The 70,760-nt window shown below is 48.3% G+C and overlaps 7 protein-coding genes and 1 long non-coding RNA gene across 9 annotated transcripts in view; 4 read left to right on the top strand and 4 right to left on the bottom strand.

The window, feature by feature from the left end:
- The window catches only part of LOC135810169 (WD repeat domain-containing protein 83-like), a 58,511-nt gene extending 50,325 nt beyond the window's left edge, over positions 1-8,186 (top strand). The window contains exon 10 of the mRNA XM_065323642.1: positions 7,472-8,186. Within this exon, the coding sequence (XP_065179714.1) occupies positions 7,472-7,735 (264 nt within the window). The 3' untranslated portion in view covers positions 7,736-8,186. The remainder of the gene's footprint in view (positions 1-7,471) is intronic.
- LOC135810981 (uncharacterized) lies at positions 2,008-2,999 on the bottom strand. Its single transcript, XM_065324350.1, has one exon. It carries the CDS (start codon positions 2,956-2,958, stop codon positions 2,008-2,010), a length of 951 nt encoding a protein of 316 aa, XP_065180422.1. The 5' UTR covers positions 2,959-2,999.
- Positions 8,187-10,134: 1,948 nt separating the features above from the next.
- On the bottom strand, positions 10,135-12,352 carry LOC135810171 (alpha-(1,3)-fucosyltransferase 11-like). The gene has a single exon (XM_065323644.1). The coding sequence runs from the start codon at positions 11,791-11,793 to the stop codon at positions 10,177-10,179; it is 1,617 nt and encodes a 538-aa protein (XP_065179716.1). The 5' UTR covers positions 11,794-12,352; the 3' UTR covers positions 10,135-10,176.
- Positions 12,353-27,954: 15,602 nt separating this feature from the next.
- LOC135810598 (craniofacial development protein 2-like) lies at positions 27,955-28,833 on the top strand. The gene has a single exon (XM_065324090.1). It carries the CDS (start codon positions 27,955-27,957, stop codon positions 28,831-28,833), a length of 879 nt encoding a protein of 292 aa, XP_065180162.1.
- A 14,080-nt stretch (positions 28,834-42,913) lies between these two features.
- Positions 42,914-56,863, top strand: LOC135810167 (centrosomal protein of 41 kDa B-like). The gene is made up of 12 exons (XM_065323639.1): positions 42,914-43,327; positions 43,771-43,834; positions 44,393-44,440; positions 49,578-49,639; positions 50,482-50,548; positions 50,942-51,017; positions 51,458-51,591; positions 52,589-52,656; positions 53,384-53,498; positions 53,722-54,082; positions 54,792-54,829; positions 55,660-56,863. Exons 1-12 carry the CDS (start codon positions 43,277-43,279, stop codon positions 55,809-55,811), a joined length of 1,236 nt encoding a protein of 411 aa, XP_065179711.1. The 5' UTR covers positions 42,914-43,276; the 3' UTR covers positions 55,812-56,863.
- Positions 46,013-47,704, bottom strand: LOC135810168 (uncharacterized). The gene is made up of 2 exons (XR_010552280.1): positions 47,663-47,704; positions 46,013-46,972 (listed from the first exon to the last, which is right to left on the bottom strand). It is a non-coding gene; the product is annotated as an uncharacterized LOC135810168 (long non-coding RNA).
- Positions 56,864-65,672: 8,809 nt separating the features above from the next.
- On the top strand, positions 65,673-68,824 carry LOC135810166 (uncharacterized). The gene is made up of 2 exons (XM_065323638.1): positions 65,673-67,341; positions 67,854-68,824. Exons 1-2 carry the CDS (start codon positions 66,109-66,111, stop codon positions 68,376-68,378), a joined length of 1,758 nt encoding a protein of 585 aa, XP_065179710.1. The 5' UTR covers positions 65,673-66,108; the 3' UTR covers positions 68,379-68,824.
- A 1,229-nt stretch (positions 68,825-70,053) lies between these two features.
- Positions 70,054-70,760, bottom strand: part of LOC135810165 (chitinase domain-containing protein 1-like) — a 12,671-nt gene continuing 11,964 nt past the window's right edge. For both annotated transcript variants that reach the window (XM_065323636.1, XM_065323637.1), the window contains one exon: positions 70,054-70,760. This exon is cut by the window's right edge. The gene's annotated coding sequence lies outside the window, so the exon portion shown is untranslated.

Here is a 70,760-nt window from a genome sequence, read left to right as displayed (position 1 = left end):
GCCTGCACATCACCATCTGCCGACTGCTGCCCTGAAACTGCAGATTTCTGTAGTAAATGCATGTACCATGTATGAACGAGTACTCTGATTTATTCCGAGTACGATTATTTTTGAAAAAACCGAGCGAGTACTCGAGTACTCGGTATAATCATGATAATTGTTTCACCCCTACTGTAAACCCTTAGACTTAGTACCCTGGCCGCCTTAGTAAGGGTTTACACCAGCATAGGCATAGCTAGCTCAGCTATTAGTATTACTTTTTTCATCTTGCCGTACGCATGCCTAGCTTGTGCTATAAAAGTCGTGACAGTTTTTCTGTTTCGACAGTTTCGCGTCTGTCGACATGTCGTGTGGATGGAGAAACGGTTAGCACTTCTTCTTCCTGGCTGCCATGCCATGTTCCTCTCTCGCTCGAGGTCGCTTAGCTGTTGATGGGTGTTGGTGACTTTGAATCGTTTGATCAACGCAGCGAACGGAAATCGGGTAAGGACGACTCGCAGATCAACTGGCAAAGGGGTAACGTTTTGTTCGACATGACTTGTGTCGCCTTCCGAGTTGACTATCTTCCTACTTCTAGTCGTGAGTACTGTCGTCACCATCACCAGTGGCATGATCGCTCGCTTTGTGCGTTTCTTTTTCGTTTGTTTGTTGTTTGTGCGTAAAGACCTATCCTGTATTCTAGCCGCTAGCGCTAGCCGGTATCATCGATCATGGGTTGTGGACCATCCTGGCCATGTGACATTGACTGGTGCCCAATGCAGATCGCTGCCAGGAGACTCGCTGAGGAAGAGAATGAAGAGGAGGAAGTGCTCCTGATGCAAGACCGTGCGGCGGCGGCGGGAAACGCTGCCGCTCAGTCCTGCTCCCGAGGAGTATTAGAAGCTCTGCGAAAGTGCGGCCTGGTCGAGAAGCAGCCTTTGAACACTCTTCCCAGCATTTACTTGGAACCACCGCCGGCGGTGAGTCACTCCATGTACGATAACTCTGACTCTGATAAGAGTCATAGTGGATACGCGCTAGGAGTAGGACGAAGCGCGTATCATAGGTACGATACGGAGGATGACGACGCTGACGAAGGAAGAAGATCGTGCATCGTATTCCAGAAGAGAGACACGTCGCAGCTACAGCCTCCGCGGGTCGTGGACTACCCGAAGCCCGTGTGTGCTGAGCCTCAGCCATCGCTGCGTGTCACTACCGCCAGTACTAGTATTGCTGATGCGCACCACACTGAACAGTCTGAAGATCTGCAACGACATGGTATTGACGATGCGGACAACACTAAACAGTCTGAAGATCTGCAACGACGTGCTACTGAAAGTGATGATGCGGACCACACTGAAGATCTGCCGCGTGGCACTGGTGCTGCTGCTGCTGGGTCTGGCCACTGCAATGTTATCAGTTCTATGGATAGGGAAATGAACGTCAGCTTCTAGAAAGTCATACCCTAGAACTAGAACTGCACCTCCTCAGGTACGTACATACATTCTAGATTACCATGGTACTGAGCTGGAGAACCGGCAACCACAGTTTCTGCTATAGAGGATTTCCAACCAACCGTGTACACAGTCATGAACCTTGCACAACTTAGTCTTTTCCTATTGGGTATTGTACATCATTGAATCCCATCCGGGTCACAAGTGACCTGGTGTTCTTTTCCCAAGCGGGTCCAAGTTACCCCCAAGCGGGTCCAAGTTGCCCCCAACCAGATCACCGACCTGGCTCTGGAGCAGACACCAAACCAGGGTTCTAGCCAATGGGGTGGGGGTGGGGGAGGGGCAGCACCACCCTTCTCCTTCTTGTGTTTTTTTTTAGTTCACACAGCGAAAATGCGGCCACAACTGCACCCGTACGTTGCATTTTTTTGTAGTAAGGCAATAGTGGAACAATAACATTTTTGTAAAAATGGGTGATCTGTTTGTTCCCCCTACAATTTTTCCTGGTTAGAACCTGTACCCTGTCAATTGACCACAAATGGATAGCAAGTTAGCAACCCCTGTGATATCACGATCACGTGGTCTTAGTTGCTCTCTGCCCGTACCATGTGGGCAAGAAAGAAAAAAAAAGAAGAAGAAGAAGAAGAAGAAGAAAAAGGGGGGACACTTGTAGTGCAGTGCCTGACACTGCCTGTGTGGCTGCACCAGATTCTCCTTCGTCTGTTCGTCTGTTCTCATTACCACTCCGGGCTGTACTGCTATATGATGTCAATGTGGGTTGAGTGAGCTGACCTGGCTGAGTGGGCTGACCTGGCTGAGTGGGCTGACCTGGCGGAGTGGGCTGACCTGGCTGAATGGGCTGACCTGGCTGAATGGGTTGACTTGGCTGAATGGGCTGAGTGGGCTGACCTGGCTGAATGGGTTGACCTGGCGGAGTGGGCTGACCTGGCTGAATGGGCTGACCTGGCTGAATGGGTTGACTTAGCTGAATGGGCTGAGTGGGCTGACCTGGCTGAGTGGTCTGACCTGGCTGAATGGTCTGACCTGGCTGAATGGTCTGACCTGGCTGAATGGTCTGACCTGGCGGAGTGGGCTGACCTGGCTGAATGGTCTGACCTGGCTGAGTGAGCTGACCTGGCTGAATGGGCTGACCTGGCTGAGTGAGCTGACCTGGCTGAATGGCCTGACCTGGCTGAATGGCCTGACCTGGCTGAGTGGGCTGACCTGGCTGAATGGGCTGACCTGGCTGACCTGGCTGAATGGGTTGACTTGGCTGAATGGGCTGAGTGGGCTGACCTGGCTGACCTAGCTGAATGGGTTGACCTGGCTGAATGGGCTGAGTGGGCTGACCTGGCTGAATGGGCTGAGTGGGCTGAATGGGAGCTACTTGAAGTACATAGCCCAGCTCTCTTAACTTGTCATCTTCAGAGCCTTTCTCTTGCTCCAGATCATTGGACTGACAATACGTACAACACCAGTCAAGAAGGCGTCGCCATGCGCTCCGAATACTTGTGAAGATGGCCATGGTCTTGATGTTTGTAATGGGTATCAGCAAATAAGAGAAGAGTTGAGGCTGTCGTGTTAGCCTTGACACAGAGTCTCAGCAGCTGAGCAATACATATAGGGACTTTGACAAGAGCAGAGTGCCACATACTACATAGTCCAGCTCTCTTAACTCGTCATCTTCAGAGCCGTTCTCTTGATCCAGATCATGGGATAGACAACACATACAACACCAGTCAAGAAATCGTCGCCATGCGCTCCGAATAATGCTGAAGATGAAGATGGTCTTGATGTTTGTAATGGGTATCAGCAAATACGAGCAGAGCTTGAGGCTGTCGGGTTAACTCTGACACAGAGTCCCAGCAGCAGAGTAAGACAAGCAGTGACTCGACAGTAGCACAGTACTAGGCGCAGTGACTTGACAGCAACAGCAGCAGCAGACAATCTCCGATAGGCGATAACTCCAGAGATGGTCATTGTCTTGAGAACATCAACCTAATGGTTTTTTTTCTTTTTTTTCTTCTTTTTTTTGCTTTGCATGGTAGTGTTAAAAATGCTGTGAAATTGTGTCAATCAACAAACAATCTACTTATTGTATTATGGCAATTCAACTCCTTGAAGCTTATGAATGATAAAATCAATCAATATTTAAACCTGGGGCCATGATTACGATAGGTAAGAAACGTACAGTGAGGTGGAGCAGGTATGCACTGCAATTTCTGGTGTGTTCAAACGCTACTAGTCTTGGAGACTCTTTTACCAGCAAAATACACACAATAATTTTTTCCCAAGTGTTCAACAAACTTTCAACTCAAAATTCTTTAAAAAGAAAATCTCAAAACTCAAAAGCATACTACGAACAGACCTACTGTGGTGAGAAGCAGCAATCTATCCAGTCAAATGAAATAGGTAAACGGAAGTAAAACACTAGTATAGTGCTTTCAAAAGTCCAGACCTCTGGTTTCAAAAAACGTTAGGCCAGCAGCTACACCACGTAAAATCTGTGATCACTTTGTGCATAACATTTCCGAAACTGGGCGTTTGTTATCCAGTCGCTTGAAATTTTTAGGAGAAAAATTGCGGGGGCTGCCTGAGCAATATTCAGAAGAAATTTCTGAAAACGTTCCCACCAAATTTGAATTATTTGAAAAAGTCTAGAGGTCTATACTTTTGAAACGCACTATAGTAGAGACGACGGTTCGATACCGGAACGGCTTGACAGCCAAATTTGTATAGACCCAAACCGATCATCAGCATTGATTGTTCACTCGAAATATGTTTGTGGAGGAAAACTGGCATGGTGAAGTTTACTCTGAGGCCAGAGTCAATCGAACTGAGCCACTCCTTTGTGTTGACCCATTGCCTCCAAGTTGCCCATTTTTTCGCTTCAAATCAGAGGTGGCTCCAAACCGGACAGGTTTTAGAGTGCACCTCCAATTCACTCTGGGTCTGAAATTAGGTAATTGCTATCGCTCCACGGCGGCCAGTACAGAGTAACAATAAGCCTTGTGTGTGCTTCCCTTAGTTTTGATCGGTATGCGGTGCTTTATTGGCGAGAGGCGAGCCGCTGTTTACCTGCGACAAGAAGATGATTTTTCGAAAGCCGTAAAACTCAAGTCGCAGTGCGAAGCAACATGTCAAAAACTCACCTGCTTGGTATGACGCTTCTGGTCATCGCAGAGCCATGAAATTTTCGGCTCGGAGTATAACACATCGATGCATCGTAGTCTGACTGTGACGTATGTTTTCTAATCAAAATACCAAGAGAGAAAGTGAATATTGAGTTCGTTCCGGTTTGCAACCAATGTCCGATTTGAAACCGTCGCCTCTACCTCCGGTGAGGAGACTCCACCTAGTGTTAGGGTTTGTGAAACAACGATGCACTTACACAATGCCTACTGACCCGTAGTCAATGTACCGGTGGCGGTGGTGTAGTTAATGCACTGGTTATACTGGTGTGTAAAGACTCTACATGGCCTGTTGCACAGCTATTTTGAGGGAAATCAGGATGCTCACTGTTAGTCCTGGTTCTGTGAATGGTCAGAAAGGTGAGAAATTGTCAATTGTTGACGACTTCTGCCCATTGTGATGTCAAGGACATCAGAAAGTAGAACTAGAAGACTTTACAATATAGTTCACACTGACAATAGTAAAGAAGAGGTTGATGCGACTTCGGCGACACTTATTTTATTTCACCGTCCAATGGCAGAAGCCAATGCAAAGGAGGGGGCGTTAGCCAGCCATGGCAAGAAAAGGGAAAAGAAAGGAAAAAGGAAAAAACCATATTAATAATAATAATAATACAAACTTAGAAGTTGCGACTTCGGCGGTAATAGTCATGAAGTTGATTGTTCCAACTAGGAACACACGCTTCTTGCCGAACTTGACACTTGACTGACTCACGACTGCCATCCGGAGCACACGAGGAGCACGTCGCACCTTCCACTCGGCAAACCTGCAAGAAAGCACCACTCCCTGCTCAATACACGGTGTTTCGGGGAATTCACCCCTCATCAGTTGAGCTTGAGTAGGCTGAGGAAGATTGTGCCTGAAAAGCACCACTTATATACTGCTCTCCAGGCCAAACCATCACCAGGGATACAAACTTACAGAGACGCTTTGTTTCCAGCGCGACAAACACCTCGTGAAGCTCCAGGTAGCAGCGTGAGTCAGAGTCGCTCATGGAGTTGTGATAAACAGACGTTGAGAGCCAGTATAGCTATTCACAACGCTGTCACCTCCAACAACTAGTCGCACGTCCGCGTGAGGGACAACAATACGAACTTAGAAGTTGCGACTTCGGCGGTAATAGTCATGAAGTTGATTGTTCCAACTAGGAACACACGCTTCTTGCCGAACTTACACTTGACTGACTCACGACTGCCATCCGGAGCACACGAGGAGCACGTCGCACCTTCCGTGTATTGAGCAGGGAGTGGTGCTTTCTTGCAGGTTTGCCGAGTGGAAGGTGCGACGTGCTCCTCGTGTGCTCCGGATGGCAGTCGTGAGTCAGTCAAGTGTCAAGTTCGGCAAGAAGCGTGTGTTCCTAGTTGGAACAATCAACTTAATAATAATACAATAATAATAATAATAATAATCGGAAGAACAGAACGCATCAGAGGGGTGAAATTTATCACTATGTTGACCATGGTGAATAGTGGTGAGATAAGCTAGCTAAAGAGGCGAGTGAGCCTAAAACTTGGCATGACATTTAACATGGTCTTTGAACTGTCTAACATGGGATATTGTCTTCATTTCCTTGGGCAGCTTGAGCCAATACGAATATGCAGAAAAGATAGTGGATTTGGTAAACATAGTTGAGAAAGTAAAAGTGGGGAGGCTTCCTGCAGTGTCATAAACAGTGAAATAGTTCAACTCATTTCACAATAATCATTCCAACATTTCGCCTCCACTGATAGTTAATGTTAGCGCTATTAGCTGAACTCTTTTTCGCGCTGCTTCTCACACCCTCTTACTGACAGGTGAGTTGGCCTTTATCAATGCTGGTTTGGGAGCTTGCACATCATTGCGAACCTGATGAAGGCAATTTTCTGGAACGTTGGAATGATTATTGTGAAATGAGTTGAAATATTGCAGTGTTAATGGAAGAGAGCGTGTGGGCTATACTCTTCATAGTTGACAAAGCTCTGGGAACTTGGGGAATTGTGTGTTGCTTCAAGTCGGCAGGAAAACCGCGAGCTCCCATGCAGGGAGCAACACACAATGAACAATAGTAGTAGCAGCTAACCGGTGAAAGAATATCAAATGAACTTGTGATCTCACGTGTGTGTGTGTGTGTGTGTGTGTGTGTGTGTGTGTGTGTGTGTGTGTGTATGTGTGTGTGTGTGTGTATATGTGTGTGTGTGTGTGTGTGTGTGTGTGTGTGTGTGTGTGTGTGTGTGTGTGTGTGTGTGTGTGTGTGTGTGTGTGTGTGTGTGTGTACACACGCGTGTGAATGATGTAAAGGCTACAGTGCAGATTTAAAAAACCGGCAAGGATTAATTTCAAGAAAAACTTCTCAAACGGAAAAGTTCGGAATTCCAGTCAGAGAATATCTATGCTGTTAGCAAGAGTAGATAAACAAGAGTGTGCAACTCCGGATCTCTCCTGCACAATCTGCAGATACCCCCGCCCACGGCGGAATTTTTTGTTGACGTCACCTTTTATCAGAAGAACGAGCATTTCGCCGCAGAGCAGTGTGAGAGCACGTGCTGGGTACCGACCTTGTAGTGTAAAGCCGGCCAAGAGCACGAGGGAAGACTTTCCGAAAGACTCGCAGCTCATGCGTTGTCGAAAAGATTATGTCAACAAAAAATTCCGCCGTGGGCCTACCCATCCGCGAGTTGCACACTCTTGTTTATCTACTCTTGCTGTTAGTAATGAGCCTTTAGAGCAATATGGAAATTGACAGAGGACTGAACGCAGCGAATGTTTTCTGGAAATTGTGTGATTGTGTGTGTGTGTGTGTGTGTGTGTGTGTGTGTGTGTGTGTGTGTTTTGTGTGTACGCCGCTGTTTTCTTCTTGTACCACACAGGGAAAAATTGTGCACACGCTAGCGCCGTCGACTGGAGATGACACAGTGGCAGTTGAATCTCTCAGCTACCATCCCAAGCAATGCTGTCTACTATCTACCTGTGGTAATGTTGTCAAGGTGTGGAAAGGTGAAGACTGGAAGCAGGCGCAGGAGACTGGACAGATACCTGGTGTTGAGGAGAAACGCGACTTCCCTGTTCTGGCTGGTTACGTGCCTGACGTGCCACGAGAACTCTTGCTACCCAAGCAGTTCAGGAAGATATGACATCATTTCTGTTTCCCATGATGTCATCAGCTTGACTGTCATGACATCATCATTGATGAGAATAGTGAATACTGGGCATGTAAGTGTGAATGTGTGTGCGTGTGAGAAAAAAGCAATACTCGAAATTGCCTGGTTGTGTTGTTCTAATGCCAGTCTTAGCTACCACATACATTCCGTCCTTGAGAGAGCTGTAGCACAACACACTACGCAGTACGCACTACCACAATACACTGTACATCACAGACTTCATCTGCAGAGAGCCAGTTTTTCCTGTATAACAATTATTCAACACACTTCCATTATAAATCCTTCCAACAAACTAAATCCTTCAAACATAACACTCATTCTTGGCTTGTCTTTTATTACATAATTCTTCTAACGATATTGTTTGTTACTGTTACATTCCATGTCAAGAGTACAGTGTACTTGAAGAAGAAGAAGTTGAAGTATATTTTGTGTACTCTTGTTCAATGTTGTGTCCACGCAATCTGCTCTGCTTTTTCGACCATTCACACGAGAACTGCGCTACGGGTTGCCTTGTGCCAGTTGTGGACGGTCTGAACCAGGGAGTCGTACCCAAACTGTTTGGGCACGACTCCCTGGTTTGATCTCAGCTCGCACAGGTACCAGTACACAGGCCTGACTAGATACAAGGTAAAGCCATAACTGGCAATTGCATGCGCATTTGGGGTATCACTGCATGGCTTCCAAGTGTGGATCAGGCCGGGCCGGGCTAGCGGTTTTGTTAGTGCACAGCTCACCCGAATGCAGTGCACAGCTCACCCGAATGCAGTGCACAGCTCACCCGAATGCAGTGCACAGCTCACCCGAATGCAGTGCACAGCTCACCCGAATGCAGTGCACTCTATTTTCTCTAAAGACTTAGCACTCTGCTATGCCAGTTATTTGACCTCAGATAATAATATGTGTGCACTATTTCGGCTTGAGTAGCGGTTCAGGTTTTGTCTTGCAGAAGTACGTAGAAGCTTCTTTGTCCATGTACATGAGTAACGTCTGCACATACTTGAAGTACCAGTACCAGCGCCGGGAGTACATGTATATCAGGGGGCTTGTAATATTATACTCTTGGTACCAGGCATATACAGCAGAAGTGCAGGCCTGGCGAATAACAACATCTCATAATCATACAGCTCACGACTACGAACACTACGGAGGATTAGCAAGGCGAAATTCACGTTCGTGTTCGGACTCCGAGGAAAGTCGAACTCAGTGATGGAACTCGCGCTATGAGAAGGATTAGCCAACAGAATTCGCACATGCATGCCGCTGACACGTCGTCCATTGTGTACAGACAGTACAGTGTAGTAAATATTATGACCCTCCTGACACGAATTCGCGATTCGTGTTTCGACTACTTTCCGAATGAAAAATACGAAAGTTCGCAATCCAGTTCGCGAACCGAAAAATGTTCACGAACACGAACGCGAATATCGTCTTGCTAATCATCCGTACTATCTTCAGATCAAGTGACCACTTGACTTCACACTTTAAAACTTCGCGACTAATGGCAACTCGTGAATACGTTTCTCATGTCCATTTATTTTCTTTTTCTTTTTTTAAATCTAGGAAATTCAATGTACGAGTCGTATTGTACTCAAATAATTGGCATGACGACTAGGGTACACGAATTCGCATGATGACTAGGGTTTTAACTCGGATACTGAGCCAGTAATAAATGTAAAAAAGAGAAGAAAACACATGAGAACGCGTTTTGCAGCAACTATCCACGACTGTAACATGATAAACGGTCAGAAAGTGTGATAATAGGGCACAAAACTCACAAGCTACTGAGACATTCAGCGACCTGAGACCTAGCTCTAACACATCTCCAGTGCGCAAACCAACTATGATTTCTCTTTCCTTTTCCCCTTTTCGATTACCTCAACTAGTGAATCAAACTATGCTACTGTACTCGATTCTTTTTTCAACTAATCATCGCCTCTTGTATGGGAAAACTCAAAACAATGCTGCACACACACACGTACACACAAATGTCAAAACTAAAAACGTTTTAAAAATGGCACTGAAATCGGAATGAAAGCTATGGCACTCGAATCGCCACACTTCATTCTAGTGATGCACATGCATGCACTGTTGCCATGGTTATGTTCAGTAGAACCGTGCAGAGGTTGGATTTTTGGATTTGGATTTATATTTACAGTGGTGACTATAACAGACAATTGCCTAATAACAATAGACCCACTCGAGGGTAATTCGAGTTGCTAAAGAGTACGACAAACGCACCTGCTAGTTCTGCCGCACAGACCGGCGGTACACGCTATGCTACCTAACCCCTATGATAGTATCACTCGCACCAGCTTTATGGTGTATTCGAGGAATTGGCCACGACAGACAATAATACAGAAAAAGTCGAACGCTCAGGTTTTCATCCACTTCTTCGCTTCTGACCGTACGGATGCTCATTTCGGCGTGTAAGTCCTAACCAAATACAGACCAATTTCACGAAGGTAGCCGCGGATCTTCCCTCGGATAGACGTTCTATACTGATGCAACATAATACCTAAACCTAGAAGAGCAACGACAGCACAGTGCAGGAGACCGATGCCCATGCTTGGGACATTGCGTGCCATGGAGTCACGAGAAGCACACTGGCGTGCTATCGTGTCACGGTAGTTAAAATACGTCTTCTGCAGGACCTGCTCTCGTCCTTTCGGTGTCTCCATGCGACTGGCAATGTCGCACCACTCCCCCAGATCGTCCTCTTTCTCGGCACACAGCTTAGTTCTGAACGTGTGCGATAACACAGTACTGTTTGCCATCTTACCGCGGTACGTGTGATGTCGGTGGTACGCCTCCTCTGACGACGACGTCATTCTGATGAATTCAGCAGCTTCGTCAATGCTAGCGTAGCGAGACAGGTCGACGTAAGAGTCTTCGGTCGGCGCGACAAACTCGTACCCGGGCATGTGATCTTGACTCAGCACGATCGGAACAGTGCCGACTTTCAGTGCCCGGTGAAACTTCTCGGTAATGTAGTCCACGCAGACAGCATTCTCCGCGGCGAAGTTGAACAGGTACTTCTCCAGTACGGTGTCAGTGTCTTGTCCAGGTGGCATTGCGTGATTGTGAAAGCACCTGCCCATGCTGTGCACTTCCACCTTGCTCATCAAGTATTGCAGTAGCTGGCTGCGGCCGCCGTACGACTTGCAGTTGCTAACCAAAACTGACACAGGCACGCGCTGCCGTTCACGGTAAGGAACTTTCAGTGGCTGGAGGAACTTCTCGCAGAAGCATTCGCCCGGGTGCGTGAGAGATTGCGCAATGTCACTACTGCGCGAAAATGTCCTCAGCAAGTTGATCTCTTCCATCGGCACCGAGTACTTTGCAGCAACGTACGGCGGCTCTCCACTGCTCATCATGAACGCTTGGTGCTTGTGACCTCTCATTGGCATAGGCTGGCGGTATTTCGGGTGAAAGTCCACAATGTCTGCCGTGGACAACATGGCTTTGTCAGCAGTATATACCATGTCCATACCATCACAACAGCCGAAATGCAGCAGGCCGTCTTTAGGGGGATGAATGACGAAGGGCAGGGCGCTGCGTGTATTCCAGAACTCCTCGTCCCACAGCAGGATGACAAACTGTTTGCGTGGCTTGCTGCAGATCCTTACCTCTCCCGGGTGCCGGCACTGGCTGTAGATTCTGACAGACCGAGGCCAAGCGTAAGCAGCACCATCTTCTCCCCACACTTGCGACACCTTGGCCAGTTCTGTTTCATTTGAGTATTGGCCGACTGACGGTTTGTTCCGCTGTACCCTGGTGCCACTCAGTCTGTGATGACCATTTTCCCCTGCGGCGTCCGCTATGTCCCTACCCGCGGCATCCATGTCTCTTCGCTTCAGCAAGGGTGGCAAGCCATTCTGCAAGCTTGCTCGGTTTGAAATGGTCCTTACTGTAAAGTGTGCATCAGGCAAGTTACCGCCACTGAGGAGAAACACAGCCGAGGCACTTGCCAACGACAACACAATAATCCAAACGCGCGAGAGACTTCGGCGCTTTGTAAAAGTATGGATCATAGTACACAGTTCAGCACCACAGCTCAGCAACACAGACTCAGTTCAGTTCCACACACTCAGTGCAGCTCCACAACACAGTACAGCTCCTCAGCACAGCTCCAGGGTTCAGCTCCACAGCCCAGCTCCACGCACTCAGTTCAGCTCCGAGCCCAAGGTTCAGCTGCACAGCACAGTGGCAGACTAGTAGAGCTAGCAAGTAAGTGTGCCATCCACACACACACACATCGTCAGTGCTGCACCTTTAGTGGGTTTACGCGGATCCGACACACAAGTCACTGATTCAGTGACAGGCTGAGGTCAAAATTAATAATGCCTGCTGACGATCTGCAAACCATGGCCCAGTCGACGGCGAGGTTTTCAAGTTTTTGTAGTGCAACAAAGCCCAGGCTCTCAGTCTGTCTCACCCCGCAAAGTTCCCTGCGAGACCATTGAACGGCAGAGGCTGCAGCATGCTTAGCAGCTAGCACCTAACCACTGCTGCCTGTCACCAGGGAGTCGTAAAATACCTCTTTACGACTCCCTGCCTGTCACGTTGAAATGTCCACCGCATACATCCTCAGGGCCTGTTCAGTTTGCTGATTGTCATTATTTTCTCGCATTCATTTCCTCTTTCGCGAATTCGAATCTTTTTTCCATTATTTTTTACGAACTGCACTGGGTACCGTACGCGGTGTCAACCGCGTACCGGTGACAAGCTCGAGTGAGTGCCTTTCGAGAATTAGTGTACCGCTGAGTGTACCGCTAGCGCTATACACTTGGTCGATACTTTGTCGACACTTTGTTGATACTTTGTTGACACGTGACCACGTCAGCGGTCTAATTATTATTTGTGCCAATGCCACTCGCTAAACGTCGATGTCGCGTACGAGAAAGCTATCGCGCGACGACTTTCCTGTGACGCGAAATAGTTGAGAACTGCAGAAGTCGACGAAGACGAACGAGGAGGCCCCTTTCGCAGTTTCGGTACCCCTGACGGGAAGGAGAACTGCAGAATTATTAGAGGTCGACGACTTAATTTGGTAATCGTTTTAGTACCTCGAACCCCGTGCTGAGTTTGATACGGTTTCTGGTATCTTGGCCGTAGACTACTACGCATACTGCTTCTAGCGGTTTCTTTGGATTTTACCAAGAGTACATAACCCCCCAGAGTGTGCAACTCCCACATACCCTGCTGTCCCGACAGAATTTCAAGTTGACGTCATTATTTATGACGCAATGCTCCTTGCACCAGTGATTTACAACATGTGTACGGGTGTCAACGCATCACACGTTTTTCTTTCCAATAATTTGTACAGGATCGATCGGCTTCGGTCAACCACAGGTTCCGGATTCGTCTGATAATCCGTGTACAGTGCGCATTGCATCATCAAAATGACGTCAACTTGAAATTCTGTCGGGACAGCACCCATAGTGGAGTTGCACACTCTGGGGGGTTATGTACTCTTGATTTTACTGATTGATTGGAAAGGCTTTCTGTCTAAAGCCTTTCCATACGAGGTGATTCGTCATTATTTAACACGAAAGTAAAAAAGCCTTCCGTAGGGTTCGAGGTGTGAATCTTTCCATTTCATCCTCTAAAAATGTAATACTGATGTCCTTGGATTGCAATGTTGGGATTCTCATTCACATAATCCTTGGTGTTGGGAAGCAGGTGGCAGTTGAAAAATGGCAATTTTTCCGCATATTATTTGTTGTGGTCATTTCTTAACATCGTGGTAAAATAGGCCTTAGCAGCACAATTTCAAGTCAGTTTTCAATAGAAGGAGACCCTACGTCTTCAGGATGGTCCAGCAAGACTGGATCAAGATCATGTTCATCCAAATACAAGCCATTCAAGCTTACATAGCAATAGGTGTATCACCCTGATTTCATGTGTAATTGTGATCAACATCTGTTATCAAATTCAGTGATTGCCAATGTTTGGCCATTACAAGGGCCAACACACCGACATTCCTCCTTCCCAGGCGTCGTTTCCAGTATGTAGCTATCATATGCTTCCTATTCAGCTAAATATGTTGTCACTCGAGGTTGAAACCAGCGGCTATGACTCTCTTATACTCTATTTTACCGTAAACATCGCGCACATGCAGACTGAAAGCTCTTGCAATGTCACTTCCTGAAGGAATATCAGTCTCAATTTTGGAGGCGAACTTGACAGAACATTGGCAATGGCAATGGCAAAAAGAAATTTGACGTGACTTTTTGCAGGTGCTTGCAATGAGATATTTTACCGATTTGTTAAGAAATGACTCAATGTTAAAAAATTACGAATCACCTCGTACTGGTGCTCGATGTTTTTTCAGTTTGGGGACACCAAAATTAGTGTACCGCTAAAGACACGTGGTCGACACGTTGTTGACACGTTGTTGACACTTTGTTGACACGTGACCCAATTACCGGCCTACCAAGTGCCTTTGGCGACCGCTAACAGCAACTGTGGAACAGTGCAGTGCCCTTTTTTGGAGCAACGTACGAGTAGTGCCCGTGGATTATGACCCCGCGACCCCAATCTACGTGGCGGTCCGCAATTCGCTACTTCATACTGACTGGCGTCCGGCATCGTCCCGAATTTGGCCACAATCTGCTCTCGGGACCCCTATAAGGCTATAGGGCTCTCTGACCTGCTCCATCTCCGCCATCGTCAATGTACTGCGCATCCACCCAGGCCAGGACTGCACTTACTTACGGGAAGGAGTATTTGCGAGATGGAACCTGGGAACTGGAAGACGACGAAGAGGAAGCGTGGGAATCCGGCGTCAATGGCTGGGATGTAAGTCCAACATTGCTGGTGCCAGAGTTGCCACTGCTTGCTTATAAGGGAATCATGTGTGTTGCCTTTTTGCCTTTTCCGACGTCCTCCTCCGACTGTACTCCCGATCCCAGGACTGAACTTACGGTAAGGAGTGCTTCCAAGATGGGAGACGAAGAAGAAGAAGCCGCTGAATCCGGCGGCAATGGCTGGGATGTAAGTCCAACATTGCTGGTGCTAGAGTTGCCACTGCTTGTTTATAAGGGATTCATGTGTGTTGCCCTTTTTTGCCTTCTCCCATGTTCTCCTCCGACTGTACTGGTGAACGCTGTCACATATGTTGCCCTTTCCAGGCAGTAGAAGGGGGGGGGGCGGCGGCGGGGGCAGCACATCCTGGCATCCAGGAATGCTAGGCCCTAGGAACTAGGCAATCTGACCTTTCCTCTTACTCCAATAATGGTATGGATGGGGAGTTCTTGAACATCCTCAGTCTTGTTAGAGTGAACTGTGCAACTCGGCAATCGGTGATAGCAGAGGACCAATGCCGATGGCGATGCTCCTTCCTTTTTCTCTGTCACAGGCTGCGTTCTCGAGAGGAAGCGTTATTTCTGCATTCCAAGAAGGACGGCACAATGGTGAGTGGAACTTCGTGGGTGTGCAGCCTTGCTAGTTGAATTGTAAATCAACCATTCTTCCTGTCTCTCACTTCTTCAATGTCCTCCTCAGTGTCGGACTGTCCGCGTCGCATTGAACTGGTCCGATGAGGCTGCTATTGCACACACAGTGAGGGAACTCCCATACGGGAACTCGGAAGTACTGCTACAGTACAGGTAAGGTGGCCATTGCTTATGTGCGTGCGCCGTTGTTGTCAACTTCTAAGCCAGCTGTACTCCAACCTACATGGAGTTTGAGAGTAGTCAGCTGGCGAACTACAATTGAAGTTTAGACGTTATATGCCGCGGCTTGGTCAGCTTTTTCAGTTTCACAATGCATTGCACTCAGCACCGCTTCTCGGAATATCTTGTCAGGATAGCTGTGGAACGCATCCTCCCCAGTGCGGGAACGGCAAATGTGCTGTTCATTTTTTAGGCTTGCTTTTATGGTACGTACAAATCCCCATTGAAAAGACATAGTGGAGACCAGAAACTGCAAATAGATGTTGGGAACCGCGAAGACCACCCTTCCTTGTCAAGTTCCCTGAGGGTGTGGAGGGGGGGGGGGGAGCGGAGGAGGGACATTCCTGCACTGCTTAAAGCAGGATTCACAGGAGCATTTTCAGAAATTGCTTGTACATTTGTACTAGTTGTAACCGACAAACGCATTCTCATTGAGCTTTGACTTGAGGCACGTCAGCAAGGCGCTGTTGCATCGCTGACGTCTTGTCCTGATTCTGTGAATGGTATTTTGTGCGAGTTCGCATCGCACGCAGAATCGCAGGTCGTGTCGCATTGCGCAGTACACTGCCAAATTGCTTCTGTGAATCCCACGTGAATGGGAATTCCAATGGGAATGTAATCCATTGCCAACAGGTGTATTCCCGAGCTGCGCATCATACTGCAAAATTGCTCCTGTGCATGCAAATGGATTTCATTGCTCTTCTGTAGTTTGGGAAATTCTCGATTATGATAATTCTGCGTGTGTGTGTACACCAGCCCTGAACATACATGTAGGGGACCCATTTGTGGTTTCTCATAGCCTACCTCACGACCTTATGCTTTCTTCCTGTATCACTTGTATCTTGCAGGTATATCACCCCGTGACGACCACATCGAAGTCTGAAATTGAAGTGTGAAGATGCTTCAGCAACCCCTTCATATTTTTCCATTGCTTTTATTGTGCTTCTACTGTGCATGTGTGTAACCTGTGGGGTATGCATGTGATGACAATGTATGCCGGTGACACGGTCAGATTTTGTCCATGCGTGTAACGTACACTGCATGCTATCGTTGAAAAGGATTTGCCACTTACGATCTTCGGACGAGTATCAGGTCAGCTTGGTTTTGTGTGGGCTGTACCAGATGCTGTTCACTTCTCTATCTGTTGGATGTGTGACTTTCTGCAAGTTTCTGGTGTGTGGTGGCCACTTCTTTGCTTGTCTTTGTATGACATTACAATAATTCTGTATTCACTGCTTCCATGGTGTGGTCTGCAAACTGCAATCCTTAGGCAAATATCATCACGGTTTGCAATGTTGTGCTTTGGCCGCTAGCTTACCTACACATTGTAGTTGAATTATTTTTGTTTCACAACTGACTTCCTGAAGTATGGTGGCCACTGCTTTGCATGGCATTATACAATCAAGAATTTCCTGTTTGGGTCGTGTGTGTGTGTATGTATGTGTGTGCGCGCCCATGTGTGTGTGTGTGCCATGTGCATGTGCGTGTTTGTCACAAGGTGTCTGTGTGCGGGGTAGCGAGGTGGGGAGGGCTGGAATGTATCAGTGTGCTACTGCAGTCGCATGGCTACATACAGTGCATCGCGCGCGTGCTCACCATGTTTATCTTCGGAGCTGGGCTAGGGAGGGGGAGGGAACAGAAAAAGAACTGAAATTACCCATATAAAAACCGCTCTGTGAGCGGTTCTGAAAAACCTCTACTGGTGCAGCCCCGTCGTAAAAGTAAGAAATTAGAACTGGCGCATTGTCCTCCCAAATGTGAACTGATCCACCTAAATCGCGATTGACGGGACCCGAACGCACCAGTAGCACGAGGTCGGGAGGGAACAGGATCACAGCCGGCGTCGGCGCTGATCAAGTTACCATACAACACTCATCTACCCCGAAGCCCACCTTTGCCGCTTTGGCTTTGGCTATGGACCAGCGTCCCCAGCTCAGCTGCATCCACAGGTAGGAACCTCGTGCTACTGGTGCGTTCGGGTCCCGTCAATCGCGATTTAGGTGGATCAGTTCACATTTGGGAGGACAATGCGCCAGTTCTAATTTCTTACTTTTACGACGGGGCTGCACCAGTAGAGGTTTTTCAGAACCGCTCACAGAGCGGTTTTTATATGGGTATTACTAGTATACTGTATTTATTTATCATGAAAAAAAAAAAAAAACGAAGTCGAACGAGGAGGCCCCTTTCCGTACCCCGTACCGCAAAGTGCCATTGATGATGTCTTCTGCACCTAAAAAACGCTGTCGCGTAGGCGGACTTAATGCGCAGGGCAAAAAAGCTGCAAAGACGTCCGCTCTAGGCCTTTGGAGACATCGTGGGAACTCCTTCCGGCACCCCCGTACCGCAAAGTGCCATTAATGCATTGATGATCGATGGATGTCTTCTGCAAGCGGAACGACCCCGTAAACGCTGTCGCGTCGGCGGGCTGAATGCGCAGGACGAAAAATATTGCTGCAGAGACGTCCGTTCTATGCCTTTGGAGACATGGTACTTCCGGTACAGCTATCGCGCGACGACTTTCCCGTACGCGAAATAGTTGAGAACTGCAGAAGTCGACGAAGACGAACGAGGAGGCCCCTTTCGGTACCCCTGACGGGAAGGAGAACTGCAGAATTATTAGAGGTCGACGAAGTCGAACGAGGAGGCCCCTTTCCGTACCCCGTACCGCAAAGTGCCATTGATGACGTCTTCTGCACCTAAAAAACGCTGTCGCGTAGGCGGACTTAATGCGCAGGGCAAAAAGAATTGCTGCAAAGACGTCCGCTCTAGGCCTTTGGAGACATCGTGGGAACTCCTTCCGGCACCCCGTACCGCAAAGTGCCATTGCTGATCGATGGATGTCTTCTGCAAGCGGAACGACCCCGTAAACGCTGTCGCGTCGGCTGGCTGAATGCGCAGGACGAAAAATATTGCTACAGAGACGTCCGTTCTAGGCCTTTGGAGGCATGGTGCGAACTCCTTCCGGTACCCCCGTACCGCAAAGTGCCATTGATGGATGTCTTCTGCAACTAGAACGGCCCCGTAAACGCTTTCCCGTCCGCCGACGAAAAATATTGCTGCAAAGACGTCCGCTCTAGGCCTTTGGAGGCATCGTGCGAACTCCTTCCGGTACCCCCGTCCCGAAAAGTGCCATTGAGAAATTAATGAGAATGCACTGACCTGACGCCGTGACGGGGAGGAGAACGGCAGAAGTGGACGCAGACGAACGAGGAGGAATCAGGACGAGCGAGCAATGGCAGTAATGTAAGTAATAGCTCAATTAGAAATGAGAACTTGACATTCATGGCACTTGCCACTGCATATTTCTTGTCCACTCACAATGTCTTTCCTCTGCCCCTGTGTGCCCACGGACCTGTTGCTGCACTGGCCTGATGAATCGAATGTCTTCTGCAACTGGAACGGGCCCGTAAACTCTGTCACGTCGGCGGACTGAATGCACAGGACGAAAAACATTGCTGCGAAGACGTCCCCTCTAGACGACGGTAAGGCATCCCTTGATATGTTGCCAGTGTGTGCCATGGTATCGCGCGATGGGGAATGAGGAATGATGAAGGGTACGGTTAGGTGGGACGGTATACCTGTTATCTTCCAACACGTTATCAGGTCGACAGCGCATTGTACTCACTCTATTCTTGTAGTTCGTTACGTTTAAAGGGGAAGTTAAGGCAAAACTCAAAATTTCACCAGTTGTAGTCTTCGGGGTGCTGAGTCGAATGGTCTTGGTCCGAGGAAGCTGAGACGCTCCCTTCCTACTTGAATCCAAATCGAACTCGCGCACTTCCACCGAAACTGGGTGACTGCGCCCTACTAGATGGGGATTTGTATGCAAAATGTCACTAAAAGCGACATTTCGTTCTTATAAAAGCATGGATGACCGCGATTGGCCCATATGTTGTAGTCTTTTGGACGCTGAGTCGACTGGTTTTGGTCCGAAAAGGCTGCGATGCAGCGTTCCTCCTTTATTCCCAATCGAACATGGTTGAACAAGCGGTCACGTGCTCCTGCGTACGCCAGTCACCTGGTCACCGTGCCTGCAGGGTACAACTTACTAGCCTGTTTGACCTTTTTTGGGTGCAGTCCTGCCACTCGAGTTGAACCTTGGTGTGAAAGTTGTCGCCTGCTGGCGTGGTGACCAGGTGATTTGGGCACCCAGGAGCACGTGACCGCTTGTTCAACCATGTTCGATTGGGAATAAAGGAGGAACGCTGCATCGCAGCCTTTTCGGACCAAAACCAGTCGACTCAGCGTCCAAAAGAGTACAACACGTGGGCCAATCGCGGTCATCCGTGCTTTTATAAGAACGAAATGGCGCTTTTAGTGACATTTTGCATACAAATCCCCATCTAGTAGGGCGCAGTCACCCAGTTTCGGTGGAAGTGCGCGAGTTCGATTGGGATTCAAGTAGGAAGGGAGCGTCTCAGCTTTCTCGGACCAAGACCATTCGACTCAGCACCCCGAAGACTACAACTGGTGAAATCTTAATTTTTGCCTTAACTTCCCCTTTGAGGTGTGTGTATATATCTTGCCAATAGTTAATGGTGTACAGTCGCACGCTATAGACGCCATGTTCATTTGCAGGGTTTGCAAACTGTACGTGAAGAAAGACAGCATGTCGCCATCTTGCGTTCTCAATGACTTGCACCTTGACCCTGTACCCCAGCGCTTGTCGCGACTAAACTCATTCGAAAAATTACTCATTCAAAAAGTGGAACCCTTCCAGACATGTTACAAGCTAGACACAAAGCATGGCAGTCGACCGCATTCAAAGCGAGTGAGGTGCCAAGAATAAAATACTCCACCTTCCATTGTCAATTGACGGCAACCCGCGTCTCATGCATGACTTGTGTGCTGACAATACAAACATCATAGTGAACTGTGTACCAACCAGTGCGAAGATTGTCTGGAAGCACCTTGTCAGGCCGAAGGTTGTCGTCACAGCCTTGCAATGGTTATCTGAGGAGGCGAGACGAAAGATTCATGAATTGCTTGCACATTTGTACCAGTTGTACCGGCTATGCGAGTGCCATGGTGACAAACGCATTCTTATTGAGCTTTGAGACACATGTCAGCAGGGCGTTGTCGCATCACTGACCTCTTGCAGTCATTCCGTGAATGATATTTTGCGCGAGTTTGCATCGCACGCAGCATCGCAGATCGTGTCAAATTACGCATCACACTGCAAAATTGCTCCTCTGCATACAAGTGGATTTCATTGCACTTCTCAGTTTGGGAAATGCTCGAATATGATAATTTTGCGTGTGAGTGCACTACAGTCCATTTCAAATCTATAGACGCGTAGGGTTTTTGAAATATTTCAAATTTGGCTGGACCTTTTTGAGAATAGTTTTCGGAATATTGCTCAGGATCGCTTCACAATTACTCTCATATAGTTTCTAAACGATTGGATAACAGACGCCCAATTTGGAAAAATTTATGCACAAAGTGATCACAGATTTTATGTGGTATAGATGCTGGCATAACAGTTTTTGCCTAGGTACGCGTCTATAGTTTTGAAATGGACTGTAGCCCTGAACATACATGTAGGTGACCCGTTTGTGGTGTCTCATAGCCTACCTCACGACCTTCTGCTTTCTTTCTGCATCACCTGTATCTTGCAGGTATATCATCCTGTGACGACCACATTGAAGTCTGAATTTGAAGTGTGAAGATGCTTCAGCAACCACATCGTACTTTTCCATTGCTTTCATTGTGCTTCTACTGTGCATGTGTGTAAGTTGTGATGACATTGTGTGCTGGCAACACGGTCAGATTTTGTCCATGCGTGTAACGTACACCTGCATGTTATGCATTGAAAAGGATCTGCCACTTGCGATCCTGGGACTAGTATCAGGTCACCTTTGTCTTGTGTGGGCTGTACCAGATTGCTGTTCACTTCTCTATCTGTTGGATATGTGACTTTCTGCAAGGTTCTGGTGTATGGTGGCCACTTCTTTGCTTGTCACTTTGTATGATTACATTCTGTATTCGCTGCTTCCATGCCGTGGTCTGCAAACTGCAATCCTTGGGCAAATGTCATGTTTGCTATGTTATGCTTTGGCCGTCAGCTTGTCTACACATTGTACAGTCAACTTCGCGTATAACGACACTCGGCGGGGCATCAGAAAAGTGTCCTTATTCACGAAGTGTCGTTATACCCGAAGATGTCGCAATATGTGCGAATGCCGGACTGTCAATATTTGAATACATGTTACGAGTGCAATTTGAATTTACAGTATTTACAATTTGTCTTTACGTCGCACTCTTACCTAAGGTATATTCCAGGAGCGATAGGGTCCAGGTCCGCTGCCCATAGCTAAGTTCTAGGTATAGTAAGTATTTGTAGTAAGGTAGCTTGACACATGACTAGCTTCGCTCTATAATCTTGTTCTGAAATGAATTGCATGTGTGGAATTATTTGATCTCTTCGATCGAACTGTCGATTTATTTGAACTGCATTTTTCTGATTTATTTATTTTCCTTTTTTGCATGCACGCACTGGCAGCGCTCCATTGCAGCCGCGATACGCGATCGCGGGATCGCTACGCGCGTACGATGCACTTCCCAAACTGGCTGGCTTTTGCACGCAGCAAAATCATGATGTATTGGAACTGGACGACAGAGTGGGTGACAGCACTGTTCGTGACGTGCTCAAGAGCAAGCACCCTATCGGCCAGCCAGCAAACCCAGATGCACTGATTCCCGGGCAAGCGCCCATACCACCTCATCCTGTGCAGTTCGAAGCTCTTAATAGAGCCTCCATCCGACGTGCCGCACTACACACGCAGGGAGGTGCTGGCCCATCGGGAGTGAACGCGGACACGTGGCGCCATATGTGCACCGGCTTCTCCGATGCATCTGACCAGCTATGCGATGCTATGGCTCAATGTGCGCGCCGCCTCGCAACTACGTATGTCGATCCTACCGCACTGGAAGCTTACACGTCCTGCAGATTAATTCCTCTGGACAAGAGCCCAGGTGTCAGACCGATCGGCATTGGGGAGGTTCTCCGCTGAATCCTGGGCAAGGCCATCCTCTCTGTCATCCGCCCTGAAATCATGGAGGCTGCAGGAAGCCTTCAGTTATGTGCAGGCCAGGACGGAGGTATCGAAGCTGCCATCCATGCGATGGGGAGTGTGTTTGATGATCCGTCCACAGAGTGTCTTTTGCTTGCCGACGCATCCAATGCGTTCAATTGCCTGAACCGCGAAGTTTGCCTTAGGAATGTGCAGCACGCGTGTCCGTCTCTCGCCCATCTGGTTGTCAACACATACCGTCGGCCCGCAAAACTATTTGTTGGTGGTGAAACGATCCTATCGGAGGAAGGTACAACTCAAGGCGACCCTGTGGCAATGGCCATGTATGCTATTGGCATCGCCCCGCTGATGAAGTCTGTGGCAACTGAAGGTGCGGTACAGTCCTGGTATGCTGACGACGCTGGGTCGGGTGGCAAGCTGCTGCGGGTGCGCAAGTGGTGGGATCGGCTAGTCGGAAAGGGCCCCCAGTACGGATACTTTCCCAACCCGTCCAAATCCATCCTGGTTGTGAAACCTCAGTTCCTCGATGAGGCTGTCCGTATTTTCGACGGCACAGGTGTCACCATCCAACCCGATGGTGCAAGATACCTCGGCGCTGCAATCGGCACGCCAGCCTTTGTCACCAGCTACCTGCAGCAGAAGGTTGAGGAGTGGAGCGCACAAGTTCACCGCCTTAGCCAGTATGCTATCACTGAGCCGCAAGCAGCCTACTCAGCGTATGTGTACGGCCTGCAGAGCAAATGGACTTTTCTCTGTAGGGCACAACCTGGTATGGCTGAGCACCTAGCTCCGCTTGATGCTGCTATCACCAACACCTTCATTCCTGCTCTCCTAGGTTGCCCCGTCAATGCTGAGGAGCGCACCCTGATAGCATTGCCATGTCGCTTTGGAGGCCTTGGCATACCTCATCCGTCGTCCCGGGCCGAACAGCACCAGTCCTCCCTTGACATCACTGCCTCCCTCACCTGCCGTGTTCTCGCCCAAGATCCAGTTCTTGGCACGGCCATCCATGATGTTCGCGCTGCCAAGAAGCGCGTGATGGCGACAGCCGGGGAGTCAATTCGCGCAGCAGCCCAGGCCTTCTCTTCCTCCGCCAGTTCAGAGCTGCAGCGAGTGATCGCTCTGGCTTCGGAACCGGGTGCCTCAAGCTGGCTCACGTGCCGACCCCTTCAACGCCATGGCTTCACCCTGACGAAGTCGGAGTTTCGGGATGCTGTTTGCCTTCGCTTCAACTGGCTGCCGGTACGGCTACCATCACTGTGTGCGTGTGGGCAGCAGTTCACTGTGTCTCACTCACTCTCGTGTCCGACGGGTGGATTTCCGTCCATTCGTCACAACGAGGTGAGGGACCTCACTGCTCGTCTGCTCAGGCGGGTGGCCCATCAGGTGGCAGTTGAGCCACACCTCCAGCTACTCTCCGGAGAGCAACTCCGTTATCGCACTGCTATTGCTGACGACCAGGCACGCCTAGACGTCGTGGCTAGTGGCATTTGGGGAGGACGGTTCGAACGCACCTACATTGATGTACGGGTATTCAACCCCCATGCGTCTTCGAACCGTTCCAACTCACTTGCTGCTACCTATGTCCGTCATGAAAAGGCTAAGCGTCGTGCGTATGAGCAGCGCCTGAGGGAGGTGGAGCATTCCAGCTTTGTCTCCGCCATCTTCTCTACCACCGGAGGCATGGGAAAGCATGGTGCTTCGCTCTACAAACGCATCGCCTCTCTCCTTGCTGCCAAGACTGGGGAGCCATACAGCATCACCCTAGCTGCCATCCGCTGCCAGATTGGCTTTGCACTGGTCCGTTCAGCGCTGATGTGCTTGCGTGGTGCACGCAAGGCATTCTTACCAGCAATGGCCTCAGACTCGGCAGCGCTTGTTGTTGCTGAAGCAAGAATCTCAGCTTGAGGCTTACATTATTATTATTATCTGTCAAGTGTCATTAATGACATTGTACATGATCATCACCGCGTGCGCTCGATCTAATCATTGATTGTCTTTATTTTATGTTTTGCCCGTACAAGAGGCATGGTTTGAGTTCAAAAAAAAAAAAAGCAAAATCATGATAATCTATTTTTGGTTTCACATTTTTGCACACAGTACGCTGGCACGGCATGCGTACGCTGCCGTGCGAGCGAATCCTTTTTCGGAGCGCTCTGTTGTAGTGCTTCGTGTCCTTCTCTCGATAGTTTTCTCTCTCCAAGCAGTGTTCTTTATGTGGTGAAAGAAGTGACAACGAACCAGGTCTCTCTCCCATCTTGAAGTTGTCGCGGCAGCTGCTGGCCAGCTGTCCGCGACAGTGTGTGCATGATTGTACAAGTATAAAGTGAAGTGTTTTACCACATAAGACCCTTTATTATGTATTACAGTTGGATGGGACTTTGCTCTGGGCATGGAAATTCTGTCGTTATTCGCGAATTGTCGTTATATCCGCAGTCGTTATTAGCGAAGTTGACTGTAGTTGAATTATTTTGTTTCACAACTGACTTCCTGAAGTACGGTCGCCACTGCTTTGCATGGCATTATACATGAAGAATTTCCTGTTTGTGTCGTGTGCATGTGCGTATGTGTGCGTGGCCACGTGCGTGTGCCGTGTGCATGTGCGTATGTGTGCGTGGCCATGTGCGTGTGCCGTGTGCACCTGCGTGTTTGTGTATCTGTGTGTGGGGTAGCGAGGTGGGGAGGGCTGGTATGTATCAGTGTGTTATTGCAGTCTCATGGCTACATACAGTACATCGCGTGCGTGCTCATCGTGTTTACCTTCGGGGTTGGGGTGGGGAGGGAACGGAAAAAGAACTGAAATTATCCATATAAAAACCGCTCTGGGAGCGGTTCTGAAAAACCTTTACTGGTGCTGCCCCGTCGTAAAAGTAAGAAATTAGAACTGGAGCATTGTCCCCCCAAAAGCGAACAGATCCACCTAAATTGCGAATGACGGGACCCGAACGCACCAGTAGCACGAGGTTCCTAGCTGTGGATGCAGATGGGGACGTTGGTCCAGACCATAGGCCATTGTCGTCGATAATTGTACGTGTACTAGCAATACACTGCCACTGATACAATGTGCAATGTACTGCACTATAGTAGTGGTGGTGTTACCCTATGATAATTGCTGTAGTAGTAGTAGTAGTAGTAGTAGTATTTATTATTTTACTAGGGCAATCCCCACAGACTGTGAGTCTTTTTACAGGGTACCCTAGGTAAGTGCGTGAAATAGAGCTGAATGAAGAAAGCCGTAAGTGCGTGAAATAGAGTAAAGAAAAAAGAAAACGGTGGCTGCATACTGTGCCATTATGTGTTGCAAAAGAGGCTGCGAAGAGTACTGTTGAACATTGCAAAGGAGGCTGCCTGGCGGCATGCTGCTGGAAGCGAATTCCACCTGTCAGCAGCCAGGTAAGGCAAAGCATAGAAACCGTACCGTGACGAAGCATTAGGCAGGGCTAAAGCCAGGGCGGACTGTCCCCTGGTCAAGGCATTGGTATGGTTGCTATTTGATCTAAGTACAAAAAGCTCGGCAAGTAGAGGGCTGCGGCGGCCATGCACACATTTATAGACAAGGCAAAATATCTTTAGGTTATAACGGATGGCGACAGGAATAATTTTGTGGCGTTGACAAATGGTGGCAGTTGGGTGACATGGTGGGTAGCCGAATGTTATCCTGAGGCTACGTTTGAAGCATCGAATGAGTGTGTTGTATAGGGTTGCTGATATCGTGTGAACGTAGCAGTTGCTGGCGTACTCCATGGTGGATTGGATAATGCTTAGGTAAAAGGAACGTTGTGCCTGGGTGGTGATGTGATGTCGTATTCTGCGGAATGCGGCCAGCTTACGGTTGACGTCAGCAACAACTTTCCCGACCTGCTCCTTGAAGGCAAGGTGCTGGTCGACTAGCACTCCAAGGTAACGGACACACTGGGAAGGGGATACTGGGAAGTTACCACAGATGACAGTGAAGGTAGGTGGAAATGGGGTTGTCCTCCGGCGGACGATTAAAAGTTGAGTTTTGTCGGGGTTCAGTAGGAGGCCCAGTTCCGTGAGGTGTGATTTAACCGCATCGAAGCTCTCTGATAGTCGGTCCTGTATCGTGTTGATGCAGCTGCTCGATGTGTAGAGTCCTATATCGTCGGCGTAGAGTATGTTAGATGTGTGAGTTGGTGTGACGTCTGTTACGTGTCTTGTATAGATTGTGAAAAGAACGGGGCCCAGGACAGAGCCTTGAGGTACCCCTCGACTACAGGTCACGGAGTCGCCGGATGTTTTTGTGGAGGGGTTCGTCACTGTCTGTCGACGAGCGCTTAGATAGGAGGCGAACCAAGACAGTGCTGTGCCACAAATACCGCAGGAGTAGAGCTCGTTGATGAGTGGCTGGTGCTTGACCCGGTCGAACGCCTTGCTCATGTCCAAGAATAACACTCCGGTGTTCTGACCGTCATCCAAGCGTTGTTGCCACTTTGATATAGCCAGTGAAAGTGCATCCTCTGTGGAATGATCAGAGCGGTAGGCGAACTGTTGGGGAGGAAGAATGTTGAGCTCTGGGTGGGTGTTGATATAGCGCTGCAGTTGATGAAGGACGATCTTTTCTAGAAGCTTGGATACGATGGGGAGTAGAGATATGGGGCGATAGTTAGAGGGACATTCTGGATTGCCTTTCTTGAAGAGGGGGAATACAGACGCTACTTTATATATGTCTGGAAAGGAACCGAGGGAGAGTGATTCGTTGAAAATGAGACAGAGGTGACCGGCTAGTTCTTCTGCACAGATCTTCAGAGGAAGGGGTGGGAGTTCGTCGGATCCGGTGGATTTGAAAGGGGAGATCTTCTTGAGGAGCTTGCAGACTTCAGTGGTAGTGACAGGGGTGAAATTTGCGAAACTGGTGAGCTGTCGGGGGCCTTGGGGGATTTGCAGGGAAGGAGGTCGCTCTGGGTCAGAGACGACCGATCCAAAGAAGTTGGTGAGGCTGGAAACGTCGGCTTTGAGAGGTGTTGGAGTGGTGTTCCGACCAAGGAGTTTGTTGAGCAGTTTCCATTGGCGGCGAGGATCATTTCGGCAGTCTGAGAACTCCCTTACTAAATATTGATTCTTTGCTGTGATCCTGTGCCCGGGCCTCCCGACCTCGTGCTACTGGTGCGTTCGGGTCCCGTCATTCGCAATTTAGGTGGATCTGTTCGCTTTTGGGGGGACAATGCTCCAGTTCTAATTTCTTACTTTTACGACGGGGCAGCACCAGTAAAGGTTTTTCAGAACCGCTCCCCGAGCGGTTTTATATGGATAATAATCTATACTGCACTGTACATGACTAGGCTGTGTTTACATCAGGTATTGTGGTGCTTGGCTGACTGCCACGCAATTTTTTCCTCTCCTCCACTCTTCCTCTCTACTAGCTACCCTCTTTCTCCCCTTATTTTCCTTTCTAGTCTCTCCCTGTCCTCTCTTCTCTTCTCTCTCCTTTTTCTCCTCTTGTCAACGTTCTTGAGCAGCGGATATGGCGAGCAGCCGTAATTTATCGTTATTGAATTTGTTCAAATTAGCGACGTTCAATGTTCGAAGCCTAACGTCGAACGTGAAGCAGCAGCAACTGGCGACTGACATGGATGCCTATGGCGTAGACTTCTGCAGCCTTCAAGAGCTCAAGACCACCGAAGCATTCGACAGGAAAATACACGCGGGCCAAAAAACTTTCCGCTTGATCAGCTTCGGCCAAGAATCTGGAAAGCATGGCGGCCTTGGATTCGTTATCTCTCCAAGAATCGAACCATTCCTGCTACATCATAAGAAGTTAACAGACAGAGTCGGCTTCGCGGACTTCAAGTTCCCTCGGGCCCACGGTCGCGACACTCTCGATGTGCGTATCATTTCTGCATACGGCCCAACAACCCCTCTCGCGGAGAAAAACCCAGACATCCGAGACCAATTTTACGATAGTCTGTCGAGTGCATGGACCAGCGTGAAGAAACGAGCCATTGTTCTGTACGCAGGTGACTTCAACAGTAAAGTTGGAACTGGGATGGCACCCTGTGTTGGTCAGTACGCTAAGGGCAAACGGAACGAAAATGGCGAGGCCCTGGTTGAATGGGCGACGTCCAGGAGTCTGGTGTTGGCGAACACACTCTTTCGCTATTCACAGCGCTACAGAACGACGTGGACTGGATATGTCAGAGACGGACCGTGCACTAAGCCTATCTACAATATGATTGACTACATCATCGTACCGGAACATTGCAAATCCCTTGTCCGACGAGCACGCTCATATGGTGGCACCATGGTGTGCAGTGATCACAAACTTGTGATCAGCGATCTCCGACTCGATTCATTCTTCAAAGTGTTCAGAGCGTCGAAGAAGCAGGAACCCCCCTTGCCATAGGGAGACTGCATGACAGCACCGTGAGGCGGCAGTACGTGGACGCACTGAGTGCGAGTGACTGCATGGAGCAAGTCGCAGCGAACACAGCAGACCTCTCGGTGGCGTGGCAAACAGTCACAGAAATAGTGAAGGAAAAGGCAAAATCCGTTCTTGGAACAATGGTGAAAACGCGTCGGGGACTCGTCAATCCAGACCCACAGATCCAACGGTTGTCGATGCAGCAGAGACTACTGCGTCTACGGTTGGAGGACGGCAGTTTGGACGATGAAGGCAAACGCAGAGCTAGAGGAGAGAGGAACAGGATTTCCCACCAAATACGACGCAGGTGCTTGGACAACGCCAACTCTCAGCTGGATAGAGCAGCAGAAGCTATTGAGCGCGCTCCCGACAGCATCAAAATGTACCAAGCAACATCAGTCTTCCGCAGAGAAAAGCAAAAGAAAATCATTGTGGAGTCTGTGGACGGATTAGTCCTTGATCGAGACGTCGACAGAGCTGACCGTGTCCGTGAACACTTCAGCACACTGTTGTGCAATCCCACACCAACAAACCATGTGACGACACCGGAAGGCTTGGCGACGCCACTGTCAAACCCAGTAGCAGTACATGAAATGGAAGCTGCACTGTCAAGAATGAACAACCAGAAAGCTGCAGGACCTGACGGAGTGCCAGCGGAGCTGCTGAAGTATGGAAAAGGATATTTGTCACCCTTGATCGTCGGACTCATAAACACAGCTGTTACCAATAACCAAGACATATCGCAAGTCATTGGAGCTGGCATATTAGTACCACTAGCAAAGCCAGGAAAACCCAGAGGTCCAGTAACAAGCCTAAGACCAGTTGTTCTCCTCAATACCATCAGAAAGGCTCTATCTCTGGTTGTACTCAAAAGAATAGCCCCAGCCGTCGATGGACACCTTGGCGCGATACAATCAGGTTTCAGAAGAGGCAGGAGCACGGCAGACGTCGTATGGACACAGCGTTGGATGAGTGCTAAGACACAGAGGCATCCATTCACCTACCACATGCTGGGAATCGACATGAGTCGTGCTTTTGACACTATCAACAGGCAGCGGCTATTGGAAGTGATGGATGGAGTAGTTGGCCCAGACGAACGCAAACTCTTGCGACTGCTCCTGGAGAGAACAACCCTCGTGGTCCGCGTTGGACAGGCGACCTCAGAGTCGTTCAGTAACACAGTTGGAACACCACAGGGCGATGGCCTAAGCCCAGTCCTGTTCACCTGTTATCTCGAGGCGGCCCTGAGGGATGTCCTGTCCCATCTGCCACCCCGTCCAGAAAGCGATAGACTACTACCCCATGAGAGCAGGTATGCTGACGATGTCAACTACTACAGCACAAGTCTAGACTGGTTACGAGCTGCACTGCCGATCATTGCGAAGGTCCTTGAATCCTGGTCGCTGTACGTAAACACCCAGAAGACGGAATGGGTCACAGTATCGTCAACAACAGAAAATTGGAAAACAGTAAAGCAGCTGGGATCACTCATGGCAACTAACGAAGACATCCAAAGGCGAAAGCAGCGGGCAACGATTGCCTTCAAGAACATGTACACTCTGTGGCTGCGGAGGGAGCATGTCTCAGAAGCTCGCAGAGTTCGCCTCTACAACGCATATGTTCTGCCGACCCTATTGTACAATTGCTGTACATGGGGATCAACAAAGGCAGTCAGTGACAAGTTGGACGTGTTCCACAGGCAACAGCTTCGCTCGCTACTGGGCATACATTACCCCAATCGTATCACAAACATCGAGTTATACCGGAGATGTCAGAGCCAGCCCATCTCCGAGGAAGTCCACAGACGAAGAATGACCATGCTGGGACATGTCCTACGCCTACCCGAAGACACACCACCGCAACAAGCCATGGCACTCTACTTCAATCCACCGAACACAGCCAAGCCAGGAAGACCTCTGACTACTTTAGTCACCCAGATCCAGCAAGACTGCGTCCACAGACAAACGCCACTCAAGGGGAGCCCGCATCTGCAGAGCCTCCGGCAGAAGGCATCCGACAGGCAAGTGTGGAAGGCCTTCGTAAAAAACGCACAGTGAACACTGACGAAACAGAAGTTGCCCATCCTTCTCAGTGCTATTTGCTTATTGTTGATTTTTAAACCGTACCTTGCAGTCCATGTCTTCCCTTGTCATCATCATAATAGTATAGTTTTGTCTCTCTCCTTCTATTGCTCAGGAACACAGAGGCGGAAAGAGGCTGGTCCTCAAGTACGCGAAACTGTTCATAATAATAAATAATAATTGTACTACTCCCGCAGTCCCTGGTTTACATGAAGCGTTTCAACTATGATTATAGGGCCAGGGGTGAAACGGTTCCATGTTCAAGTTCATGTTCAGGTACCCGAATGCCAGCATAGTTGCCCACGGTTCGGGTATCGGTTCCATGCACTCTTTTCTCCAGACCAGACAAATGCACATTTTTACGAGCAAGAACGAGACATCGGAGAGTCCATGTGCGAAAAAGGTACGCTCGTAGTGACCAGGATCGATAGGAGAACCCTTTCAAGAAGGGCGGTGATCGTAAGGTAAGACATTTAAAAATCTTGAGTAGACTTGGCGTGTACATGTATTTGTACGAAAACGAGATTTTTCGAGTTTCGGTTCGAAATTTGACGGAACGGGTACCCGATTCTTTTCAGCTGGCGGTTCCAAAACCGGTTCGGGGTAAATATTGTAAGCCCGAATAGTTTCAACCCGGGTTGAGTCCAAATAGCTGGCCGGGCAGGGTTGGGCCTTTTTTCTTTTTCTTTCAAATTTCGGTGACATCAGTGATGGTGATCACCACTATTGTACTTCAAGGATTGCCAGTGGAACTATTTTTGGTTTTGCCCGTACAAGAGGCTTTTTAGTAGGGTTGAGTTCGACCCGGGTCAGATTTCAACCCGCCATGTACACAAAATGAATGGCGCGTCATGCCGGTTTACATGTAGCCCAGGGAGTCGAAAAATACCTGGTATTTTACGGCTCCCTGATGTAGCCCTTTCCCAAAGGTGCTCTTTTAATTCGCACTTATTATTATTATTATTTTTAAATATGGCAATAAGTAGGACGAGCTGAAGCGACATGTGGACTACTTTATTAACAATGTAAGCGATGGAGACGATGCAAGAAACAACCTAAAGGGTAAGGAAAAATACATGTAAGAAGAAAAAGGGCAATGGAAAAAAAGATGATTCGAACAAGTTTTCGTACAACACTCTTCAGGAATCACCGTTGTACTAAAGAACAAATGAGAACAAAGGAAATAGCAATCAAGGTAGGGTGACACGATACAATGACAGCACTGGAATATCGAGGTGCGATTTCTCACAAAAGTGTGCAGAAAACAAGGGTATACAAGTAAGAACTAAGCGTGACAAGTGTGTATCTGCAACAAAAACAAAAAAGTGAGAACGAATGATAATAATAACAATAATATATTATTAAAGGGGAAGTATACCCTAAAATCAAATTTTCACCAGTTGTAGTCTTCTGGGTGCTGAGTCGAATGGTCTTGGTCCGAGGAAGCTGCGACGCTCCCTTCCTGCTTGAATCCCAATCGAACTCGCGCATTTCCACCGAAACTGGGTGACTGCGCCCTACTAGATGGGGATTTGTATGCAAAATGTCACTAAAAGCGCCATTTCGTTCTTATAAAAGCACGGATGACCGCGATTGGCCCATATGTTGTAGTCCTTTGGACGCTGAGTCGACTGGTTTTGGTCCGAAAAGGCTGCGATGCAGCGTTCCTCCTTTATTCCCAATCGAACATGGTTGAACAAGCGGTCACGTGCTCCTGGGTGCCCAAATCACCTGGTCACCGCGCCAGCAGGCGACAACTTTCACACCAAGGTTCAACTCGAGTTCAACTCGAGTGACAGGACTGCACCCAAAAAAGGTCAAACAGGCTAGTAAGTTGTACCCTGCAGGCACGGTGACCAGGTGACTGGTGTACGCAGGAGCACGTGACCGCTTCTTCAACCATGTTCGATTGGGAATAAAGGAGGAGCGCTGCATCGTAGCCTTTTCGGACCAAAACCAGTCGACTCAGCGTCCAAAAGACTACAACATATGGGCCAATCGCGGTCATCCGTGCTTTTATAAGAACGAAATGGCGCTTTTAGTGACATTTTGCATACAAATCCCCATCTAGTAGGGCGCAGTCACCCAGTTTCGGTGGAAGTGCGCGAGTTCGATTGGGATTCAAGTAGGAAGGAAGCGCCTCAGCTTCCTCGGACCAAGACCATTCGACTCAGCACCCCGAAGACTACAACTGGTGAAAATTTGATTTTAGGGTATACTTCCCCTTTAACAAGAAGGTGACAAAACACATTTAGGCACAAGTGGCAACAACGTTGCCACACTACACAAAAGAACATTATTTGAACAATTTTAGGGTAATAACACTATCTTTCTGGACACACAAATTCGGCTTATGAATGCGCTGACAAACAGCTTCCAAAACTTGTAACTGCAAAAGATAACCATGACGAGCACGGCACAAAACAGAAAAACAGGAATCAGAATAAGTACGACAACAGTCAGTACTAGAAACCATTTGATTGTATACTGAAGACTTGTTATTACGAGACGGATTTTTTTTCTTCTTTTGTTAGGGATTTCCCAACAGGCAATGTTGCCTTTTTACTGGGAACCCTAAATGAGACTTTGTGTGAGCGCGAAACAAAGCAGGCGACTCGGCCAGGCGACAAGATGGAGGCAGCGCATTCCACCTGTCGGCACCAAGATACGCAATGGAATGGAAACCATACTGGGAGTGGCAGGCAGGCAAGACAAGAGCAGCTGTAGCTTGGCCCCGGGTTGTGGCAGCAGAATGTGGGCCAGTGCAGCGGGGAGTGAATAGGCGGCTGAGAAGTGGGCTAGATAAACCATGCAGACAGCGAAAGACAAAGACGTATTGCTTGAAATTTAAGCGTTGCTCTAGTGTGTAGATCTTGGTGTAAGCGTACAGTGTCTCAGTGGGAGTTCTGCGGTCAAGGGCAAATATTCTTTTAAGACTGGTACGGCTGGCTGTGATCAGCTGGTTGTATGAACGGTGAGATAGACAGTTAATGTAGGCAGAGCTAGCATACTCAAGGGTGGATTGAATAATAGATAGATAGAAAAGACGACGCGCTCTGTGGTTCAGGTTCTGCCTGGCTTGCTTGTAGGCTCCGACCTTCTGCTTGACGGTAATGCAAACTCGCTCTACTTGAGCATCGAATGCCAAGTGCTCATCCACAATGAGGCCCAGGTATTTGGCTGTGTGCGCAGGATAGAGAGTGGAGTTGCGGCATGATATGGACACAGTGGTGGGTAAGGGACTAGTTGGGCGACGTAATAGCAGAAATTGTGTCTTATCAGGGTTAAGAACCAGTCCCTTCCCTGTAAGGTAGCTGTCCTGAGCAGCAAGGTCCGCAGTGAGACGCTCCAACACAGTATCACAGTCACTATGCCGGACATAAAATGCAATATCATCGGTATATTCCTGGTCTTGGCTAAACCTAAAACAGGGTGTTATGTCGCGAATGTAGATACAAAACAAGACTGGGCCCAGAACGAAGCCTTGGGGCACTCCTCGGGAGCATGGGCGTGACTGTCCAAGTTCCTGACCAACTCTAACAGTTTGCATTCTGTCAGACAGGTAGCTACAAAACCAATTCAAGGCAACATCTCTGATGCCTGTGTCATGTAGACTCTGGATGAGGGTGGAGTGTGCCACTCTAAATAATTGTAGTGCTTTTCGCCGACTCCCTCAAAATATGCTGAAAAAGTGTTTTTTCAGTGAAAACAGGCGAAAACACGGTAGGGCTTGGCGGATAATGCCGGCAGAATTTTCGGCAGAAAACGCCTGTTTGGGGGGTCGAGCATATTTCGGCAGAACGGGGGCTGAAAAAGCATTCTCTGCCATGTCAAATGACAGTTACCACGGAATTGGCGTGCGACGTTCTGCTTTTGCAGCAGATTTGCCGCGTTCTTCGACACGCAGTCCATCCATCCACCAAATGTGGCCGGAGCTGTTACTTTGTGGAAGGTAGCAGCCTTGAATGGCAGGCCAGTGGCAGAAGTCTAAGTAAGAGTCGTAGATCTACATAATATTGCCCAGTTGCAGCGATTTTCGACCTTCGGTGAAAAAGCCCGCTGTGTGAAAAGATTCAAATCGAATCATCTTTTGCTGCGCAAGCCGGGCCGCGGACGGGTATTCCGTGGATCACGACACCAGTGAAGTCAGACTTGAAAATGTTCGCAAAACAAGCATTTTGCAACGAAGGTCGAAAATCGCTGCACCTGGGCCATATTATGTAGTGTGGCTAGCCTTCATACGTTATTGCCTTTTAGCAGCCCCATTTACCTCTTTGTGTGATATTTCCCCAGCCTTCAGCACAGCCATTTCCTCTGGCTAACGCAGTCAGTCCAAATGAGAACTGATCATAAAGGCTAGAATGCCTTGTCTAGTATTTCACATGACTCATCTTTTTAGATCCTGAACCCAATTATGTGTGCCAAGTGTATTTTTACATAACTGGATTTCAGCAGAAATTTCAGCAGAAAATGCACTTTCATGAGCAGAATATTGAGCAGACCGAAAAGCAGAATGAGGGATTTCTGCGAGCATTATCCGCCTAGCCCTAAAACACGGTGCTCTTTTTTCAGTGAAAACAGGCAAAAAGTGCTCATTTTTCAGTGAAGCATAGCCATGATACAAGTTCAGATATGAACCCCAGCTGAGAAATGAATACGCACTCTTCCATTGATGGGTCCACGAAAGGCAAAACAGGAAGTAAAGTTCAAACAACCCACTTTTTACAGCATTGTGTACACCGGTCACCGTTAAACAAGCTTCACCAACTTGCTGCCCCCCCCCCCCCAAAAAGCGGCGTGCCAAGGCCCATCGAGCACTCGGAAACTGTGATCGCATGCATGAGCAAAGAGATTTTAGCACTTTTTCAGCTAAAAAAGCTCAAAAAGGGCGATATTCACCAAAAACGCAATAAAGGGCGAAAGAAACGGGCTTTTCCAAAAAGGCCAAAAAGGGCGAATAAAAGGGCGAGCACCTTTGGGAAAGGGCTAGTCCCCACAGACCTATGCCTATGGTCTCCTCACGCGGTGAGCCTTCACATTCTTCTTCTGTACACGTAACATTACATGGACAATCTTGTTGTTGGTTTGACAGCATGAAACAAGGTGGAGGACACGGGGACACCGTGTTCGGAAACAGCGACCTCTCTACAACCATCCCCGGTTGGTTGAGACCCAGTCTGTTGAGACCATCTGAACCGTATGGGTCTTAAAGGAGAGTTTTTTTATAGACTTCTCCTAACGTCAGTCGTGTATTCTGTGATCGCTCCTGGATGTCGTCCTGATAGTCATAAAAATTAGTAGCTATTTTAACTCGGATGGTGATTATATTATAATGAAAAAATTATATTATAATGAAAAAATTATATTATAATGAAAAAATTATATTATAATGAAAAAATTATATTATAATGAAAAAAGAAGAATGACAAAATGTTACGAGTTATGAGTGACTAACTGTCCACCAACGAAACCAGATCTTATACAGTCAGCGAGTGCGGCAAAATGGCACAACACTGACAAGGAGTACTGAGACATTCGGCGACCTGACGCCTGCATGTAGCTCCAACACTTCTCCAAGGCGCAAACCAACAACCTTCCAACTTGGAAAGCTCAAGTTCGGAAAGGTCCAAGAGGGGAAGGAAACTTTCGGCATTCTTTGTTGCCGTGATGCGTAGCTCGTGCTCTTCTTCATTGCGCTTTCCTAGTTAGGCATCATGCCGCATGGGCGGTTTGTTGTTGCTGTTGATTTTTATTTTACTTCGCAAGGCCAAACGGGCAATGGTGCCCAATTCTATGGAAGCGAATTTCAAAAGGGAGAGAGCTACGGGGAGAGAGTGAGAGAGAGAGAGAGAGAGAGAGAGAGAGAGAGAGAGAGAGAGAGAGAGAGAGAGAGAGAGAGAGAGAGAGAGAGAGAGAGAGAGGGGGGGGGGAGGGAGGGAGGGAGATGATAAGCAATTTTGCAGCGTCAACAGAGCGATTTTGGAGTGTCAATAGAGCGGTTTTGAAGCGTCAACAGAGGGAACACAAAGACTTCATAAGCGCACAAGCACGCAGAGAAGAGTAAATGACGTGGTGTGTGGACGGGAAAAGTCAGACAGAGCATTCATTGCAAGGTGTAGGGGATGGAGGCAAGCTTAAGTTAAATTGCTGGGCAGCCTTGATCTCCCTTACACTCCTTGGGAGAGCGTTCCAGGCCAAGGCTGCCTGAAAGGCCAGGCGAGATCTGCCGGCTTCTGACTGTGCCGAGGGGACAGTGAGGCCCCTGGAAACCTGGTGCCGGGTGGTGCTGCCAGCTGATGGTGAGAATAGGTCCTGGAGGACACTGCTGGCTTTCCCATTGACACAGCGCCACACCAGGACGAGCCGCTTCTGGGCGTAGCACTCACGAACTCTGTACAGGGACATCCGTTCGAGCAGAGGCTGAGCCGAGGTGTGAGGCGGCAAACCGTATACCGCTCTCGCCGCTCGGTTCTGCAGGACCTGAAGGCGATCAAGCTGCGAAACCTTGAGGGAGGAAGAGAAGGCGTTAGACCCATATAGGAGGTCAGGCATGATGACTGACCTCACATACTGGATGCGACTACTGAGGCTCAGACATCTGCGGGACCGCCACAATGCTCCAATCTTCTGCACAACTTTCTTCGCCATCGCGTCAACATGGGGGTCCCACTTCACAGCGGCGTCAATGGTCACGCCGAGGTACCTTGCTGTTGGGCTCAGGGGAAGCTCTGTCTGGTTGCAGCGGACAGCGACATGCTGACCCGCATTGCGTTGTGGTACAATTGACAGGACCTGGCTCTTCTTGTCATTTATTATTATTTCTCCTTTATTCACTTCTTTCGAAGGCGATAAGCCAGACCCACCGGGAAATATTTCCATGGGTGGGACAGCAAAAAGAAAGTGAAAAAAACAAAAACAAAAATAAATAAATAAATAAAACCTAAAAACCAAAGGGACAAGAAATAGTTGAAGGAAGAGGAAGAAAGGAAAGAAACTCAATCCGAACTCCAACATCAAAACAATAATAAAGAATTTGCAGCGACAGGCAAAATACATCAACCAATGAAGGGAGTAGTAACAAAGGAAATATCAGTCTTTATCAGTCGTTATTCAAGTCTCTTAGCTATTGAACATGCAAACGCAGCAGAGGTGCATCTACATGTTAAGGATAGTTCTTAGTATTTTAATCGAACCTTGTATAGCCTCCTGTTGCACAATAGCCAGGTCTCCTCCCTGCACAGTCCGAAGGCATTGAGGAGTCTCCCCCACCAAGCCTCCCAGGGCACCGACAACCACAGGGACCACGTCAACCTGGGTGAGGGACCAAATCCTCGAAATCTCCCGCTTAAAATCATAATATTTCGAGCGCTTTTCAGCCATTTTCTTATTGATGTTGTTCTCACCAGGAACGCTGATGTCTATAATGTAGGCGATGCGCTCCTTGTCATCAACAAGGAGCAGATCGGGCCTGTTTGCTGATAGTTTCAGGTCAGTTGGGACCGAATACTCCCAATAGAGGCGATACCGATCACTCTTGACCAATGCCTTGAGCTGGTGGTCGAATCGTGAAGCACCAGTAGGTAGATCTCGTGCTCTACACATTTCGAAGTGCACATACTTTACTATCCGGTTATGTCGTTCAATGTAACTGGTCCGAGCAAGAACTGGGCAGGCACTGACAATGTGGTCAATTGTTTCTAAGCTGCCCTTGCAAAGCCTGCAATTGGCATCTGTTCGAGCAATTGACTTCATTATGGCGTATTGGTAATTTTTCGTTTTGAGGGATTGGTCTTGTGCTGCCATAATCATGCCTTCAGTTGAAGGTTTCAGTGTCCTTGATTTCAACCACATGAAGGTAAGCTCCTTATCTAGGCGATTCTTCTCCAATCGGCTCCAATATCTCCCATGCAGCGGCATAGTGGAAAGTGTTTTGGATTTTCGCTCAGCGCACGCTTGTTTAATGGTATGCTTATTGGGTAAAGCTGGTCCAGCTGCTGGCAGATCCAAACTCGACAAGAACTTAGCGGCCTTTGCAGTTATTGAGTGGCTTTTTGTTGTAGGTTTTTGTTGATGATACTGATAAAGCAGGTTTATTCTGTTATTATTATTATTACAAAAAAAGTGTATTATCTACGCATGCATCTACGCAAGAGTCACCACCAGCCAATTAGGACATGTGTCACAGTATTGAACGTTTTCGTTCCCTTCTTGTCAAAATACTACAGGGAATGATGGAAATAAGCTAAAAGACTACAACTATAAGGAAAAGAAGTTCAGAAATATATCACTCCAATTATGTGTAGAAGTGACACGAAAAAAAAAATATAATGAATCAAGAAAACAGCATGCAAATCCAGTAAGTGACAAAAACGTAGTGACAAGAAAAAGAGAGAAATATCAAGAGATCTATTTCGCACCTTCACGACGAACAGTGCCAAACAACTGCAAAGACAACACATTCTCCTTCTGAACACAAAGCTCAGGGTCTAACTTACGTATGTACAAAGCTTCCAACACGGCAAGATGTAACAAAGACCTACCACGCGACAAAACAGAGAATACATCATCGGAATACCACTCACGACAACTAGCACTGCCCGACAGGTGACACTTGATTGCCGAGGTACCGTTTCCCTGACCCGACGACTTGGCCGTTGTCACCTCCGATATTGCCGCTTGCGAATCTCTCCCATTACGCCCTGCGTCCCTGCAATTCCGATTGCCTCGGTCGAGATCAGTGTGCTGCCCCACGTCCAGTCTGTCCTGCTTCCGTGGTCTACCTCGTTTCTTCACATTAACCGTTGTTGTCACTTCCAGTATTGGTTCTTTTGATTCGTCATCAATTCGTCTCCTCAATTGACTTCTGGTGACTCGTCCGGGGCTCGATTGTCCAGATGTCAGTTTCGGTGGTTTCCGTATAGGTCTCTTCTTCTTGTTGACTGTTGTTTGGGCTGGGCTTGTTTGGGCTGACATCTGGACAATCGAGCCCCGGACGAGTCACCAGAAGTCAATTGAGGAGACGAATTGATGACGAATCAAAAGAACCAATACTGGAAGTGACAACAACGGTTAATGTGAAGAAACGAGGTAGACCACGGAAGCAGGACAGACTGGACGTGGGGCAGCACACTGATCTCGACCGAGGCAATCGGAATTGCAGGGACGCAGGGCGTAATGGGAGAGATTCGCAAGCGGCAATATCGGAGGTGACAACGGCCAAGTCGTCGGGTCAGGGAAACGGTACCTCGGCAATCAAGTGTCACCTGTCGGGCAGTGCTAGTTGTCGTGAGTGGTATTCCGATGATGTATTCTCTGTTTTGTCGCGTGGTAGGTCTTTGTTACATCTTGCCGTGTTGGAAGCTTTGTACATACGTAAGTTAGACCCTGAGCTTTGTGTTCAGAAGGAGAATGTGTTGTCTTTGCAGTTGTTTGGCACTGTTCGTCGTGAAGGTGCGAAATAGATCTCTTGATATTTCTCTCTTTTTCTTGTCACTACGTTTTTGTCACTTACTGGATTTGCATGCTGTTTTCTTGATTCATTATATTTTTTTTTCGTGTCACTTCTACACATAATTGGAGTGATATATTTCTGAACTTCTTTTCCTTATAGTTGTAGTCTTTTAGCTTATTTCCATCATTCCCTGTAGTATTTTGACAAGAAGGGAACGAAAACGTTCAATACTGTGACACATGTCCTAATTGGCTGGTGGTGACTCTTGCGTAGATGCATGCGTAGATAATACACTTTTTTTGTAATATTTTCTGCCTCCGTCCTACTTTCAAATTATTATTATTATTATTATTATTAATATTATGAAATGACCCAAAGGCAATGTGCCTATCGAGGGGTTCATTTGATTGAAAGAACAGTAGATGTAGTATTTAGAAGCAGATGTCGATGCTTGAGCCAGTCAGCGACGTTGGTGACGGCCCCTGACAGGCAGGCTGATGTGGCTAGCACTGATTTTCTGTGGCAGTGCACGGCAATGTCATCGGCAAATTGCAGAGATGGAGCAGGATGGGCTATGGCAGGGACATCGCGGGTGTAGATGCTAAACAGGATCGGTCCTAGGACCGAGCCCTGAGGTACACCAGATGAGCACTTAGCATCAACACTGTAGGTGGGGCCAATGCGCACTTGCTGGGTTCGATCGCTTAAGTAGCTGCAGAACCAGCGAAGGGAGGCATTGTCCAGGCCGAGATCGAATAGGTCCCGGACCAGTTCGCTGTGATTGACCTTGTCAAAGGCTTTTGATATGTCGATTAGGCAGACGCCTGTGGTCAACTTGTCGTCCCGGGCCTTTAAGATGGCATCTGTTGCTACAACTAGGGCGTCCTCTGTGTAGTGCTCACGGCGGAAGGCAAACTGAGTCGGTGGTATGGCACATGATCGCTCCAGATGTGCAACAAGTTGCTTCTGGACTATCTTCTCGAGTAGTTTGGATACGATCGGCAGGAGCGACACAGGACGATAATTTGCAGCTACCGATGGATCGCCAGCTTTGAAGAGAGGGCTTATTACAGCATGTTTGAAAGCCAGAGGGATTTCACCATGCCTCAGCGATGAGCTGAAGAGCACTGAAAGCGATGGAGCCAACAGGTCAGCGCAAGCACGTAGCAGACACCCAGGAATCCCATCACTGCCTGTGGCTTTGCAGGGATTTATCCGTTCCAGGAGGTGCTTGACCTCATCTGGGGTGGTTGACTGGAAGGTCAGCATTGAGCCTTGCGGCTGTGGACCAATGGGAATCTGGAGCTGCGCCGGACGGGACGGATCATGTACAATGCTGTGGAAGGCATCCGAGACTTCTGTGATGTCGCACGTTGGCTGATGATGTTGACGAGAACGGCTAGTGACAGAGTTGATCACGGACCACATCATCCGCAGATTGGAGGAGTGATCACGACACTGCTGTTGGAAATGCTGATTGCGTTTTCGCCGGTAAGCTTTTGAGGCTTCTGCACGGGCTCGCTTGTACTCCTCATGTAGATGCACGTTAGTCTTATCTCGTAGCCACTTTCGGTGAAGTCTATTCTTGCGCGGCGGGTAATGTTAGTTATTTGCTGCGATAATGCTAAAGGCAATGCTCATAATATGATGATATAATGCCACTTATAATGCTCACACTACTCCATAATGCCAGTTTGAAAGTTGGAAAAGTCGATTTAAGAAGGTCGTCTTGGATCAAGGCTAAAGCGTAGAAGAAAAAACCTTAAACAGCGGTGTGCATGTTGTCTGAAACAATCCACTGGGAAGGTTGATTTGCAACGTCAAGTCTCTGGACGAAGCCGGACAGGTTCAGATGCACGATTTTCGGAACTGGACCTAGCCAGCTTCATGCATGACACCGTTGTCGACCGGCAATTATGCTTGTAATGCCAATTTTGCATGCGAAATGGTGTTACAATGCCAGCATTATGCCACCTGGAAAAAAGGGACTATAATGCCAGCCATAATGCTAGCATTACCCGCCCATGCCTATTCCTAGTTCCTAACCTGAGCCTTCCAAGTAATAGTTGGAAGGACCTTGGCTTAGGTTGTTCGTTTGCGCCTCGTAGAAGTGTTGCGGGGGGGGGGGGGGGGGCGGGGGGGGGGGGAGGGTCAGGTCGTTGAATGTCTAGTACAGTGTAGTACAGTGCTGGCAACTGAAATCCGACCCCCTTGCCGGGGCGCCGCCCCGGCAAGGGTGGTCGGATTTCAGTTGCCAGCATGCACCGTAGTATGGCCGACTAATATGTCTGTGACAAGCCAGATTAGGCGCAGAGCCCATGGCCCACCTACTGAGTCTGTGACCTAGTAGTAGTACATGTACGGACGGTACATGACATTGTACTACTATTATTTTTTTGTAGTACTAGTAGTACTGGCGCCCGCCGCCCGGTTATCCTGACCGGGTACCTTTTTTTTTAAGGCGGACAAGAACAAAGAATTCGGCGCGAAATACAGTTCGTTTTGAAATGAGCCGACCAAGCTGCAAGGCGGATAGCTAGCTGATCTGACAGCGAGAAAAATCACCTGTGTGTCACTCACCATGGTCATCTTCTATTTTCGAAAGAGAGTGCGTAGGTCAAGTAATTGTTGATATCTGGATGGCTTCACCTCGACCTGTGCTTTTATTTAGCCAGCTCAAGAGGGACAGAACAATTTTTCTCTCCTAAACTGCATGCTTCTTCTGTTCATTGCACGAGTCGATACCGCAACACTGTATAGCGAGCGAGTCTCTAGCCGCTATCACCGCTATCACCGCTCTCCTGAATTAGTTGGACATTTCTGGTGTGATTGTTGATTCTGTGGAAGTAGCAGCGGCCTTGTTGTCCAGACCAGGCGGTACTTCAACTCAGTCATGTCTTCGTCAAACAAGCAATTGGATGCGGCCAAACGCAAAAAGTCCAACGTAAGTGCTGGAGATTTGTTCCTGGTGGTGCACGTGTGCGTGCATCAACGTGAAAATACATGATTGTACAAATCATGGGCGTAGATCAACATTACGAAAATGCTTGTGTGTGTGTGTGTGTGTGTGTGTGTGTGTGTGTGTGTGTGTGTGTGTGTGTGTGTGTGTGTGCGTGTGTGGTGTGTGCGTGTGTGTGTGTGTGTGTGTGTGTGTGGTGTGTGTGTGGATCAATGCCGCAGCGATTATAGCCACTGGCGAGAATTCTGCCATGTGGTCCCACCCATGTATTGTTCTGCTTTCTCTACACACATCTACAATATGTGTTCCCATAACATGATTGATTTTTTGCCTACATCTATATGCCTCAAAATGTGGACAGCCTAAATCACCTGAAAACTGTACAATTTGGCTTGGCTGCTCCTTGTAATTTCTTGACTTCCCTACAGCCTCTCAACAAGAGGATTCCCAAGAATCCCCGATACAAACATATCCAGTCAGTCCTGGACACCGGTAGGTTGAGCTATGGGGATGGTGCCGGGTGCAGCACTGCTGAACGCCGAAGAACGGCCAGGCTAGAAATTCACCAAGCCGCAGCATACCAATGTATACACGGGGTGACTCAACTGTGCATAGACTGTAATACATGAAAATAGGAACCGGGTCTTGGCTAGGAGGCTGACCCCCAGTTCTTCGGCGACCGACAGTACTACAGGGGAAAGTTATGCGGACGATACTGAGTAGGGGAAGTGGTATGATAAATGTTGTCTGCGATACTCTACCTCTACATTGCTGTTCTTGATGCCTCTACTGTCTACTGTCCCAGGTCAGTGTAGTGTTTATGGTAGCAGTGGCGGTGGTAACATTATTGGCAGTGGTTGGGGGGAGGGTGATGACCGTGATTTTGGCAGCGACAACTTCAGCTGCTGATTTCATTTTTGCTCCACCCTGATTTTTCGGCTAGCACTCTATAAAACAAACAACTTGGTGTGCTGTGATTGCCCTGGCTGGAGAGCTAGGATCCTTATGTTTCATGTTTATTTTATGTTTCCCATTCATGTGTTCTTGCAGGCGACAGCATGTCCCGTTACTTGGAAAAAGTTGACGAGATCCGCCATAGTAAGTTCTGACATGCAATTTTTTTAGTTTGGTTTCAGCTATAGGTTTTAGTTAGGTTTTAGTTACAAGTAGGTTTTAGTTAGGTTCTAGTTAAGTTTTAGTTAAGTTTTAGTTAGGTTTTAGTTAGGTTTTAGTTAGGTTATAGTTTAGTTTTAGTAAGGTTTTAGTTACAAGTAGGTTTTAGTTAGGTTAGGAAATTCCCTCCAGTTAGAGTTAGGGTTACTCTGTTTGGGCATCACATTATTATTATTATTATGCACTTACGCGTCGATGTCAGCGGTGGTAAACCGCCCACAAATTCGCACGTGCTGAATGGACTTGGGAATTGGGAAATGAAAAAATAAAAATAAAAAGAGCATCACATCATAGCGTGATATTCGTTGTCCGTAGTGTTGGTCAACATCCTGAGAAGGGTAGTGCATGCTGATCACCTTTATCAAGGTTTATTGACACCCAGTCAGGTCAGTGACCTTATCAGAACTTGGAGCATATTTTAACTCGGATGGTGAGCATTCCAAGTTGGAAGGTTGTTGGTTTGCGCCTTGGAGAAGTGTAGGAGCTAGGTGTCAGGTAGCCGAATGTCTCAGTACTCCTTGTCAGTTTTGTGCCATTTTGTCGAACTCGCTGACTTTATAAGATCTGGTTACGTTGGTGGACAGTTAGTGATAGCTTGCATAGACCTCGGTCCTACCGGTAGGACCATCATACACAGACATGCTGCATGGCCTCTGTTCTAACATTGACTTAAGGGGGTTCGGGACAGTTAGGCCCAAAAAATTAATTTCAACATCAGCCCAATCTGACATCAGGTTTGAATAGCTACAGCCTTATATTTTCGCTTAGTAACATCAGTTTTTCAATTGCCTGAATAGGTCTTGCCAAAAACACAATTTTCCTTGATGACACAAAATAACACAAAATCCGAAAATTGATGAGAAATCGTCCATAACACTAGTTAGGACAGAAAATATGACATAAAATTATACAGACTGTTCGAGGTATTGACTAAGATGATATCAACACCGAAAAATGTACACTTTGGTTGACGATGGGATCCAGGTCGTCATTTCCTTGAGAAGAACAAAAAGACGCAAAAAATGAAACTTTGAATATTTTTTGCAGCTTATTTTTGAGTTTGCCCCATATGTGGATACTTCAAATACATTCTATAAGTGGGTTGGAACAGGTTTACCGTGGCGAAAATAGGGGTCACCGTGCATATTCTGGAGAAAAATCCAAAAAACTGTCAAAATTTGCCTAAAATTGGTAAATTCACGTATCTATAATTATATTGCTTGTACTTCGCTGCTGCTGCTTTGGTCATAACTTATTGGATTTTTGGCTGTTAGGTGTTGCATAAACTCGCTAGAGCCCTCGGCGTTCAGAACAATACAAGGATGGAATAGCTGAACTAGTGAATTTGCCGGAAAACCCGGGGTGCACGCATTATCGATAGGTACTTTTCTCCATGATTACTCTCCTGTTGGTACTTGGTTTTGATACATGTACATGTGTTGGAATCTTCGGAAAGCATGCAGATTCCTCACATCCAACACCACACGACACAGCAAGCCAGGGGCACCAGAATTACATGGATAAACTGAAGTTCAGAGAGAAAAAACGACAACCGTCTTCTAACTACCAAGGGAAGAGAAGCACTTCTTGTCGAAGGGAGAATACATAAAAAGGGAGAAGAAAGCCAAAATGGGTACGCGGCATAGGAAAGTACAACATTATCGTACCACGCAATACGGTGCGTGAGAACACCGCGCGCGGGTACGCGGGATCGGCAGAAACTAGAGTAGAGTGATTATGGATATACGGGACCAAAAAGTAAGGAAGGGTCAAGAGTACAAGTTGCGATTTAGACAAATTTGACGGAAATCTCCCGGGCATGGGGTTTGGAGTGGATACACTACACATGTAGCTGTGACAGCGCTTAGCACAGCCCCATATCAAACTACAATGAAAGCTGACATGTTGTAACGAATCAGAAAACATTGAGTCCTCTTGTTCTTCAACTATGCGAGCTAGAACGTGTTCCCACACTGGCAAAATGATGGTATTTTACGGTGCGCACAAACAAGTGAAGCGCTGTGCCACAGGGCGTTCCTTACAGTTGGGTTGCTGCTGGTTCTTGGCTAGGTGTTCAGCCACCGCTAATATAATCTTCCTTGAGGCTGTCACCCGCTTCTTACCTCTGACTTGCTCCTTCATCAGTCTGGAAATGGCTGGCTCACCATTTCGTTTGTAGGACAAGACAAAGTGCTTCATCACCAACCCACTAGCAGCTGCCCGCACTGCAACTGATTTAGAGCAGCACGTTGCTTGGACCAACGGTTGAAGGGTGGCCAGCCGCTTTTGCTGATGTTCTGCAAACTCCATCGCCGAAAATGCTGATGCAAATTTGACAGAGTGCTACAGGATACTGGCATCAGGGCGAGCTTCGACTAGGGCCGCAATATCCGCAATAGCATCATGAGCAGCGAACTCATTCCCAACGATGAACTATAAATCAATGTGAGGCTGTAGCTTGGGAGGTCCGGTATCGCGGTTTAGGGATCATGATGAGTGTACACCCAGCACAAAAATGCACACCATCGACACACACATGCGTGCACACATACACACTCACACACACACACAGACACACACACACAGACACACACACACACACATGTAACACAAAAAATTATAGAACCGCAATAATGGGATAAAAGTACCGGCAATCAGAATTGAAAACACTCATCATTGAACGCACTACAAAACGCAGGCCCACGCTAATACACACACACACACACACACACACACACACACACACACACGCATGCTCTCACACGCAATAGAACACACACGCGCGCGCGTGCGCGTACACACACATACATTCACGCACGTGTACGTACCCACCCACATGCATGTGCACACTCATGTGCATGAGTGGAGATGCCCGCATACACAATCATGTCACACCAACATGCCCTTGGGGCGGTCATGCACGTGTGTATAGTATATGTGCGAGGGCACGTCCACATGAGCGCATATGCATGTGCATGTTCATACATGCGTATGGTGCACACATGCACAAACATGCAGGTCTATGCAAACACACACACGCTCGCGCGCGCCGCGCATACAGTGTGCTCATACATTTCCATAGCCATAGGGTGGCAATGACTCGCAAATATCATGAATAAATCTGATGAGATTGAAAAACACACTTACCCAAAGCAGCTTTGGTGTTGCTTGTGGAAGCACGGGGGCCAGGGTGTTGAGCAGTTACCCTGAGGGCTATCTGTATCTATAATTCTCCATCCCACACTGCTGACACGGAATGACAAGTACGCTGCCCAGGCCGTACCTCTTCTCTTCAACGCAATCAACGAGCGCCAGAGGTTTGCCACATCCAGGATTCTGGCAAGCAGACAATCCCACAGCCAGATACCTGAGATGAACGATTCGTCGACCGTGAAGAGGGGCACTGAACGACCTCTTCGCGGGAGTCGAATCCAGTGGCGTTGGTGGTGGAGATCGCCCTTTCCGTTTTTCAGGAACTCGATCGATCGTTCGAGCTTGCGAAGCGTCCCCCTTCTCGGCTTCTTGAATCATCCAGTACGCAGAATGCGAGGCCGCGTCGTGGGTGACAGATTACTCTCCCGCGTCTTCATCTCCACGACACGTCGACAGGAGAACCAAGCTATCCAAAAACCGCCGATGTCAAAACAAATCCGCAAGTCCAGTAGCGGCTGAGCTTCTTCCTCAAATCTTGTCTCGACTCGAGCACGCGCTGCGAAGTCATGGTCAAACTGCTTGCATGATGATCGCGTCCCATTTTTCCACTCCGAAAGGCATTATTTTTCAGAAAAAAATTCGGAAATCCAACATGGCGCTAACCGTCGCGAACCTCCTTAAAACTTGACCCTAAACTGTTGCTCAGGGGATAATGAAGGAGTCCACAAATTTTGGACCTGATCGCACAAGGCATACTACGAAATTCCATGGTAACAGCCCATGGTAACCATGGAAATGGTGTATGGAATTATGCATTCCACTGCCTTGGCAGACTAATGAAAACATTAGTACCTCACCACGATTGATGTGCCATGGTCAAAATTCACTTTGTGTGTGTGTGTGTGTGTGTGTGTGTGTGTGTGTGTGTGTGTGTGTGTGTGTGTGTGTGTGTGTGTGTGTGTGTGTGTGTGTGTGTGTGGTGTAGACCAGGCTGAATAGTGGCGGTCAATTCTTCAGCCTTGCAAGCTGTTGAATGGTGCAATCCCAGCGCAAGCTGCTATGGCTTCTGCTGTAGCATCGCTATCATCGCCTCCGGCGATGGGCGTCCAATGGTCCAATGGTGTGTGTATGTATGTATGTACCGTAAAGTCGCGGATAAAAGCCGGGCTTATAAGCACATAAGCCGCTTTCTGCATCAGGCTTCAATGCAAACCAGGCTTGTATGCAAACCATGCTTATATGCACCACTGATATTTTTGCCAGGCTTGTATGCACATCGGCCGATCCGGGCTTGCATAGAAGCCAGGCTTCTACGCGCGACACGCCTATTTACCACTGACTACCGGTATGGCGGCAGTTTTACTATGCACTGTACATAGCGCATGCACTCTTGACCTACCCGATCCTCGCTTGCATAGAAGCCAGGCTTCTACGCGCGACAGGCTTATATGCATTGACCCGTTTGATTTTCAGGCTTCTATCCGCGATGTGCTTGTATGCAAACCCGGCTTTTATCCGCGACTTTACGGTATGTGTGTGTGTGTGTGTGTGTGTGTGTGTGTGTGTATGTATGTATGTATGTGTGTGTGTGTGTGTGTATGTGTAAAATAGGGATTCACTGGCCAGAAAAAAGTCACTTCAATCAGCTGTGTGGTGGATACCAGGCTAAAAATAGTGGCGGTCAATTCATCAGCCTTGCAAGCTGGTGAATGGTGTAATCCCAGCACAAGTTGCTATGTCCAACATAGCTGTTCGCTATCATCGCTTCCGCGATGGGCAGGTCTGAGGTCTGAGGTGTGTGTGTATGTGTGTATGTATGTGTGTGTGTGTATGTGTGTATGTATGTGTGTATGGTGTGTATGTGTGTGTATGTATGTGTATGTGTGCTTGTGTATGTGTGCTTGTGTAGACTATCGTTTCCGACCAGGAGAGATCTTCAAGCGCCTAAAGTGCAGCACCCTGGCCCACATGGTGAGTGAGCTCTGATTGTATACAATGTGTCATACCATACAGTACCGACGGTCGCCCAAGAACTAGAGGGTCAGCCTCCTAGCCTAGACCATTCTTATTTTCATGTATTACAGTCTATGCACAGGTGAGTCAACGTATATACATTGGTATGTGCTTGTTGAAATTCTAGCCTGTTTGTTCTTCGGCACTCCGTTCTTCTGCGCCCGACAGTACGGTAATCATAACCATAACCGGAGAGATATAAATAGTTTCCTGTTCTTATTCTTTTGCTGCTCTCACTGCTGCAGCTATTTTTGTTGTGATCACTGTAGGGGTTTCCAGATTATCTTTTTGAATAATGTTTTTTGGATCTTTGGAATTTTTGAATTTTGCTGTTTTCCCGTGAATTTTCGCAAATTCGACAATTTTCCGGAATTTTTTGCCAAATTCTGCCTTTTTTAGACCTCTTTTTGAGGTGTTTTGAAAATCTGGGGGACCAAAGCCCGGCAAAGGCACCAATCACGTGCCACGATGGGCCTGAAAAATGTCGACGTCAGTGCACGCGGCCTCAGATCTGAGCTCAGCACTGTCATGCATTAGGTTACGTCATCGTTGCCATGGCAACGGGTAGATAATTCTCGGGTTTTGAGTGATTTTTTGAATATTTTTTAGAAATTTTTCGCATAGCATCATTTTTTGGATTTGAATCTTGATGCTCGAGAACAGTATCTTGTATCTCAATAATACGCAATTTCTTGCGAATAATCTGGAAACTCTTAGATCACTGTTGCTGTTATCATCGATGACGTCATGATGACGTCATCATTTTTCATTGTTGATTACAATAACGGTGGTTGTTACAGGTTTTACAAGTGTTCACGTTTGCTGATCCTGGACCTGATGCTGAAGAGATGGAGTCAATAGCTGAAGGTAACAAGAACGCTACAGTGTATGGATGGGTCGGCGTAGTGCATTCGGGGAAGGTGGAAATGCTCAGGCAGAAATGTGGATATGCCTAAATTGTCAATAGTCACGCTGATAGCATCTGCTATTCTCTTTTTACATGGAACGGCGATCTGACAATCTCGGTCACATGTGGCTTGAACCTGCGGCCATCTGCTTTCCTTACTGAATGTATGTTGCATGGGCTGCGGAATGTCTGTGTGTCTGTTTGTGTTGTGTGTGTGTGTGTGGGGGGGGGGGGGGGTTGACTGCATACTTTTGAAATTTTAGCTCCGGATTTGAAGTATGAAATCTTTGTGTTGGAAATGAGGACAAGCGGTTGCGATGCCTTCTCTCTTCTCTCATTCTGCACTGGAGCAGCAGCATGTCCAAGTGAGCACAGTCCGCCGGTAGTGGACGACACTCTTGCATCACCCGGGCGTACGACATTCGCACAGTAAGAGCATCACCTCTGCATAAGCTCTGTGTCTGTGATGACAGTTAGAACCTCAGCTCTGTGTGATTTTTACAGTAAGAACATACGAGTCGTAGGCAGAGGCTCTGTGTTTGTGTGCAGTAAGAACATCAGCAGCTTTGGGTCTGTTAGAAACTGCATAGTGCCAGGGCACGCGGTACATTCTGTGAGAACAGATTTTGCATTGCTGTCAAGTTGAGACAGAAGTTTGTCCTCATTTTGACTCCCAATGTTTCCTGGCTAGCCTATACTCTTTGCTCATACCCTATGTTCCCCACTACACCATGCTATCTGCTGTCCCGGGCATCCTGCCTGAATATATGTGTGATATCAACTGTATTGAGAGGGTTCATAGCGTCATGTTCTCCCTTGACTTGCTGCGGCTCACGGGATCATTGCTGTTGTCACTGAATGTCCTGCAGAGTGGCACATGGTATTGGTGAGAAAGATGATGCTACGAACTCTGCATCGCAAACGGAACCATTGTCCGACATTCCGTTTCTCATCTTGGATGTGCGCGACAAGGATGCGTATGAGCGTTGCCACATCATAACGGGTCAGTAGGCGGTGTCCAACCTGTGAATAAGCTCCCTCTTGCATTTTGGTCAGTCGGCCTGTCTGTCTGTATGCCTGTGTTGTACATGTGGCTGCGCTTGTGTCTCTTTGTTGTACATGCGGTTGCACGTGTAGCTCTTACTGCATACATGTGGCTGCTTTTGTGTCTCTTTGTTGTACATGCTGCTGAGTCGTGGTACATGCTGCTGCGCTGTTTTTGACTCCTGCGTACATGCGGCTGCTCCGTTTTCTGTCCCCGTTGTGTACACACTTGCTCGTCTTGTCCCCGTTGTACGCCTTCACTATACTATATTCTGTTGTCTCGTCTTGGCTCGTTGTCAGTCGTCAGTCGTTCTTGTCAGTCACGGTTAGTTGCCTGATAGCAGTTCTCCAGTCGCCGTGTGAAGTCAAGACTAAGAAAAAACTCTCTCTCTCAATTAACTAGTCCTTTGTTGTGTGGCGTGGCGAGGAGCGTAGAGAAGTAGTTCGTCCTTTGGGTTAAACAACGCCTGCATTCCTGCGTGCCTGTATGTCGGTCGGTCGGCCTGTCTGTCTGCGTACCGGTATGCCTGAGACTTTTGGTCGGATGAGCTTCGCCAACTGCATCGGCACATCGCCCCTATCCCCCTTCGTCTTGTTGTCCGGTGTCACTTCTCTTGTCCTCTTTCCCTGATTGTTAGTAGGGCTGTGTTTGCTAGAAAACAATTCCTGCATGCACGTCTGTCTGTCCCCCCCCCCCCTCCCCCGGGAACTTCTTTGCTCCTTGCTTTTGGATGACAAGAACTCAAGGTATGTTGTACCATGAACTTGGATTTGGAGATCATCCAGCCTGACCAGCATGAACATTGAAGGCCGTAGGTAAGCGTGTCATGTGTATGGCAATTTATGGCAGCCAGAGGCTGCCTGCTGATGTGATAAAGAAGACATTCTGCGAACCGCTTCAAGTTGAACGGCACTGTATTTTTGAATGACTGTGAAATGTTATTTCTGCTCCGCAGCACGCAGCTACCCAGCCGCTATGCTGACCAGATCATGTAACTACTTTACGCGTGAAATCCTTCAATACGTATCCTCCTCCTCCTTATTATGATTCTTGTTGACTGGTTGTTGTTGTTGACCCGTTGTGGTGGTGGTGGTGGTTGTTGTTGCTGCTGCTGCTGCTGTTGTTGTTATTTAAAATCTTTATTCTCACGATAGCCGTTGTTGCTGCTGCTGCTGCTGTTGTTGTTGTTGTTGTTATTGTTTCAAATCTTTATTCTCACAATGTTGCTGCTGCTGCTACGTTATTCAAGTGTTTTTGTTGTGCATACGAAATGAGTTGAATGTCATGCAATTTTGCCGCACAGCTTCACAGTGCGTGGAGACCTGAGATGAACAGTCTCTTAAGACAGGTGGTCTTCTCAGACAGATGATCCTCTAAGACAGGTGCTCTCTTACTGCATGCTATGACCCTGGTGACTCCACGCGGGGTTCACTCAATGCATGCATTTTTGTACAGTAAAACCTGTAACTACAATTGTAAAGACCACCGTGACTAGCGACCAGCCTGGTACTACAGACTACTCTGCCAGGCACGGACGGTCTCACATTCAGATATGGTTGTGCGGTGCAAACCTCTAACTAAGCACCACCTGCCACTAAAGATCGCTTTCTCTGGCCCCAAGGGGTGGTCGTTAGTTACAGGTTCCGCTGTGTGTTCAATTATTGGCATGAGTCGCATGACTGTATTGAATCAGTGTCCAGCCCATCAAAACAGATTTAACCTTGACGGCTATTGACAACCATTGCTGTAGAAAAACGCGCCCGGAAAGATCATCATTCTCTATGATGAAGATGAGCGTATTGCTGCGGACTGCGCCACGACATTCGTTCAGCGCGAGGTGACAAACGTATTCATGCTGTCTGGAGGTAAGTCTGATTGTTTTTGGGAATGATATTATTTGTTTTGCTCCATTTTCCATGCATGCTACGGAGCAGTGATGCGCGCATTCAGGCCACCGCCCGGGGAAAACCTCAGCCCTATGACTGTGTGCTTTGGAATGTCCGATTAGAGGTCTAATCCTGACACACAAGGGTACAAATTCATAAGTATCTCTGTAATAGTGTTGTGTCATCACTTGCCGGCCTGCAGGTCTGAAGGTTCTGTCTAGCCAGTTTGCAAACGGAATGATCACCGGCGTACTGCCGGAATCCGTCAGGCTAGCATCGCAGCAGCGTTCCTCGCTCAGTCGCAGCACCGGCATGAGCACCGCATCGTCCAGATCAACGGCTACCAGAGGCGGCGGAATGGCCGCTGGAAGCCGTCACGCGGCCGCTCAGTCCAGTCGGGCTGCATCGGCCGCGGCCAGCACTGCACGCACACCGCGGCGGGGCGGCAGTGGCGGTGATGAGGACGACGATTCGCCGCCGTCTCGACCGCTCATCACCCCACCACCCAAGCCTGCAGAGAATCTAGTCCCGCATCCTGGATGGTTCACCGTCGATGATATCCACCCCACAGCTAGCCTATAGTTGCTTCTAGCATAGGTGTAAATCTTTCTCAATACGCACAGACTCCACTGCAGCCATCTTTTATAACCATACATCCTCACAACACTCTCCAAGCAGTCAGTGGGCTACTACACTAATCACTGGCAATTTTTAAAAAATTATCCGAATTTTCGGGGCAAGGCCCATCTTCTTTCATCTGTAGTCTTGTTCAGTGATTGTTGTAGGCTAGAGACCGCTTGGAGAGTGTTGAGAGGATGTATGGTTATAGGTGTAAGTAGTACTAGTGGTACTAGCTGTCAGCGTTCAGGTAGGGAAAGGGATTTATGTGTTTAGCATTCTTCATTTTTACTTTATTGAGCGTATGGGCGATGATGCCTCTCACCAGCCAAATGGCTTGCTCCCACTGAATGACTTCTACACTCACCGGGTGTAGGTGCATGGGACTGTGGGCCGTAGTCTCAGGCTAGTTACCATGGTTACGTCTGATGCAGTTCATTGAGTTGAAGTGGGGATGTGTAGAGAACTGTTCAGTATCGTGCAAGAAACAATTCTGTGATTCGACGTGATTGTGGTGTGATGTTGACTCGGACTGGTACTGTAGCGTGTGCATGGCGGACTGATCCGGCAGTGTTGTAAGCTGTGTTCTTGACATCACTGATCAGTCTCCGTAAACTGAAGTGTATTCCTTGACTGTATTCCTGCACATATCCAGAACATTGAGGAGACACTGGATACCCTGCTGCTTGAAGGTAAGACGACAGTGGATCTGCATGCAAGCACATCTGCATCTTGTTTGCAAGTTACTTTCCTCTTCCTGAGATGTGCATGCATATGTGTGCACCCTGTTCTATCGTCTCCCAACCATAATATTATTATTCTGTCCGCAGATTGAGTATTATAATTATTATGATGATGTCATCTTGTAGCCAGTGATGTCATCATGTATGCCAGCGACAGTGATAGTAGAATTTATTATTTTGAGAGGGGAGGCCGTACAGACGTTGCCGTCTTGTTACAGTGATGTGATGTCATCCTGTATACTCGAGTACCTGTGAAGTTGGATCACGAGGCTCGGATGGAGAGCCAAGGATTTATAGGAAGAAACGAAAGGACCAATGAGCTACAAGTTACGCTAAAATGAGCTGATTGTCAAGTAACTGGTGGTGTTAGTGGACATTATAGCGTAACTTGTAGTTCATTGGCCCCTTTCTTCTACCTGTGAAGTCTTGTAATTATTGTGCATACAGAGAGCGGATTCCTCCGGTTCGATAGAGTGCTCAATGCAGAAGCAGAGCAGTAACACACGAGTCACAGAGTACCACACGTCTGGATTGTTATAACTAATAGTTTCATGCAAGATGGCAATCTTCAGACAACAGTTGTCTGAAGATTGCCATCTGGCATGAAACTATTAGTTACAACAATCCAGACGCGTGATACTCCGTGACTCGTGTATGTTGCTGTGGTACCAAGTACATCACCATCATCTCTCTCTCTCTCTCTCTCTCTCTCTCTCTCTCTCTCTCTCTCTCACACACACACACACACACACACACACACACACGCACACACACACCAGGTGATCGCAGTGCATCAAGAACTACAGGAAGTCGAGCAGGCTCTGCACCTACAGGTGGTGGACGGTCAGCTGCCGGCAGTCGGCAGCCTACTCAACGCGCCGCTCCTGCGCCTGGTCGGTCCTCCAAGGTACCAGGGCGCGCCGCTAAGTGATTTCCTTTATTCTGCTCTCGTTGTAACGAAGTACATGACTGTGGACTGTGAGCAGCAGAAGCTCATGCATGCTGGTGGTCTGCTGTACCCGGGATGACCATGGCAACATCACACCTGATGTGCGAGTCAGAAACGCTGATCTTGTCTTGCGTGAATGGATCTGGCCGTGCGTTCTACAAGCCTACACTGAATGCAGCAGAATTAGCTGTGCAACTGGCTGTGATGTACATGTAGATTTAAGCCGGGTTACCAGATGTGCTGTAATGCTGTACTCTCACTCCACTGCAGACTGCTGCATAGTGTAAGAATAGGCCCAGACGTGACCGATGGGTGCACAGTACCAGTACGTTTTCCAGATTTACAAATAACAATATTGCACGGTTGAATGCGTGTTGATAAATCACTCGTTGGCTAGTAACCCGTATGCTGTAGCTGCCCGGTCATTCAGTGTATTCTACCGCATCATGAACGGTTGTGTAAAAAACGATATCGGTTATGTCATTGGGTGCACTTGTTAACAATATCCCTGCACCGTACCAGTGATGCATGGCTTGTGTGTCACTGTGGTGATTTGTCACTTGCTCATGCGCTACTTTATGTGTATAGCCAAGAAGGAGATGCCACCGCAGCGAGTTCTTCAATCTCCGGATTGCTTTCCTAATCCCCGAACAAGAAAGTCTGAGTTCAGTTGATGATTTCATACTTGAGATAATCTCGAACAGGGACACAGAGTACCAATTGAAAGAGAGGACTCGTTTCAGATTTCTATTTTCTGACAACTCTTGTCTTATGTGCTGAATGCCGCGTAGTGTACCATATACAGGTGAGGATATCACCATATTCTCACCTGTATATTTATCACTTTATACCAGGGTATAATACTCCTACTTCGAAGTATAAATTATGTGCTATTTTCTTACTTGTATCCTTGTGTTTGTCACTCCAAGCTTATAAATCCTATTGCTATTTTTGATATTATCTTCAGTCACGAGTTTCCAATGATAATTGTGACGAGAAAATGTTCTGGAACAATATAATTATTCGTTGCCGAGTATGATTGTGATGTGAGTGCGCCTATAGTTTTATTCATTGCAAACATAGGAGGGAAAGGGGAAGGTTGCCAGTATCGTCATCGACATGCATGTACATCCGCCAACGTCCTTCACAGCTGAGACGTTCAGCTCATGCTTGTCTTGGTTGTGCTCACCTACCCCTCCTATAATCATATACAGTCGTCCCTCTCTAATCCGGCACTTGTTTATCCAGCACCCTTGCAAAACAGCACACTTTCTGGCAAAACGGATTTTTTCAGTTCATTTTCTACGCTTTAATCCGGCACTTGAATTCCGCCTCCAGCAGCGATTTTCTGCAACAAATCACTCAAACTGTACATAATTCGATTTTCTAATCCAGCAGTTGTACATCGCAGACTGTCAGGGACCATTGTAACATACACAACACATGCAACATACACTTGGGAATATCCCATGCCAGTACATAGGATATTCCTAAGTGTATGTTATAGACATGCATTCCACAAAGTACTTGGTTTGACACAGAAAATCCCTACGTTTTGACGTACGACACAAACATGTATGATAACATGTGGGCCGGGTTGGAGGGCAGGATTTCATAATCCAGCACCCTTGTTTATCCAGCAGAAAATGCCGTTGCAAAAGGTGCCGGATTAGAGAGGGACGACTGTAACTAACTTGGAACCTTCCGATTGGGAAGGCTGTTGCGTAACTGTTGGAATGCCCATCCAAGAATATTAGATGTGCTAGAGCTGTCTGCCAGTTTAAAGTCAGTGTCGTCTGTCAGGGTCGTGCAATTATGTTATCGCATGAACTGATTGTTTTAATAAAATAGTGGTGTTATTATTATTTTAATAAAAATTATTAAATTTTTGATAGGGCAATCCCCGCAGTACAGGCCTAAGGCCTTTTGACAGGGTACCCTAAAAAACGAAGAACAGAATTACGGAAGGTATGCAGGGAAGAACTTGAGCGGACCTCCGCTGGGAGGGCATTCCAGCGTGTTAGTGGACATTATAGCGTAACTTGTAGTTCCTTGGTCCATTTTTCTATAATTTTTTCCTTGGCTCTCCATCCGATCGAGTCCATTCTTGCACAGAACACATATCCGAATGCAAGAATTATTTCGCAATCTATACCCTCGCATGCAAAGACGCAAATCCACACAATCAAGTAGACACTTCCTTTTATCAAACATTTTCTTTCCCTTCTCTTCACTTTTTTTGACTTCAGGATCATACATGTAGATCTACACTACTACGACTACCGGGAATGTTTCCCGCTGGGGTCAAATATTTGACCCCAGCGGGGAATATCGCTCCTTTTCCCATGGTACGAACGATTTGGGCCATTTCAGCCAATCAGCGACCGTTTTGAGCGGAGGTATATGGACGATATACCCCGCTGGGGTCACGGGGTCACCAATATACCCCGCTGGGGTCACGAATATTCCCCGGGTCACGCCAATAAGGGAGATTTTAGTGCTGGTCACGCTCTATTTGGGACAGTACATGGGATAAATGGATTATACCATTCGTAGACCTACTCTGTGTATACCGTGTCCCTTATATTTTCCCTCGTGCTAACGCACTCGTGAAAATATGTATGGATTATCCCATGAGTAGAGAGGGTCTACGAGTAAAAGGCCTCTTTTACGGGCAAACAGAACACAATATGACAGTGGCATGAGTACGAGCGGTATACCGCCGAATATTTTCACGAGTGCGTTAGCACGAGGGAAAATATAAGGGACACGGTATACAGTTTTTGGACAGTACATGGGATTATGGATTATACCATTCGTACTCTGTGTATACTATACACAGAGTACGAATGGTATAATCCATTTATCCCATGTACTGTTCCAAATAGAGCGTGACCAGCACTAAAATCTCCCTTATTGGCGTGGCCCGGGGAATATTCGTGACCCCAGCGGGGAATATTATTGACCCAGTGACCCCAGCGGGGTAGAGGCGACGGTTTCAAATAGGACATAGGTTGCAAACCGGAACGGTCTCTCCACTTTCTCTCTTGGTATTTTGATTAGAGAATGTACATGTATGTCACAGTGAGACTACGATGTGTTTTACTCAGCGCCAAAATTCCATGGCTCTGCGATGACCAGAAGCGCCATACCAAGCATTTGAGTTTTTGACGTGTTGCTTCCCACTGCGACTTGAGTTTTACGACTTTCGAAAAATCATCTTCTTGTCGCAGGTAAACAGCGGCTTGCCTCTCGCCAGTAAAGCACCGCATACCGACCAAAACTAATGGAAGCACACACAAGGCTTATTGTTACTCTGTACTGGCCGTCGTGGAGATTACCTAATTTCAGACCCAGCGTGAATTTGACGTGCACTCTATTAGTATTAAAAACATGTCCGGTTTGGAGCCACCTCTGATTTGAAGCGAAAAACTGGGCATGGATAGCGGTGCTAGTGCAAGTGACCGGATGCAGGTGGGTGATATGTCTACAGTTAGCAAGAAGACATTTATTATAAAACAATCTGAAGAGAAGGAAAACACAACTGAAGAGGCAAAACACATGAAGCACGGAAGTATCTCCCAAGCCAAGCAAGCATGCCGTTATGGTGCGAGGTCATACAACTGTGGTACAAATCTAGTACGGGAGTACATGAACTACAGGTCAAATATGGCATGGGGGAATCCATATACATCACGCCCCTTCGAGATAATGCTGAGAAAACAAATCCAGTATTATCTATCAAATCCAAACAAACAAACAAATAAGTATGGCAAGCAACGGCCTATAGCACACGGCGGAACAGACATAGCATGCCACACAAGGATACAGAAAGATACGATATGAGAACAATCCTCAAGAACATGTACACGATGTGTCCAGAACAAATCAAGATGCATAAGACTGTCCACGGGTGGAGGAAATGTTCAAACGAGAGGGTGGTTGGTGTGCTCGTGTGCTGCGACGCAGAGGAGGAGGCGTAGCAGGAGCAACGACAACAGACGGCTGTGGTGAAACGCATGGTGCTGGTGACGGCACGGGTGGAGAGAACGGACGAAGAAAACGGCGATTTCTCCAATAAACTCGACCACTAGCCAACTTGACGAAATAGTCACGGTGCTGCCCAATGGCCACAATCACGCCACGGGTTGTCCAACGCTTCGTCTTCGGATCCTGGACGTCCACAGGAGTGCCGATACGGAGAACGGGAAGAGAGCGGTGGGTGGGAGTACTGGCGGAAACAGGTGTCGAGGGTGGTGACTGTTCTTCACGCTCACTAGCGACGGTCGACCACGAGGAATCAAACTGCGTCCACTCAGCAATGACGAAAGACCGAAGTGGATGCCCGAGAAGATGCTCAGCTGGGCTCTTGCCAGACGGACCGGGCGTGTTCCGCCACTCCAGTAGACCACGACGAAATGCATCTGTGTCGAGATTGCCATTTGACGAGGTCTTGAGCAGCAAGCGCTTCATAGCTTTCACTGCAGCTTCCGCATGTCCATTACTCTGGGGGTAATGCGGGGAAGAGGATACGCGTTGCACTTGCCAACGGCTACAGAAGTCAGCAAACTTCTTCGATGCAAACTGGGGGCCACCGTCGGTGCACAGTACAGCAGGCACACCCAGATCGGCAAACCAACGACGACAAGCGAGAATGACATCGTGTGATGACGTGGTCCTGCCGGTTCGAACAACGCACGGCCAACCAGTCAGACGGTCGACATAAACAAGAAACTCGTAGCCTTGGCAAGAGAACAGATCAGCGGACACAAACTCGAACGGCAGAGTAGGATGACGGTCATTCATCGGTGGTTCGGCTGACTGCGACGACTGGAATTCTCGACACGCGGAACAGGCACGGACAAGGGTGTCTATGTCGGCGGTGAGACCAGGCCAGTACACGAGCTGCCGGGCGCGAGCCTTCGTGCGGACGAGACCTTGATGCGATGCATGAAGATTAGCAAGAACGCGTTGACGCATAGCCAAGGGAACAAGAATGCGTTGGCCTTTCATGACGATGCCCTGGTCCACTGACAGGTGCTCACGTCCATTCCAGAAGGGTTGGAGTGGAGCATCCAAATCACGCTGACGAGCGGGAAAACCATGCAGAACGCACTGGACAAGAGACTGATAGACTGGATCAGCTGAGGCGGCTGCTCGAAGTTCAGCAAACTTCAGGTTGGGGTGAGGACCATCATCACGGAGCATGCACACACGGATGCTGCGGCAATGAAGAGCAGGGGCTTCGCCGAGTTCATCATCTGAAGACGGGATGCCGACGGGATTGCGAGACAGCGCATCAGCAAACGCGTGATCAGAGCCTTTTCGCCAGGAAGCGTGCACTTGAAACGACTGCAGCTTCAGGCGAAGACGAAGAAGGCGAGGATTCTCGATCTGATCTAGAGAATACGCGTTGATAATCGGGATCAACGGACGGTGATCAGTGATCAGATCAAATAGGGTGCCGGATAAGTACAACTTGCACTTGTGCACAGCCCAAACGACGGCGAGCATCTCGAGCTCAACAACAGCATAGCGAGATTCGGCGTCAGAGAGGTAGCGGGAGCCACACTGGATGATTCGCCACTTATCATCCTGCTTCTGCCACAGAACGAAGCCGAGACCACGTAGTGCAGAGGCATCAGTCTCCAGACGGAGGTCGTGTCCATGCTGGTAGAAGGCCAGGATAGGAGGAGACAGCAGAGTAGACTTGGTCTTCTCGAACGCAACAGTGTGGTTGGCATCCCAGACAAATTCACGGGTCGTCTTCAACAGACCACGAAGCGGAGTGGTGCAGGCGGCGAGGTGTGGTGAGAACTCGCTACACTGGTTCACCAGGCCAAGAAACGAACGCAAATCAGTGCGGTTCGCAGGAATGTCAAAATCGCGAATAGCCGCTGCCTTGTCATCGTCAACAACCCAGCCGTCTGGACTGACAATGTAGCCGCAGAAATGGACGTGATGTGACGCAAAGGTGAATTTGGACGGGCTCAGAGTAATGCCATGCTGTCGAGCACACAGCAGGATGTCACGGACATGGGTGACATGGGAGGCAAAGTCGTCATCATAGGCCAGGCAATCATCTACAACCTTGGCGAAATTCGGGATTGCATCAAACGCAGCATCAGTGCGGCAGTTGAAAACATCCCCGGCGGAAATCAGGCCTTGAGGGTTGCGTAGGAAGCGATACCTGCCGTATGGGGTGATGAATGTGGTCATTGGACATGCCTGCTCACTCAGTGGGATTTGCCAGTATCCGTGCCTTGCGTCAAGCTTGGTGAGGAATTGTGCCGATCCAATACCAGAAACCACATCGCGAGCGGTGCGAACAGGGTGGGCTGGTCTCAGGACTTGGTCATTCAGTCGTTTGAAATCGACGGTGAGGCGTTTCTCGGAGGTACCTTTCTTGTCGACGAGCACAATTGGGTGACACCATTCACTAGGCTCACTGACAGGCTCGATTATGCCATCGACAACCATTGTGTCCAGCTGTGACTTGACCTGGTCACGAAACGCGTACGGAATCGGGCGTGCGGTATGGACACATGACGGCTTAGCATCTGGCTGAAGTTGGATGTCCATCGGAGGACCTGCCATCGCCTTCAAGCCAGTGTCGGAAAACACGTCCGAGAACTCCTGCAGTAGCTCATCGCGAACACGAGCGATATCAGCAGAGCTCGGATTGACAACAGGCTTTGATACAGCACGGATCTTAGGTTGCGCGGCAGCATTAGCAGCAGGGTACTGTGCAGGCCAATCTGACGGGAGGAGCTGGAGTGCACTCAAGGACGAACGTGATAGAAGAGCATCGTCCAGACCCTTGTACACGTGGATTACGGTGCTGTGTTGTACTTCGCCAACCTGAAGTGAAGCACGAATACTGCCGACGTTCTGCAACTGCTCTCCAGATGCCGCTAGGACGCACTCTGGGTCATGGTCGAGGTTCTCGGGGAACCCGCCAAGCAGTTCGAGATGATGCTCGCCAATGGCATCGACGTCACTGCCAGTATCAGGGACCCAGGGTAGCGTGACTGCCTCATCCTCAGTGGCTAAACGGGTGGACACACGCACAGTAGGCTGCGCAGCAAGACGAGTACGCTGCAACTTCAGTTGGCCCACATGCTTCACGTTCCGGTCCGATTGTGACGACGACCTACACATAGCGAGAAAGTGACCAGTCTTGCCACAGCCATTACATTTCTTGCCGCTGGCAGGGCAACTAGACTTTGTGTGCGGGCTCCGGCCGCAATTGGGGCACTTCTTGTGTGTGTCGCTTCCTGACGAGGGAGCGGATGCAGATGGCAATACAGGTGCAGACATCTTGCTGCCAGGCTGTCCCTGTCGGGATTGTTGCTTACTGCGTTGGTACGCGGACCGCCGCACAGCATTGAGCTGGCTGGTGGACGGGATACTGCTGCTCGTCGTGGTAGCCGCTTCCTCCGCCCGGCAAATTGTGACTGCATCGTTCAGGGTCAAGTCCTTGGCAGACAATAGCTTGTGCCGGGTAGCGTCGTCACCAATTCCAATGACAATCCTGTCACGCAGGGTGTCAGCACGCACACGTGTCAGGCTTGTGCGACAGGTACTACATGTGTGTGCTGAACATTGTGAGCACAAAACAACGTCCGGAAAATCACAGCTAGTGTGTAATTCTTTCAACGAAGTGTAAAAACAATCGAAAGACTCGCCTTTCGACTGACACTTGTCGTAAAATGCGATACGATCCAGGAGTGGGTTGCGCTGCCGTCGCAAATATTCCTTGACTGCAGAAATCACATCGTCCGCATCGGGATTCGGTGGAGTCACGATTATACCCTCGCGGAGAAATCTGCGTAGCTCCTCATCAAGAGCTTGCCGCAGCGAGGATACTCTGGTCTCACGGCTCTGGGCTGACAGGTGCTGGCACTCATAATAGTCTCGCCACATTTCCTGCCATGCCGTGAAGTCGGCTAATGTCGAGGACGACAGTAAAATCGGTCGCTCCGCAGAGACAGGCTTTGGAGCTGGTGATGTGGTGCTGGGTTGCACGGGTTGTTGTGTTGGTTGTGTCAGTCGTTGTATAGTTTGTTGGAACAGGTCAGCCATTTTACGTTCCCTCTCCTCTGAGGACTTCATTTGTGCCGCCAACATCGCGGTCAGGGCAACAATGTCAGGAGCAGGGTCTGAGTCGGACATCGTGGTCGCAACCTACGCAAATGCCAGTATCACGAACAAACTACAAAAAAAATCGGCCAGTGCGCAACACAACGAGGTGCAAACACAAAGCACGAGAAACTAAACACACAGGTGAGTTCTACAAGGAACGAACAGTTCACTGCGCCATGATATGTCTACAGTTAGCAAGAAGACATTTATTATAAAACAATCTGAAGAGAAGGAAAACACAACTGAAGAGGCAAAACACATGAAGCACGGAAGTATCTCCCAAGCCAAGCAAGCATGCCGTTATGGTGCGAGGTCATACAACTGTGGTACAAATCTAGTACGGGAGTACATGAACTACAGGTCAAATATGGCATGGGGGAATCCATATACATCAGTGGGGCTCCACGGATACATTGTGACCCTAGCCACTCGCTTCATGGGCAGTGAGGTCACGCACCTCATTGTGCTGCACCGACGGAAATCCACCGGTACGCGGTGGGGCAAGCTGCAAAACAAAGCGCGTGAGCGACTGAAAATGTGGCTCCACAGCTGCAAGATGATGGCAGTCGCTGTGGAAGCCAGCCGTATCCCAGGTGAATGCCATCACGGAACTCAAGCCATGCCGCTTCAATCAAGGGCCGACAGGTGAGCCAGGAAGAATTTCCCTTCTCCGATGCTAGCACAATGACCCGCTGCAACTCAGCATCCGGATATCCACAGATGAAGAAAGAAGCATAATCAGCATCAGCCCGAACCGAGGCGTCAACTGTTCTCTCTTTCTTTCCTTGGCGCTGATAGGTGGAATTCTCTGCCTGTCTCGTGTCGTCAGGTTGAGCATCTATCCGTTTTTGGTCCCCTCTGTAAAGAGCACTTAGGGTTCCCTGAAACAAGACGGCAACGTCTGTAGGGCCTTCCCTATCAAAATAATAAATTCTACTACAGTTGCGCTCGGTGAAATCCGGCCCAAAGTGCAAAGCCGGCGCCGCGAAGCCAGCTCCCATTACATCACTGGCGATTTGTGTGTATGAACTCAACTGTACGCACCTCGTGTAAAAGTTCGGAGTGCTAGTGTTGCATGCTAAAAACAGTTCAAAATTTCTTTCATTCACTTCACTCAAGAACAGCAGGATCTTCTCGATAGCGGAGTACCCAACATCCTGTTTCAACCTCCCTGCTCGCCGGACATGAATCCGATCGAGAATGTGTGGGCTCTTCTCAAGAAGAGAATAATTCCACATCGCTGCGAGAATGCTGACCAGCTGGTGCAGGCACTGCACCTGGAGTGGGACTCGTTGGGTCCTGACACGGTTTCCCCATACGTGGAGTCAATGTCACGTCGTGTTGAAGCCCTAATCGAAGCTGACGGTGGCCACACAAAATATTGAAGCCCTGCTGTTCTGTGTATGAAATAAACTGCTTCGAAACGATCTCCGTCTTCTTTACTTGTGCTGAACTGAAATGAATGTTACACATGTCTTTGTTTGGCGAGGTTTTTTACACTTTGGTGTAAGCATGCATGCGTATGAGTACAGCACATGCACAGTTCATACGGCACACACCCACACTAGCACTTGTACAACTTTGAGGGCGTCAAGGGCCGCATCAGTACTGGGCGCCAGTTATGCACTTCGGGCCGGATTTCACCGAGCGCAACTGTACTAGTACTAGTATTAACTGTGTTCTTCACTTGCTTCTTGGCAGGGCGCACTCGTACTCGTGAATGTCGGTACCTAATTTGTAGCAGGCCGGGAGTCGAGTTGTAGCTAGCCCTGCGTTGTAGCTAAGTGCGCAACCGGTAACCTGCCAAATATGCAGGTATTTTCCAGAACGCCTTCAGAATCACAAAATTTATGTAACTGTCTGTTACTTTGTTGCCGTAGTTCTGTTGGCTTACCAAATCATGTCAACACACGAACTAACTGTTACTTGTTTTCGGTATGAGGGAAAGGCTCCATAATCTATTTCTTCATTGACATAGCTCTTTGGCGTCAATCTATGGATCTTCCCGTAGCGAGATTGCGACTATGTTCCTATGCGAGTTTCTTTGCTCGGAGTGGTGCTTGTCATTGAGACCTAGGTACGGGAAACACTTTTCGTTTTAGTTTTCTGGTGAACAGAAAGGCTCGAATTTGTGATGGCAAGCGACAGCAGCAGTGAGAACATTCCGACTGCGCTGTGGAAGAGAGTGAAATACGGGTCCGTGTCGACAAGTGGCGAAGAGCAGTCCTGCGATAGCTCATCACGGTTGTCCGAAGAGGGCTTGCCACCACGAACTCCCAGCAAGCCACGCCGCACCCCGGAAGCGTCACGCAGAGCTCGGGAGCTGTGCATTTTTCATGCAACGTCCTTGGCCGATGATGAGCCTGAGCCTCATTCCAATCAGTTCGTGACAGCTGTTTCATCGTTTGCGGAGAGGAGAAGAAAGCTATCGAATGTGCCGCAGGAGGAAAATGTAACTGATTCGTCCAGTGACGATCATGTGGTGGAGGCGGCCACAGGTGCAGATGATTCTGCAGCGATGGACGGGGAACATCACCCATTCTCACAACATTTTAGATCCGCATCAGGTCATAGTATGGAACCATTCGATTCACCTTGCAGTAGACGAAGTAGTAGCAGCAGTAGTGGATGCAATACCTGCGCCTCGCCCAGTGCTACTGCCAGTCCTCCACCTAGCCCGTCACCAAGCCATGAAAAACCGAGGCCCAAAAAAATGCCGCGGCAATTCACCATGTCCGAGATGATTGTTGATCCTAAAGTTGATTTAGCCAAAAAAATGCATTGTCAGCAGCTGTTAGACAAAGGTGAAGCTAGGGAAGAATCACCTCTACCTACAGTTCGCTGTATTTCTCCACCGGGTGCGCGGCAAGTCATCATTCGACCTGCCAGCAGCAGAACACTGAGATCAGTAAGTTCACCGATTGGTTGCCAAGCTGCACTTGCCGGTGTACCCACTGGGCCGGATGGAAGTCCACGCAATGATGCAAAACAACGAAGTATTTCAGTTACCACTAGTTTGGATGGCAGAACAGGTGAGCCCTGTAGTTCTAACCAGTCGTCGCCACCGATGCCTCGTCCAAGGTCTGCTAAAACACTAACTGCACGGCCAAACCGACTGACAACACTGCACCGCTCATCAAGGTTTCAACGCGCTACTAGCACAATGTCACTAACTGAGTCAACACCCTTTGAAGACGACACAATGTTCTATGATGAGTATCAAGCAGCTAATGGGTCACGTCCACAGTCGCCTGAAACTTGTTCTCAGAAGCCGACTACATTAGAAGTTCGACTGGAAGTTCAGAAGGGGGCAACAATTACGAATACCTGTTTGGAATCGCCAACCCTGAAGAGACACATTGCCATGGTACGTGACATTAGCTTTGTGTGCAGCATAGCTGTACTGTTTTTTGTGCGTGCGTGTGTGTGTGTGTGTCAGTTGCCGGGGCTGGTTGGCAAAGTGACTCCAATTTCACTTCAAGGTACTAGTGCATCCAGTGTCTGCTTCTATCAAAGCAGCGTGCTGTCTGGTTACCTCAGGAAGTGTAGTGTGTGCATAGGTAACGATCTTGGCCGTCCTATACCGATGTGCTCCGTGCGGTGCAGACCAGGTGTGCATTGGGGGGGGGGTCGATTCACATGGCTTTACCAGGTGTGTGGATGAGGCAGTCATCTGGTGCTAGTCTTGCTCTGTGGGTGAACATCCAATGCATTTGCAGATTTGCGTGCTTCTCTTGCAACGGGCGTATACCTGGTATGCATGGTGTGTGTATGTGTGTGTGTGCATGTATGTGTGTGTGCACGTGTGTGTGTACACGTGTGTGTGTGTGTGTGTGTGTGTGTGTGTGTGTGTGTGCATGCATGGTCTTGACAATGCAGGCATGCCAACTTGATGATTTGCTGGAGTTGATGACCGCCTCGGGCTGGTGCCTTGTTAAGCTAGCAAAGCGTCACGAACCAGCAAGCGACTCGCCAAAGTTGACAAAGAAAATGTCACTACATGGTCTACGGTACAGCTCTGCACCACAAGCAAATATCTACGAGTGTTCGTTCCACCGATGTGCCTTTAAGAGGCTTCAGAGTTTTGACAGCTGTTCAGCTGGCAACACAGGACGCTTCAGCCGAGACAGCACGGCGCTGGATTTCTGTAGTCCGCCTGTGTCGCAGGCCACGCAGCAACGGTTTTCAAATGCTAGCAGCGTCACAAACTCGTCCGGATGCAGCGGCTACTCTAGCTCTATGCCTGGGAATATTAGTGACGTGTCTTCCAGTGGCATATGCTCTCCCATGTCCGAACTGTTTGGTGACAACCTTAGCGAAAAGAAAGCAGCTGATTTACAGCTTCTCTTGCAGTTCTTTGACATTCCTGTGGCGGCTAATGGTGGTGGCTCTGCGCCTCAGTAGTAACAGCTGTCCTCTGCAGCTGGAGAGTACAAAGTGCTGAAGGGACACATTTTGTTCACGCCTGAATACAACATGTAATCCTTAGATCCCCCCCACCCACCTAGACGGCTGCGCTCACTAGCTGATCCCCCCCCCCCCCCCACCACCACCACCACACACACGTACCTAGATATTATTGCTTTATCCTCATTCTACTGCCACTGCTGCCTTGCTAACTACCTCTATAGAATTTCGTAGCTGAGGCTTGCACATTGATAGTTTTGTACAGCGAAACGCTCAGGCAGCAACACTTCAATTGTACAGATAAGGAGTAGTAGATCTTCATTGCACAATAGCAGCGGTTACGTAATGTTTAGTACTACCCCCGCCTTATACATATTAGGATATTTTGTTTTTGTATGTATTAAAATAGTGAATTTGTGAATACAGAGAATACTGAAAACACTACACTGTATTGGCAACTGAGAGGCCTCTTGGAGAAGGAAGTTTCAATTCCCTTTGGCCAGGGCCGGAGGCAGCTTCCGCGGAGCGGTGTGGCCAAAGGGCCATCTTTAAGGGGGGTGTGGGGGTCCTCCGCCAGAACATTTTTGGAATTTAGACGGCAAATCCTGCACTCTGGGCGACTCCATGTACAAAATCATACATCGAAACTTTTTCTCCCCGGTTTTGGACGTTCCACGTGGACCGACTTTTTGGGAAGTTGGTACGGCCATGGCCGTACCGGCCGTACCAGTGGCGCCGGCCCTGCAAAGCTATGCAAAAGACGTCCGCCGCACATGTGTGTGTGTGTGTGTGTGTGTATGTGTGTACGGGTGACGAGGGGTCGTTCATGCAGGAGAGAGAGAGAGAGAGAGAGAGAGAGAGAGAGAGAGAGAGAGAGAGAGAGAGAGAGAGAGAGAGAGAGAGAGAGAGAGAGAGAGAGAGAGAGAGAGAGAGAGAGAGAGAGAGAGAGAGAGAGAGAGAGAGAGGGGGGGGGGGGGAGCTGCCTACTCAGCACCCACACTATGCTTGGTCTTTATCTACAGGTGATCACTAATAATAATTATTGCACTATCTGCTCACTCTGAAGCTGTGACAGAAGAAACGTCTTTGCAAGTCATGTACGTGCTAGCCATCGCGATAATTGTATTGCAAAGACGTTTCTATCAGTTTGAGTAGCTCATTTGATGGCCAAGATAAAACAAAAAGCACCGCGAGACCCTGAACTAATAGCTCTCATATGGCTATAAATACATGTAAAGCAAAGGATGGCATCATGAAATCATAATAATTACATCCCAAAAAAATAACAGTTCGCGTGAGACTCGGCTGGAGGCTGGAATTTTCCGCATCCACAGGAACGCCACCACCCTTTAGGATCAAAGCGCAGATGCAGCTCTTAAGCAGTGGCAGGTGAGTAGATCAGACCCACCACAATGTGGTCAAAGACCGAAAAATCCCATTCGCTGCATCCACGTTTCCCTCATGCCAGGCCACAAGTTCCCAATTAACTGTGGGTCGCAGCACGGCTGGAAAATCCTCCCGCTTCCAAGCAGGACTTGAACAGGCAGGCATAGTGGGATGGTCTATTAAGGCTATGATTGAGAAACAGAGGGTACCAAGTTCAATTATATCAAGCTATGAATACAATTAGCTGCGCACTCATTACTCCGATAAACAAGGCAAGGTAGTCCCGGAGGTTTCCAAAAACCTGTTCTTGTGACTATCATCAGTTGGAGCTAAAAAGGATTAGACTCGGGTGGAGAGCCGAGGATTAATTTATAAGAAGAAAAGAGGACCAAAGAGTTACAAGTTACGCTATAATGTCCACTAACACCACCAGCTATTTTACAATCAGCTCATGCGATAACATTGCACGACAATGAGCTGATTGTAAAGTAACTGCAGTGGTGTTAGTGTAAAGTAACTGCAGTGGTGTTAGTGGATATTATAGCGTAACTAAATTGTAGCTCTTTGGTCCTCTTTTCTTCTTATAGAAAAGAGGATGATGGTCAAAATCGAAATAATTTGTGTAGCGGGTAATCAGCGGTGACTGCTCCCAGGGAGTACAATGATGTTCATAGAAGAGAATAGTGTTACTTAATAGTGTTACTTGGCTAAGCACACAACTGCCATATCTTACATTTCATGAATGCCAGCCCGGCTGTGGCTGAATAGCTATGCCATCCAGCAGTCCGGCTCAAGGCCGCAACGTGAACACATGCGACACACCACTCGTCGATGCAGTTTTTAAGTCAGCGTGGCAGGGAAAGCAACATCATGCTTCGCCGCGGGCTCAGCAAGCAACACAGATAGACAGAGTAGGGTGCCGTACAAGTACGAGAGGAACACAATACTAGGAACAGCAGCAGCAGCAGCTATGGAGCAATCATCCCTAGCTGC

This window comes from Sycon ciliatum, chromosome 2 (assembly GCF_964019385.1).
Source record: "Sycon ciliatum chromosome 2, ocSycCili1.1, whole genome shotgun sequence".
Taxonomy (NCBI): domain Eukaryota; kingdom Metazoa; phylum Porifera; class Calcarea; order Leucosolenida; family Sycettidae; genus Sycon; species Sycon ciliatum.
The sequence above is the reverse complement of the archived record's forward strand: the minus strand, read 5'-3'. Positions and strand labels throughout refer to the sequence as shown.

Bases quoted from the DNA above. Each gene is read 5' to 3' on its own strand.
- LOC135810598 (XM_065324090.1), top strand. From the start codon at position 27,955: ATGGCGAGCAGCCGTAATTTATCGTTATTGAATTTGTTCAAATTAGCG.
- LOC135810171 (XM_065323644.1), bottom strand. From the start codon at position 11,793: ATGATCCATACTTTTACAAAGCGCCGAAGTCTCTCGCGCGTTTGGATT.
- LOC135810166 (XM_065323638.1), top strand. From the start codon at position 66,109: ATGGCAAGCGACAGCAGCAGTGAGAACATTCCGACTGCGCTGTGGAAG. The intron at 67,342-67,853 runs GTACGTGACATT...TTGACAATGCAG, and splicing joins TGAAGAGACACATTGCCATG to GCATGCCAACTTGATGATTT.
- LOC135810981 (XM_065324350.1), bottom strand. From the start codon at position 2,958: ATGGCCATCTTCACAAGTATTCGGAGCGCATGGCGACGCCTTCTTGAC.
- LOC135810167 (XM_065323639.1), top strand. From the start codon at position 43,277: ATGTCTTCGTCAAACAAGCAATTGGATGCGGCCAAACGCAAAAAGTCC. The intron at 54,083-54,791 runs CCCCACAGCTAG...TGCACATATCCA, and splicing joins TTCACCGTCGATGATATCCA to GAACATTGAGGAGACACTGG. The intron at 54,830-55,659 runs GTAAGACGACAG...CACACACACCAG, and splicing joins GGATACCCTGCTGCTTGAAG to GTGATCGCAGTGCATCAAGA.